Raw genomic sequence first — 72,089 nt, forward strand, 5'->3', positions numbered from 1 at the left:
TTCAAATGTACAACTATAAAATGTATACAAAACCATTGAAAATAGCAGATCTAAAGTCTCACAACGCGTCACTTTGTGACGCGTAGTGAGCTTGTAGATCAGATATTTTAAAATTATATAGGTCTGAAGCGGTTTTGTGATAAAGAAGTACTCCAGCAAGTAAAAAATACCTCAAAATTGTACTTGAGTAAATGTACTTTGTTACTTTCCAACACTGATGCTGAGTTGGTGTCTTCAAGACCACAACTTAATAAATAAATAAAACCGAGTCCATTGAGGCCACTGACAAGTGGCTACGACATGCAGGTCAAAAGTTATGGCAAAATATAGGAATTTATAAATATCGACCAATCAGAAGAGGGAGCTATGTAAAACAGATGATGAACAAGGACTGTGATCTGAGTGCAAAGACATCAGCCACAAGTCTGTATGGCAAACAAGGAAGTTTGACACTTCGCCACGGTCACGCCGTTTTATGAAAACTCACGTTTATGATAACTTTTCATCGTTAAGGTCTTTTGTGTACGCTGAACAAGTTTGAGGTGATTCTGACCATCCTCCTAGGAGGAGTTTGTTAAAGTACGATGCGTGAAAATGGCAAAAAGTGTAGGTGAAACCGTATTGTGGGGCTTCAACATTGAAATTCTGTAGGGGACGCTATTGAGCCATTAGGCCAATGGTTCTCGAACGTTTTCATGTCAAGGACCCCCACATTGACACTTATTTAGCCCACGGACCCCCATTTAAAAAGATATGCCAGGCACCCCCATAAAAGAGAAGATGTTTACGACTCTAGCAGTGATTTTCAACCATTTTAATTTCAAGGACCCCCGGTTTGACATGCATTAGGTTGAGGACCCTCATTTAATAACATTTCTATCTCTGGAACCCCAATTTATATTGTAAAATCGATGTTAATTTAACTCTGAGAGTGTACAATCATAGACGGATTAAAGTGAAAATGGGCCCTGTGCACAAAATCGCAACGGACCCCCCCCCCCCCGCGCGCGCAGCGCGCGCGATTTTTTTTGCGGTTATTGCGGTTATATTGGGCGTTTTGGGGCGTTTTTTGGTTACTTTATTTCGGTTTTAGGGTTAGGGTTAGGGTATATATATATATATATTATATATATTATATATATATTTTTAAAAGCCTATTAAATCCAAGGCCCCCCATTGGCTCAGGGCCCTGTGCACGTGCACACTTTGCCCAAGCCATAATCCGTCCCTGTGTACAATTGGAACCAAATGGACCCAAATGGACCCTATTTGTACACTCTCAGAGTTACAGACCCACAAGGGTCCATTTGGTTCCTAAATATCCATCATTTAGCTGGGCCACGCTCCTTTTTGAGACCATTAAAATACAAAACATTTTGCCACTTGTGATGTGTGTGCAAAGTTGCACAACCTTTTGAGTATGTTTAGGCTATGTTTATGTTTAATTAATTCTTTTGCAAAGAATAATCTTTGCAATTTCAATAGGGCTTTGCACTGGTGCAGTGCCCGGGCCCTAATAATAATAATAATAAAACTACAATGCTGTGCTAACTACAGTAGGCACGTACTTATGCACATACACACATACTCTCTCGCTGTAAATCTTAAAAAGTTTTACATTACACTAAATTATCTGTCATCATTCACTTTGGTTTTATCCCCCCTTAGTTGATTATTGCATGACATATTTGTCCCCTGTGAAGGTAAACTAAGGGGATAAACACTCATTTCAAAAGTATGATGATCGCTTCTTTCTTGTCACATCTTGTGTGAATGTTTGTGAATGTTTAGGCGATTCCATCTGTATGACTTTTGGGGCTGTTATTGACATGCATTACTAAGCCCTTTATATGTGACTAGAAATGCAAAGTTAATAACTGTGACATCATACAGAGGCTCTGGCTCTTTGGCTCTGGCTCTTTTCATGTCAAGGACCCCCACATTGACACTTATTTAGCCCACGGACCCCCATTTAAAAAGATATGCCAGGCACCCCCATAAAAGAGAAGATGTTTACGACTCTAGCAGTGATTTTCAACCATTTTAATTTCAAGGACCCCCGGTTTGACATGCATTAGGTTGAGGACCCTCATTTAATAACATTTCTATCTTTGGAACCCCAATTTATATTGTAAAATCGATGTTAATTTAACTCTGAGAGTGTACAATTGGAACCAAATGGACCCTAATGGACCCAAATGGACCCTATTTGTACACTCTCAGAGTTACAGACCCACAAGGGTCCATTTGGTTCCTAACTATCCATCATTTAGCTGGGCCACGCTCCTTTTTGAGACCATTAAAATACAAAACATTTTGCCACTTGTGATGTGTGTGCAAAGTTGCACAACCTTTTGAGTATGTTTAGGCTATGTTTATGTTTAATTAATTCTTTTGCAAAGAATAATCTTTGCAATTTCAATAGGGCTTTGCACTGGTGCAGTGCCCGGGCCCTAATAATAATAATAATAAAACTACAATGCTGTGCTAACTACAGTAGGCACGTACTTATGCACATACACACATACTCTCTCGCTGTAAATCTTAAAAAGTTTTACATTACACTAAATTATCTGTCATCATTCACTTTGGTTTTATCCCCCCTTAGTTGATTATTGCATGAAATATTTGTCCCCTGTGAAGGTAAACTAAGGGGATAAACACTCATTTCAAAAGTATGATGATCGCTTCTTTCTTGTCACATCTTGTGTGAATGTTTGTGAATGTTTAGGCGATTCCATCTGTATGACTTTTGGGGCTGTTATTGACATGCATTACTAAGCCCTTTATATGTGACTAGAAATGCAAATTTAATAACTGTGACATCATACAGAGGCTCTGGCTCTTGGCAGTGGTGGATCCCAAAAGGGCCTAGTGGGCTCAGACCCAGGGGCCCAAGGATCAGGGGGGGGGGGGCCTCTAAAAAAATGGTCGGACTGATATCCACTGTTCCAGAGCCCGACCCTTAATTAAATCAAAACTAAATAGGCCCCCACATAGAGAGCCCCCCAGTCCAAATAATTCAAAGCTAGAAAAACCTCAAGGATTTGTTCTACTGCTCTTACCTGCTTGTTAAACTTAAGGCAGAATCAAACATCTCACCAAAGCGTTTCACATTGGGTTTAACAAGTGTGGACAGGTTGCCAAGACTGTTGGTATTCCCTGTGATGGAGTGATTTTGAGGGAGCCAAACAGGACAAACTTCCAACTTGCCTTCATTCATCTTATCGTCTTGTTGGCATTGCGTGAGAACATATACTGTACAACCTTCAACAACATGAATTCATGCTCAGACACAGTACATCTAAACAAACAAGCACTCATACCTCCAGGCTAATTTCATAGCACCTTTCAGTCACCTTTGGTAAAAACACATACCAGTGTAACAAGTGTTACATTAGGCCTACTGGGCGACACGTTTTGAGCTTGTAGATCTGCTACTTTTGATGCTTTTGAATTTGAATCCTGATAATTAACAGTTTTGGACACCTTTCACCTGACAGAGACAGTATGGAACACGTGTCGATATTCACGATAAGCTTTTATGACCTTGAGAATGACACCAACAGTGTGTCCAGGTAATCAGCTTTTGCTTTAATTCAACTTTACAATTAGTTTTTTCATAACGTAACTTCATGTACTTTTAACTGCTGTTTATTGTTCACTGATAATATGACATATTTCCAAAAAAAATAAAATAAAAAATATTTGCTGAGGTGACATGGAAAAGCATGATTTTCATTTCAAGGTCAAATATTACATGGGGGGGGTTAACTTTCCGCTAGGGTTGATGAATCAAGCTGCCAGTAAATAGGCGATCTACAAGCTTATAGATCGGCTATTTACGCCGAAGATATTTAGTGTAGAGGGAAAACAGGAGGGGGCTCTACTGGGCGGACTCCGGTCAAATAATTGCGATTAACGATTTCATTCTGTTTCTTTCGTACATTATGAATACAAAAAATGCACATTTTTGTTAGACTTTTAGGCTTTGGAAACAAAAGGTGCACAGGGCAGATATGACAAATAACTTACATCATTTAATAAATATACTTTCAAAACATGAAGAGTCACGATGTGACGCGATTTGAGCTTGTAGATCTGCTATTTCCACTGTGTTTCAACATGTTTGAAAATATATGATTTTTTTTTCCAACATGGTAATGATTAAATTATTGCGATTATATCAAATAATTGCGATCAGGCGATTATGTAATAATAATTGTGACAGGCCTGGTTGCCCTAACAGGGCAACCACACTATAGTACTCTTCCCACTTTATTCCACTTCTAGATAAACTTTATTTTGCCGCGCTACTCCTCCCAGAGTTTTTTCCCCCAATTTTGTGCCATATGTCAAAATGACCGGTCTCACCGGGAATCGTGTGCGTGTATTTTGCTAAGAGATTGGTTATATAGTTTAATTGATATTGATTTATTAGTGCATTACATTTCTCCATCCACTTTAATGGAAAAGTGAAAAAACTCAAATTCAAGTATTCTTTTCTCAGAAACCGTAAGGGCTAGAGTTTCAAGACGTGGAGGGGTGGTTTGTGATTTAGTACGAAATTATTATAAAAAGAATTACACCAGTCGGCCTCATGGTGGCGCTATAACAACCCCCTGTACGTTTTGGCCTTTAACTCTTGAACCGTAGGTCGTAGAATAAAAATCATGTTTTCCCTAGATTCCTTGGGTCATGACGCAACTCCCCATATATGCCACGCCCATTTGCGTCAGGATAGATTTTCCGCCATTTTGAATTTTCTTCCAAAAACACTTTTAGCTCCTCCTCCCACATATTGTGTCCAAATCTCACAAAAATACGGTACACATGATCTCTGTACCCATGCGATGCACATCTCCAAGCGGAATTTTGATAGTCCATACCGTTCGTCCGTAATTGGCTTCCAAAGTTAGCAGGAGGGGCCTGTTTGACAAAAAAAATCCTTAAATCACGAACGAAGCGTCCAGTCAATCCCAAATTTGAATCACATGTCAAGGGTGGTTTACTCAACAAATCCCCAAAAGCATTTCCACTTTGATCCATAGGGGGCCCCACAAATGCGCACAATGTAACCGTTTGATGCAAAAACATGATTTTTAGGCACTCCTTTAGACTTTGGAAGTCATTCTTAGCCAATCAGGATGGAATATGAAAAATCTGATATACATGTATCGTTTAATGTCTATAGAGATACTTCGTACCAATTTGCGGGATGTTTGGATCAAATCTGTAGGAGTACTGTCATAAAAATGGATTTGCAAAAAGCGGCCTCCTGGTGGCGCTATAACAGGCCGATGTGAACATTTTCCTAATTCAGGTGCCCAGTTGTCCAGTCTAGATGCCCACATGTCCCAAGTACCCAGTTCCCAGTTGACCAGGTGCCCACGTTTCCCTAGTGCCCACGTGTCCCTAGTGCCAAGATGGTGACAACAACAAAGCATCATGCTAGTAAAGTAAAAAAAACACAAATCCTAATTCAGGTGCACACTCGTCCAGGTGCCCAGTTGTCCAGATGCCCACATGTCCCAAGTGCCCAGTTCCCAGTTGACCAGGTGCCCACATTTCTCTAGTGCCCACGTGTCCCTAATACCCTCATGTCCCTAGTGCCAAGATGGTTTTGGTGCCCAGTTATCCCTAGTCCCTAATGTGACATTCTGCCTAATTACTACTTTTACTTCTGGTACTTTACATTACATTACATTACATTACAGTCATTTAGCAGACGCTTTTATCCAAAGCGACTTACAATAAGTGTATTCAACATAGGTAGGGAACGAAAACTACTAATCACCAGAAGTTTTAAGTACATTTCCTGCAAAAACAAGCAACCAAGAGTATACCTAGCGCTAAGGTAAAAGTGCAATATATCAGCTACCTACTTTCTTAAACAGATGAGACAAAAATGGCAAAATCAAATGAGCACGAGCTAAAACAAATAAGTGAGTCGACTAAACAAGATCCAATAAAACAATACAAAAATAAAACAAGAGTTCGTACAACTAGTTAACAACAAGTAGGCCAGGCAAAGAGGAAGGATAGTGTTTCCTGAAGAGGTGGGTTTTCAGCCTGCGGCGAAAGATGGGCAGTGACTCTGCTGTCCTGACATCAGTGGGAAGTTCATTCCACCACTGTGGGGCCAGAACAGAAAAAAGTCGTGACCGTGTCGATCGACCAGAAGGACCGTTGAGTGGCGAGGGAGTCAGTCGCCCCGAGGTGGCAGACCGGAGTGGTCGGGCAGGGGTGTGGGCATTGACCAAAACCCGGAGGTAAGAAGGAGCTGTTCCTTTCACTGCTCTATAGGCTAGCACCAGGGTTTTAAACTGAATGCGAGCTGCTACGGGGAGCATATTTTGATGCCGATACTTTTGTACTTTTACTCAAGTCAATTTTCATTACCAGACTTGTAACAGAGTGTTTCTACAATTGCAGTATTGGTATCATTGATTAATTGATATTCATTGTTAAATAAATATTACAATGTATGTCTATTATTATTATTATTACTCTCCGCAGGAGAGTTTTGTTTTCACTTTCTAAATATGACACACCGATTGGTCAAGCCTCACGTGACACGTGACAATACGGTGAAATACTGTATAAATACATGGCGTCACTTTGACGGTGGCTTTGCCACCGTCAAAGTGAGGTAAGACAGGAACCATCACGAAATGGCTGCATGGCTGATACATAATTGGCAGATAGGACAGATAGGACACTTATATAGACAGGAGGGATATGACACTTACACAGACGGATAGGACACTTACAGTACACAGACAGGACGGATAGGACACTTATACAGACAGGACGGATAGGACACTTATACAGACAGGACGGATAGAACACTTACACAGACAGGACGGATAGGACACTTACATAGACAGGAGGGATATGACACTTACACAGACAGGACGGATAGGACACTTACAGTATACAGACAGGACGGATAGGACACTTATACAGACAGGAGGGATAGGACACTTACACAGACAGGAGGGATAGGACACTTACATAGACAGGACGGATAGGACACTTATACAGACAAGACGGATAGGACACTTATACAGACGGATATGACACTTACACAGACAGGACGGATAGGACACTTACAGTATACAGACAGGACGGATAGGACACTTATACAGACAGGAGGGATAGGACACTTACACAGACAGGAGGGATAGGACACTTACATAGACAGGACGGATAGGACACTTATACAGACAAGACGGATAGGACACTTATACAGACGGATAGGACACTTATACAGACAGGATGGATAGGACAGTTAGAACATAAGAATTAGAACATTCCCAACATTCCCAACACAAGTCTGGTAAGAGTGAGGTAAGACAGGAACAATCACGAAATGGTTGAGAAATGGCGGATACTGTAACAATTGGATAGGACACTTACACAGACAGGACGGATAGGACACTTACACAGACAGGACGGATAGGACACTTACACAGACAGGACGGATAGGACACTTACATAGACAGGATGGATAGGACACTTACATAGACAGGACGGATAGGACACTTATACAGACAGGAGGGATAGGACACTTATACAGACAGGACGGATAGGACACTTATACAGACAGGACGGATAGGACACTTATACAGATAGAACATTCCCAACATTCCCAACAGCGGAGAGTTGTGCTCCGAGGAGCACTTTTTCTAGTTATTATTATTATTATTATGTAATATTATTATTATTATTATTTAATATTATTATTATTATTATTATTATTGCTGTTATATATTTCGCTAACTTCTTCTCTTTAACTTTTAAATTAGTGAAATGACGTTTGCATTGAAAACAAATGTATCTATTTTTGGTTAATACTTCAATGTCTTTTTGTTTGTTCTATAAACAAATACCGAAATGGTTTACCTGCGTGCGTGTTTGTGTGTGCATGTCATAAAGTTGTTTGGGTGCGTGCGTGTAATAGTGTGTGTGTGTGTGTGTGTGTGTGTGTGTGTGTGTGTGTGTGTGTGTGTGTGTGTGTGTGGGGGGGGGCGGGGCGGGGCTTGTGTCGTGTTTGTGTGTGCACGTCATAGAGTTGTTTGGGTGCGTGCGCATGTGCGTGCGTGTAATAGCGTGTGTGTGTGTGTGTGTGTGTGTGTGTGTGTGTGTGTGTGTGTGTGTGTGTGTGTGCGTGCGTGCGTGCGTGCGTGCGTGCGTGCCTGCCTGCGTGCGTGCGTGTGGGCGGGGGTGGCTGTGCTTGCGTACATGCGAGAGCATATATGTGCGAGAAGGAATTCCCGTCGGGCATGCCCTCTCGCATGTACGCATGTCTGCTTGTCTGACCAATCACAGCCCTTCCGGATTTTGTCCCTCCCCTTAAATTCACCCCTTTTGGCTCGTCTCCTTCAGTTTTGAAGTTGGCGTGTGGATACTAGGTCGCTCCGAACGGCGCCTCCGAACGATGATAGATTACTATTGGAAACTGTTCTACTTGACTTCGCTTCATATTATATCACTGATCTACTTTCATTTCGTCGTCTTTTGTCTGCGGTGAGTAATATTACTTTTATATACCTTTTTCCCGCCTTTTTTGGACCCTACATCTACGTTCAGATTTCAAAGTTTTTACCCCATGGCCACGGATGTTATAATTATGTACGGGCCCTCAGAAGTAGCCGTATCTTCCGTATTGTTCAATAAAAACGCATCTTAATCCGATCGGTGGCCATTTGCTCATAGTTGGGGCACACTATCAGAGTGCAGTACACCTACCAACCGATGGGTAATGCAGTTGAAAGCATGGCGGACATAGTGAGAAAATGGCCACCGATCGGATTAAAATGCTTTTTATTGAACAATACTGAAGATACGGTTACTTTTGAGGGCTCGAACAGAATTTTCACATCCGTGGCCATGAGGTAAGAACTTTATATTTGAAATTTGAACGTTTATGTATATGTACGGGCCTTAAATGAATTAAGTGCAATCGCCAGGTTAGGTTTGTTTCAGGCTACTGTTACGTGTGTGTGTGTGTGTGTGTGTGTGTGTGTGTGTGTGTGTGTGTGTGTGTGTGTGTGTGTGTGTGTGTGTGTGTGTGTGTGTGTGTGTGTTGTGTTTGTGGCTGCTCTCAGCGCAGTCCAGAGTCCTGTGTTGCCAAATCTGTAATTATAAGCGACTTTGGGCTTCCTTTTTTTCTGTAAAGTAGCTTGTAAATATTGGGGGCCATAGCATGAAAATGTTTTAAAATCACTGCTCTCAACATTAGACAATAAAGTTTGACTGACCTGCCCCCTATTTGCTTATTTTGGGCTTCTTTGTATAGACTTGCTGCTTATTTCTTTCGCCAGATCTGGCAACACCGACTTACGCTAATGTTTAGCGGCTAGCTGGCTCCGTCGTGTTGATCATGGTTATAATATATAGTCTGTGATCCATGCCCTGTGGCTGCTAAAAACAGTCCTGGCTGGAACGGTGGATAGATCTGTCTGTTACAGTAAGATCCATCTAAAAATACCACACACTGGCTGTGACCGCAAGTTAGAAACTCACAAAGTGTGTATAAGAGCTGTTTACAATGCGATGCAAATCTGTGCTGTGGTTTACACGCAACACACTCTCGCATCGAAGCAGCATGCATTTGTGTTAAAAATATAGCCACTGCATGATTCTTTTAGATAGGCTCTTATCTAGCCATGGTTCACATGACGTTTCAGGGCTAGCTCTTATCTAAAATCATCTAAGAAAATAGCAGATCCACAAGCTCACAACGCCTCACAATATTTATCTGTGGAACTAGCTGTAGAATACAACTCTCGTAGACGTATTTATGATTCTGACGTTTTCAATCTACGAGAGTTGTAGGGTTCACGCCCCATGGAGACCTGGACTTTCTGCACTATGCCCCTCAGATACTCAAAACGTGTCCAAATTGAAAATTAAGGTGCTTACCCTCAAGCCCCAAATGTTAACTGTCTCTACGGGGTAGTAGTTTAATGTAATAATCCATATATTTCAATAAAGAAGTGCTTTAATGCCGTCTGTGGCCGATTCTGTCGGAAGTTCCCAATGGGCGGTAGTGACGGGTAGTGAGGGGGCGCATCCGTTGAAACCCGGAATTACACTCAATGTAAACGGGAAGTTAACGAGGGTGAAAAAATGGCGTTCCACAGACGGCAATAAAACACTTTTTTTATTGAAAGATATGGATTATTACATTAAACTACTACCCCGTAGAAGTAGTTAACATTTGGGGCTTTGAGGTAAGCACCTTTTATTTTCAATTTGTACACGTTTTGAGTATCTGCAGGGCATGGTGCAAAAAGTCCAGGTCTCCATGGGGCGTGAACCCTACAACTCTCGTAGATTGAAGACGTCAGAATCGTAAATACGTCTACGAGAGTTGTATTCTACAGCTACTGTGGAACCAAGTCAAACTAAACGTAATGCCACAACCCCTGAAGTGCGTGTCGGGGGGGGGGGGGGGGCAGTTCAAATATGATTATTTTGGGGGATCCCCGGTTCAAATATGATTATTTTGGTGGCCCCCCAGTAAAAATATGATTATTTTGGGGGGGTCGCATTCTGAAAAGGTTGAGAACCAGTGTATTAGGATATAATGTACTCACACACACTTTCTTTTACACATAGTTTAAAATTTGCCACATTTTGTTTAATGTTCAGATAATTTGAATGTAGCTATAAGTATAACCCTTGGAGATAAAAGAGAATGAGATAAAAAAAAAAAAACACAACATTTTATTACATTACATTATTACATTGAAAACCTAGCAACATCACTGATAGCATATCTACAAGCTCACTGTGAGTTTAATGTTTGGAAAATAGCAGATCTACAAGCTCACTGTAAACTTGTTGCCTTATTTTAAATAGCCGATCGACAAGCTCACTTGTCAGCTTGTGGATAACTTGTGAGCTTGTAGATCTGCTATTGTCACTATATTTATATAGTGACAAATATATATTTGTGTCTAAAATACAGTATGTTTGCTTGAAATGTTCAGCTGTGGCGTTGCTGTACACTGGACCTGATATCTTGGCCAACACAGCTGTGGATTGAGGGGACCGTCCCAGACTGCACTACTGCAAGGTTTGTTTAACATAACATGACACATGTGCAAATAAAAGCGTTTTAGATCTAACTATCTAATGTTAGCATATGGAAATGTTCTTGGGGTCAGTCCATTGTCCGTTTTTTAAGGAGGCATTGCCAATATATATACACTGTAGCTTAACTCTTTTTTTTAGCGCCGCTAAAAAACATAGGGTGCATTAACCACTTCAGCCCCATTTAAACTTTGGCTATTTGAAAATGGCAGATCTACAAGCACACAATGCAACTAGTGTGAGCTTGTAGGCTTACAAGCTCACTTGTGAGCTTGTAGATCTGCTATTGTCTATTGATATGCATGTACTTTCATAGCTTTGTGTCTAAAATATTGTATTTCTTTTTTTTACAGCTCCTGCTGCGGACCCAGGTGACAGACACACCATCCCAGACCTACTGCAAGGTGTGTAACTATCTAATGTTGGCTTATTGACATTGTCTTGGGGGCAAATACTAGGTTGTGGGGGTCTGTGGTTTAATGCATAGGCTAAAAAATGGAAGCTCTTTGACATTACAATAGTTTGAGAACCACTGGTATTCAGGTGACAAGTATATGTTGCTTACATTTTCTATAGTTGTCAGCTAATAATAATAATAATAATAATAATAATACATTTTATTCATACTTTACATTATTCGCACTTTACATTCTCACGGATCTCAGAGTGCTACAGATTAAAAGCAGAGCATAAAAACAGCATAGGCAACAAAACAATTACAATAGACCCAACCAGGCTAAACTAAAGGGCCAACATTTAGAAATTAAAACTCAATACGAAAAACAAACAAAGTCCATGAAAAATTAGAAAAATGCTTTTTTTAAAAGGTAGGTTTTTAGTCTATTTTTAAAAGCATCAGTGTACTGTGGCGCTCTCAGGTAGTCTGGGAGGGCATTCCACAGACATGGGGCTGTTTGACAGAAGGCCCGGTCACCCATGGTGCGGAGGTTGGTGTCAGGCACAACAAGAAGGTTGGTGTTGTTGGAGCGGAGGCTTCGGTGAGGAGTTCTTTGAGGTGGGGGGGGGGGGGGGGTTGCCGTAAATGCACTGATGGGTGAGAAGGGAAATCTTGTATTCGGTCCTGAAGGAGATGGGGAGCCAGTGAAGTGAGCGAAGGGTGGGTGTGATATGGTCATATTTTCGCCATAGCTCCACCTCTCGCTTAACGCAACAAGTGGACATGGAGTAAATGTACTTTTTAAAGTATATTCACGTGCATATAAATGAGCCATGCGGTCTTATAAGAATGAAAACAAACGCCTTGCTGTTGGCCAGCCATGGATCACATGACGGTCGTCTGTTACGACGGTCATGGATGAACTTCTCCCTGGTGTTTGCACTTTCTCCATTTATAACCCGTACATCTACATAAACGTTCATATTTCTAATATAAATGCTGACCCCATGGCCACAGATGTTGCAATTATGTATGGGTCCGCATAAGTACACCTATCTTCCGTATTGTTCAATAAAAATCATTTTAATCGGATTGGTGGCTATTGTCTTCGAATTTTCTCCATTGGCTTTCATTTACGCGACCCTATCGGTTGGGAGGTGTATTGCACTCTGATACATTATAACTCTATGAGAAAATGGCCGCCGATCGGATTAAAACGCTCTTTATTGAACAATACGGAAGATGCGGGTACTTATACCCACTCGAAGTGAATTGTAACATCCATGACCATGAGTTAAGCACTTTATATTTGAAATCTGAACGTTTATGTAGATTTATGGGTTGTAAATAGAGAAAGTACAAACACCCGGTTGAATTCAGCCAGGACGGTAGTGAGGACGCTCGCAACCTATCTCGACTATAGTTGACCATCAGTGGGTCAAATTAATTTGGGTGGAAGAAGTACTCGGATATTTTACTTAAGTGAAAGTAGCAATACCACAATATAAAAATACTCTGTTACAAGTAAAAGGCCTGTGCTCAAAATGTTACTTGAGTTCAATCAAAGTAAAAGTACAAAAGTATTGGCATCAAAATATACTTAAAGTACTGAAATGTTTGAAAATAGCTGATCTACAAGCTCACAATGTGTAACGATGCCCGTTGTGAGCTTGTAGATCGGCTATTTTCAAATAGACTATGTAAAATAGGGCAAATAATGTATTTTTTATAATGTAATGATTTATATCTGCAAAGTAACTAGTAACTAAAGCGTTCAAATAATTGTAGTGTAGTAAAAGTACAATATTTTCCTCTGAGATGTAGTGGAGTAGAAGTAAAAGTATTGAAAATTGGAAACACCTAAAAAATACCTCAAAATTGTACTTAAGTACAGTACTTGAGTAAATGTACTTAGTTGCTTTCCACCACAGCACCACCCACAGGCCGGACATATATACTACAGTGTTTTCAGTTTGTGGTGTTTTCAGTGGTTTCGCGTGGACACACACATTTCTTGAGACGATTTCGTGTGTACGGTAAACTTTTTGAAAACGACTCTGTGACATTTTTGAAAACGTCTCTGTGTGGATGTGGCTTAAGTGTCTTTGGGTCATTCCAGGGCCAGTGTTAAAGGAGGAGTTCACCCAAAAAATGACTTATTTTTATCAATTGCACATTGCGCATTCCTAAGCCAATAATTTGATTCCGTCTCCTACCAGCTAATGTATCCGGTAGGAGACACAAAGTAGATTATTTGTGTCTCCTACCGGAAATACACACGGTCATCAAATTATTGTCTTGAATTTTATTCAAACAGCCAATATACACTTATTAAAATAGGACTTAATTTCTTAATTAAACTAATAAATGTAATCCCAAAATAATTATGGAAAATGTTACACATTGATTCATTGATAAATACAAAATTATATATCTACTAAATACACTTTGAGATAATTAACTTAATCAATATAGTTGCAGCCCTACAATTTTTACCTATTTTTCAGAATGTTACATGTTGTTTAATAATATATTAATATATTTACCAGTAGCTTGCTTGATCCCCTTTTTTAACAAAGGGGTCGGTGCAAGATTTTTTTCCCCGTGCACTCCTAAATTGGCTGAAATAGGAGGCGTTTTTTTTGCTTCACCCTGGAAAATATTGAATTTACTTAAAAGTTAGAATATAATTTTGGATAATAACAGTAATAGTAGTAATAATAATCATTATAGCATCAACTATATATCTGTCAATAATAAACTGTTTACAGGCATTGTAATACATTACATTACATTACATTACAGTCATTTAGCAGACGCTTTTATCCAAAGCGACTTACAATAAGTGCAATCAACAAAGGTAGGGAACGAAAGCTACTAATCACCAGAGGTTATAAGTGCATTTTCTGCAATAACAAGCAACCAAGAGCATACCTTGTATAATTATCACTAAAAACTATAATTAACCTATATATAGAAAATATAACCATACTATTATTACATATATAATCATAATAACAACAACTATAATAACAATAATTGATAGGACAAATATATTGATGGTGTTGCTTACAGTAAAGGTACCAATAATACAATTGTGTTAATAAATACTTTAAACTATATCTGCTCTGCTTTGTCTCTACTTATTATTCTTTTTACCATGTGTTTGAAAAGTGAATCTATATGTTTGGTAATGTATTTAGTCACATGTATTTAACATTTACAATGAATACAGATGTGTGTGTGTTTTTTGTTTTTTTTGGAATTACTATTCACAATCAGAAGGGTTCTTCACTACTAAAGCTGAACAAAAAGTGAAACTGAAATGTAACATCTCATTAATACCTAAGCCCATACACATATGAACATAATACACAAAAGTTGTTTGTTTAACTGACAATAACTTTTGCCTTCTACAATCTGGTGTTTTAATTTATTTGACCAACTTATCCACTTAACGGTTTGATCCATGCAAGAGTCAAAGCTTGTAATTGAAAGTGTTGTCAGACTATCTCTGCCTGCTGGACAAAATGGACTTCAATCCCTCTACTGTGTGTAAAATTGTGAAGCAATCTACATGGACATTAGAGCTTATCCAAAACTCCTGCCTGGTGATGACAAGTCTGTCACAATGTAGGCTAAACAATAGTTTTTCATTGTGGTATTGACACCATTCAGTAACATTGATGTGCCTGATATGCTGGGGAGTATCTATTTTACAATATACAAAATGGTATGGCTTCAACCCAGCTACTAGCCAGGTCGACAAGTATCGTAATGGTTCCACATGTATTATATGGTGAGACGTTCCCAAGTACATTACAAGGTATTTAATATCTATTATCATACTGGGGAAAAATAGGTGCTGAATCTTATACTCACAAAACATGACATCATAATATAAGTGTGGGGAAAACGTGAAATGTCTTCTGAGTATTTACAACCTGTTTGCAAATAGCAGATATGCCATTTACTCTATATACACAGGGTATTGTCTCCTCACAATATCTCAGATCACAACAATAAGGTAAAAAAAAAAGGCAAGTTTGCTTTAACAATAATTTATTTTGAGATCTACAACACCATATGTTCCACTGGGGACTGGACTGTGAACTACTATGTGACGATGGATTCCTTGGACCCCCATGGCCGCAACCCAGAACTCTGCGTCGGCGCAACCACACTTTGCAATTGCCCTGAATTGTGAAAATTCTAGTTCAGTCTTATGCTAGATGGGCTCCTGTTTCTGCTCAACATTGTATCCGTTGCTGGGATAGAGATTTGTGGAATAAGGTTTGTGGATAGACATGTTTCAAAGTGCATCAAACGGTGCAACATGTAAACTTGTCAAACGGTGCAACACTTTTTTCAGTTGAAAATCCTCATCATCTTTTCAAGTTCCAAGTCTCATGTTTTTATGTGGTGAATGTGGATAGAAACAACTCAAATGATCAATTAATGAATAATAGCCTTTTGGACAGAGCCTGTCGTGTCCCTGAGTGGCCACCAGAGGATGAACTTTGTTATCTCCATCAGTTTTAGAGAGAAATGTTAAGAATAACTCTCAATAATCAGCTATTCAATTGCATCTTTCTCTTAGTCCCTGACCTTTACTGGTCCATCAGCCTCTGTGGTTCTGGATGTGATTGGAGAGATGAGAGTGTCGATACTGACTGATGAACAGTTGAGGGACAGTGATGTCATCGTGGTTCTCTGGACATTTGAGAGGGTTCCTGTCATCTGCATCAGGAATGTTTCTATACTGCCTCAGCAACAGGAACCTCAGCTGTCACACATACCAGCAAATGTAAGCACAGAGCTGGAGCTTTTAACATTATATTACCCTGTCACAAATGCGTCACATCTGCTGTAACTCTATCACATCTATATATTTTGTGTCTGTATTTTGGTCACTGTAACATAAAGTTACTCTCACAATCTTTATATTAAACATTTGTTTCTCTAGTCTAGACTGATACATCATCCATTGTGAAGTTGAATATAAAGCAATTATTTCTCATTCTGTGTGCTGTTGTTTGACCCATAGATTGCTGGAGTTTTGACAACATGACCTCACAGCAGCAGCATTTGGTCCTGAAGGAACTAATCCTCCCTTTCCTGTCCAAGCCACAGTCAGGTACTGACTAACTACACTATCTCAATAACAGTAACAGTTTGGTTCTCATTTCCAAATCTATTTTACATTCAATTAGAATGGAATCCTTTTTATTAGAACATCTATTGACTTTCCAAACATCTTTCTTTTTGAAAGCCTTAATGTTTCATTCTAATCTGTCCCCTCCAGACCAAGGCTGCGTGTCCAACAGCAGTGTTTACTGGTTGCAGAACAACTTTGGGCCATTCTCAGTCCTTGTGTCTGTCAAAGAGATCCTGAATCACAACCCGAGCTTCTCCCCTGTAAGACTTTAGAGCTGCTACTTTACAAAACATTGATTAATTATTAGAGCTATAAGAGATAATTACCTTGTTACTATCAAATAAAATCCAGTTGTGGTGATAATGCTTTCCTTTGTGTTATTTCTGTCCAGCTGGAGGCTGTAAAGCTCCTGTCTCCAAAGCAGAGTGCAGAACTTGTGGTGTTGCCTCTTCTAGCTGAGAAAGACGTTGTCATCAACACAGTGTTTGACTCCCTGACTGCATCTCCAACTGAGTTGGCTGAGTTTGTGTCCCACCTTGTTATGTTCTCTGTAAAGGTAAACACTATAAAGTAATAATAATAGAAACAGTAACTATGCACATTTGGTTTAAAATGACAACATCTTTTTGTCATTTCTCAGGGAAACATTTCCTGCTCGTCATTCCAAATAATGTGAGTTCATATTTATCTATGTCCTGGATTTTGAAGACGTGGTTAATATTTCATTAAAGTGATATTAACTTCAACTTGTTGGGTTTCAGTTTCACCAGACTGGACCAGGCCATGCCTACTGTTCCTTCAGGTGTAGCATCATTGATCTCATACAACAAGCTGGCTTTACTTCAGCAAGTTCCACCAGGTGAGATTTTCTATCTACATAACTTAAAGTGATGTTTCACTTTGCTGTTGTTCATATTTATATGTAATTAGCAGTGGATGTTTTCTAATCGTGTTTGTTATTAACAAAAACTATGTGCACTTGTATTCTCCTAGGCTGCATCACATACAGTGGAGCCGTAAGTACCTGGAATTGTATTCAGAGATTAAAGTCTAACCAGAATAATGCAAATTCACAACCATTTCACTCTTTTTCTTTCCCAAGTGCAACATTACTCAAGCAAATGGTAAGTGTATTGTGTTCTTCATTTTTTTTCTCAATCATCTTTTTTTTTTTTTTTTATAAATTATCATTATTTCATTTTCTCTCATGTTTTCACAGAAACCGACATTTGTGTTGGAGTTAACAGGTGAGTTTCCTGAATCAAAGAAACCATTATCATAATCTCACCTTTCCTTTTTTCCCTTTTCTTTATAAAGTATTATTTTGTTGCAATGTCAGAAATGTTTGATCTTCTTTTCCATTCCTCTACCCTAGCACTGCACTGCAGCTCCTCCTCAACAGTGGTCAAATGAATGGACGTTTTTGCGACTATGGCATTGAAGAATACGCTTGTGCTTCAGCAAGCCACTAAAGTCTCTCAGATTTAACTCAACAGCACCTTTTCTAATCTTGACTTCTTTAAACGTTTCCTGAATTTTGTCCTGTTCTGCTCTGTCCATTATCTCCACCCAGGTGTCCATGTTGACAGCACAGGATCTGGCATCAGTGATGAAGTGTAACCAGTCCCCCAGCTCCACTAGTTCCAGACCAGTCTGGAAGCTGTTCCTCTCTAAGACCTCTGGGGTGTTGGATGCAGCTCTGGATCTTCTTACCAACACGGTACAAAAAGTAGCTCTAACCAGACACTGAAAACAACTTTTATGGTGAAGACAGAATGAACAATCTCTAAAACGAATTAAAAGTAACACATCTGAATTCTGAAATGATTTAAATTTAAAGCTCATGTTTTCAATAGAGTTAAAAAATAGAGTTAAAAAATAAGGGACAGCGCCCTCTATGTCTCGTCCGTCAGACTGCAGATGGACCCTTCAGATATCTTCCCAAATCTCGCGAGAGTGTGTTGCTGGGATAGAGATTTGTGGAATAAGGTTTGTGGATAGACATGTTTCAAAGTGCATCAACCGGTGCAACATGTAAACTTGTCAAACGGTGCAACACTTTTTTCAGTTGAAAATCCTCATCATCTTTTCAAGTTCCAAGTCTCATATTTTTATGTGGTGAATGTGGATAGAAACAACTCAAATGATGGGTTTCAGTTTCCCATCTCACCAGACTGGACCAGGCCATGCCTACTGTTCCTTCAGGTGTAGCATCATTGATCTCATACAACAAGCTGGCTTTACTTCAGCAAGTTCCACCAGGTGAGATTTTCTATCTACATAACTTAAAGTGATGTTTCACTTTGCTGTTGTTCATATTTATATGTAATTAGCAGTGGATGTTTTCTAATCGTGTTTGTTATTAACAAAAACTATGTGCACTTGTATTCTCCTAGGCTGCATCACATACAGTGGAGCCGTAAGTACCTTGAATTGTATTCAGAGATTAAAGTCTAACCAGAATAATGCAAATTCACAACCATTTCACTCTTTTTCTTTCCCAAGTGCAACATTACTCAAGCAAATGGTAAGTGTATTGTGTTCTTCATTTTTTTTCTCAATCATCTTTTTTTTTTTTTTTTATAAATTATCATTATTTCATTTTCTCTCATGTTTTCACAGAAACCGACATTTGTGTTGGAGTTAACAGGTGAGTTTCCTGAATCAAAGAAACCATTATCATAATCTCACCTTTCCTTTTTTCCCTTTTCTTTATAAAGTATTATTTTGTTGCAATGTCAGAAATGTTTGATCTTCTTTTCCATTCCTCTACCCTAGCACTGCACTGCAGCTCCTCCTCAACAGTGGTCAAATGAATGGACGTTTTTGCGACTATGGCATTGAAGAATACGCTTGTGCTTCAGCAAGCCACTAAAGTCTCTCAGATTTAACTCAACAGCACCTTTTCTAATCTTGACTTCTTTAAACGTTTCCTGAATTTTGTCCTGTTCTGCTCTGTCCATTATCTCCACCCAGGTGTCCATGTTGACAGCACAGGATCTGGCATCAGTGATGAAGTGTAACCAGTCACCCAGCTCCACTAGTTCCAGACCAGTCTGGAAGCTGTTCCTCTCTAAGACCTCTGGGGTGTTGGATGCAGCTCTGGATCTTCTTACCAACACGGTACAAAAAGTAGCTCTAACCAGACACTGAAAACAACTTTTATGGTGAAGACAGAATGAACAATCTCTAAAACAAATTAAAAGTAACACATCTGAATTATGAAATTATTTAAATTTAAAGCTCATGTTTTTAATAATCTTAAAAAGATTTGCTAATGAAAAAAAATGCTAATAAAAACATTCACTGTCAGGCAAACAGTCTATCAAGATTTGAAAGAATATCTCTATTATAGAGCCATAATCTTTATCTACTATTCCATACACTAAATATCCTCAAGTAATATTAATACAAATTTAATCATATTAAATATTGACCCATGTAATCCTTCCCCTAGTCCATGACCATGACTGGTCCATCAGCATCTGTGGTTCTGGATGTGATTGGAGAGATGAGAGTGGCAATTCTGACTGATAAACAGTTGAGGGACAGTGATGTCATCAGGACGTGGTTCTCTGGACGTTTGAGAGGGTTCCTGTCATCTGCATGGTTTCTACGCTGCCTTAGCAGCAGGAATCTCAGCTGTAACTCATACCAGCAAGTGTAAGTATTGACCTGCATGTATTTTAGCCCCACTAGCAGCAGGGCTCTAAGGATGGCTACTGTATGTTGGTTGTTTGGTCTATACCTCCATCTGTCACTTTGGTCCCAAAGAAGATGTCTTGAAAACTAGTGGCTGGATTTCCATAGACTTTTCTGTGCACCTTCATTCTTCCTGGGGGATGATTTTGATTTTGATGACTCCGTTGCCTTTTCTCTAGCTTCACCAATAAGCTAAGAAATAAGTATTTCTCATTCTGTGTTTGATTCACCAGTTTGAAGGAGTTTAGCCATCAGTTTGACAACATGACCTCACAGCAGCAGCATTTGGGCCTGAAGGAACTAATCCTCCCTTTCCTCTCCCGACCACAGCCAGGTACTGACTAACTGCAATATCTCAATAACAGTTTGACTCTCATTTTCAAATGTATTTGCTAAATAAATATATTCCCATTCTATTCTCAATTAGAATGGGATATCTTCACTGGAAAATGTTTTGACTGGTATTTGCAGACATTTTTCTGTTTGAATGCCTTAATACTTTGTTCTGATCTGTCCCCTCCAGACCGAGGCTGTGTGTCCAACAGCAGTGCTTACTGGCTGCAGAACAACTTTAGGCCATTCTCAGCCCTTGTGTCTGTCAGAGAATTCCTGAATCTCAACCCAAGCTTCTCCCCTGTAAGACTTCATCGCTGCCACATAAAAAAAACAACTCTAAAGAATGATTAGACCAAATAGTTACCTTATTATTATCAAATAAAATCCAGTGGTGGTGATAATCTTTTCTTGACTGTCTTTCTGTCCAGCTGGAGGCTGTAAGGCTCCTGTCTCCAAAGCAGAGTGCAGAACTTGTGGTGTTGCCTCTTCCTGCTGAGAAAGACGTTGTCATCAACGCAGTGTTTGACTCCCTGACTGCATTTCCAACTGGATTGGCTGAGTTTGTGTCCCACCTTGTTATGTTCTCTGGAACGGTAAAAACATAAAGTAAAGATAATAGAAAATGTAACCATGCAAATTAAGGTTTGAAATGACAACATATTTTTGCCAGTAAAGTAAAAGTATAGACAATTGGAAATACTCCAGTAAAGTAAAAGTACCTTCTAATTGTACTTAAGTACAGTACTTTAGTAAATGTACTTAGTTACTTTACACCACTGGATATTTCATACCAGTGTATTGAAGGATATTTCTTTCTCTTCCACAGGGAAGTCATGTGGCTCTGCTGGGGAAATCTCCAACGGTCAGTTTGTGTAGACCGGATCAAAGTTTGGAGACTCTGCTACAGGTGTCTGTGATGAAGGGTAAGAACATTATAAATATATATAATAAGAACTAGGGCTGGGACTCGATTAAAAACATTTATCAAATTAATTAGAGGCTTTGTAATGAATTCATCACAATTAATCACATTTTAATCACATATCAATATTTTACTTGAGAACAGGGAAAGGCAATTTTTTCATACGTCTTTTAAGTACATGTAAAAAACATAAAAGGCTTAAAAATACTAAAAAGAAGGAAAAACGTTGCGACGCTGAGGAGGAATAGCCAAAGTATAAAAGGTCATAATTATTGTGATGCTATATTAACACATTTTGCTGGGGACCCCCTGGAACCCCCTCAAGTACCCCTGGGGGTCCCCGGACCCCACTTTGAGAACCAACGGCTTATGGGCTGTGATGGGATTGGTTCAATTTAGTTTTCGTGATATTTAATTGCAATGATGGTTATTTTACTCTCTGGTGCCACCGGCGAACTGCAGAGCCTATTTCCAAGAGCTGGCTGATGCAGATTTCTCCGTCTTTTCCAGTGCTCTCAGCTACAAACGTACTGCTCTGTTAAAAAATGCCAGGACTTGCCTGGTGAGTTGAGAGTAACCAGTAACCACCGGACCCACACAAATTAAACTATTACTGATAATGACAGTCAAATCCACTGACATTGGGTCTCAGGGAGAACATTGTACAGATGATCTTCAAACCTTCACATTATAACTAACATATAACAGTTATACAGGACAATATAGATAGCTTACAATCCAATTTCAATGCTGTGATATTAATAGTTCTGATGCCATTATTTTCATGAATGAACCGAAACCTTTAACCACTTCATTGACCAGAGTCCCCCAGGGGTCTATATTAGGCCGCCTATTTTTTTCCCTGTACACAAAATCGATCTATGAGCTTGTAGATCTGCTATTTTCACAGATTTCATGTGCTTAAGTTTATTAGTATTTTTTCCCCCTTTTTTTCTGTCTTAGGGTATAACAACCACAACCTTGACAGAGGATAACATATCAGTTTTGGGTAACATGTGCTGTAAGATTGGTGCGGCTTATATTACGAATTCTCACTCATCCATCCTGGAGAAACTAAAGAACTGCCCAAATATCAACACAAATCGAGCGGCTGCCATGGAAACCCTCCTGTTGTCAGGGACAACGACATACAGGTAAGCACAGTTCAGTTATTAGCAGTGGTGGAAAAATTATTCAAACGTTTTACTTACAATAAGTAAAAGTATCAATACAGCAATGTAGAAACACTCTGTTACAAGTAAAAGTCCGGTAATCATAATTGACTGGAGTAAAAGTACAAAAGTATTGGCATCAAAATATACTTAAAGTACCAAAAGTAGTTCAAGTTTATGCAGAATGTTTTTCAAGTCTATAAAATGCATAAAAATCTTTTGAAAATAGCAGATCTACAAGCTCACAATGCGTTGCATCGCGACACATTGTGAACTTGTTGATCAGCTATTTTCAAATAGGCGAAATGTATATAGGGCTGAAGTGGTTTTGTAATAATAATCAAAATCTATAAAGTAACTAGTGACTAAAGTTTTCAAATAATAATAATGATTTATTATTTATATTTGCCTCTGAGATGTAGTGGAGTAGAAGTAAAAGTACTGAAAATTGGAAATACTCCAGTAAAGTAAAAAATACCTCAGAATTGTACTTATTTACAGTACTTGAGTACATGCACTTAGTTAATTTACACCACTGATAATAAAATGCCCAAAATAGGGTCACCAGTCTGCCTGTGGGATTTAAAAATATTTAATAAGTGAAAAGTATCAACAAGGGCATACGACAAACAACTACATGAGATCCAATGGACAACAGGTTATTTTCCCCATTTGCTGAAAAGTAACCTCCGACAATTTGAACGTTGATGATGTTTTTTGTTTTTCAATGACAACTGAAATACCGTATTAAATGTTTTTGTGCACCCAGAGATCCTGCAACATGGAATAGAGACACTTTGAACAACCTGGGTATTCTGCCACTGCCACCTTCTACGATAAGTTTGATAAAGTGAGTAATAGATTGCCTTGGCTCTGTTAAAGGGATAGTTCACCCGAAAAAAATACTTTGTTTCTATCGATTAGTCACCCCATGGAGACTTGAATTCATAGATGTTTTGTTTTGTTTTTGTCGCATTCCTAAGCCAATAATTTGATGACCAGCGGTTCCGGTAGGAGACACAAAGGAGACTCTTTGTGTCTCCTACCGGAACCGCTGCCGGTCATCAAATGCCACTCCTATGAATTCAAGTCTCCATGGGGTGACTAATCGATAGGAAAAAAATGTCATTTTGGGGGTGAACTATCCCTTTAACATCATTTCCATTTTTCTGTTGCTTCGTGCATTTGGTCATGTCTGTCTGTTTGTCCATCACTTTTATTGAGATTGGCGTTTTCATTTTGCCCGAGCAGAAAACTTTGCGACAGTTCCTGAAGGCATTCCTTAAAGTCCTTAGGCGGGATGGAGTGAAGAGGTGGAAGAAGAGGAGAATGAAGAAAGCCATCAGGCATTCCATTAGGAACAGCAGGACAAAACGATCCACCAGTAAGTCTCAGCTCCTATTTCTGCCTGCTGTCATCTCTCAGTGGAGTCAGTGGTTCCCAAACGTTTTGGCTCGAGACCAAAAAGATAAATGTCATGTCTCCCTGGGAACATAGCTTATTTACAAACGCACAACGTTGTGCACTTGTAGATGTAGATACGCTATGTTCACTACTTCTTAAAAGTATTATACATTTATGGAATTTCTTAGATTGTTTTCTTTTATTTATGAAATTCCTTTGAAAGATGTTAGATTTTTCTTTTAATGTATGATTTTTCTTTCTTTTCACAATCTTTTGAAATATATATTTTTTTATTCATGTAGGAAATTAAAAATATATATATTTACTCGCGCCCCATGAAAATGCGTCCGCTCCTGACCCACTGTTGGGGAAACCCTTAGGGCGTTTCCGTGGGGTCCCTGGTCCCTGGACCCCACTTTTGTAAAAGAATTTCAAGAAACGTTAAATAGCAAAAATAGCAGATCTGCAAGGTCACACGACCTGTATGAGCTTTCGTAATTTTCTTTTTGTATAAAACCACGTATCCCATTAAACGCAGGAACGTGTCTGTGTAACCACTTAAACCATTCTTTTATACTTTGGATATTCAAAAATAGCAGATATACAAGCTATGAGCTATTTTTGAAAAATCGTGAACATTTTAGCAAATCTTTGAATATACATATTTTTAAAGCATATTTTTTTTACTCAAATCTTTGCATCTGGGGTCCCTGGAACGAAACATTTTCAGATGGGGGTCGGCAGCCAAATACATATAATTTTGGGGGTCCTTGACATGAAAAGGTTTGAGAACCACTGACATAGTAACATACGTTTTTCAGAAAACTGTTAGGATTTAGAAGACGATTTGTAGAATCGGAACCTCAGGCCTTAATGGGTTAAGCCAATTGCCTTGGGCAGGTGGTTAACAACACCCACAATGTGTGTAACAAGCTGTCCTTCCCTGCCTCTTCTGCTCTGTCACAGCGACTGAATGCACGTCGGTGGGACAAATCACACAGGTGACGATCGGCGACGAGACCTTCCCCTTCGACTACGACGACGAGACACAGTTCAACTCTTGCCTCAGCACGACGACTGTGAAACACAACCTGGCCGCCATCTTGGACAAAGTGGACCAAGAGGAGTACGCCAGCATTGTTCTCACCAAGCTGCAAGAGGTGGGTCACTGAATATGAAGCAACATCCCCCCAAATGGACCAGTAAAGGTCCATGTTTTAGATTGTCTGAGTTCAATTAACCACTTTCAACCTGGCGTGCCTATTTTGGGAATGTCATTACAGGCGAAACTTAAAGGTAGGGTAAGTGATTTACTTTTGTTAAAATAAGTGTGAAATAGCTCTATATTCTGATAGTAATCATTGCTATAGAGTGTTTGTTCAGTAAAATGAGTCTCTACAGTATGTCTCTCCAGCTCTTTATTAAACAGAAAATGCATTTTCAGTACTCTCTCCTGATTGGCTTAAATGTTGTCACCTACCTGAAAATTCACATAATTCTGTTTACTAAAGAGCTGGAGAGACCCCTGTGACCGAACAAACGCTCTGTAGCAATTATTACTATCAGAATATAGTACTTTAACGTTTTAACAAAAAAAAAACATCACTTACCCTACCTTTAAAGATCTGCTAGATATTTTTGAAAATAGCACTAGCATATAAAACAAAATATATAATAAGGCTTAAGTGGTCAACAATTGGTATGTTCTTGTGCGCCTGGCTTATTTCATCCAATTAAATGATAACTTCATGAAGACATTTGGAAAGTCTGTTTCCAATGTATTTTGCATTGTATTCTTGCATGTGAGGCTGTTGTCCTTTTACCCTAATTTTTTATATTGTCTGACCACATTACCACCAAGATAAAAGTCTTGTAAATGTATTGCATGAATGAACAGGTATCGCAAATAAAGTGATTCCAGTTGCATTTCTGATCTGGTGTCCCGTCTAATATGTCTCTATCCACAACGTCAGGTCTATGTCAGTGAGTCGTTCATTCCAGACGAGAAAGTCCAGGAGCTGGGGCCTGCGTCACGCAATGGCACTACTGATGACATCAGCATGTGGAACATCACACAGATTGACACACTGTGTTCTTTAATGGACTCTTCAGATGGGGAGTGGGATTCAGCTCTGGTAAGTATACAAATGATCTTTCATTGATTGATGGTGTTATTGACAAAAATACATGGGGGCGGCAGTGGCTCAGGAGGTAGAGCGTCTGTCTGTCTGTCTGTTTGTCTGTCTGGCTGGCTGGCTGGCTGGCTGGCAGGCAGTGTAATCAGTTTAAAAGTGAGAAAACATAATGCATTGTGATTATATTTACACATTTTTGCATGTGTGTTCGTAAATGTGTGCAGCGCAGTGGTGGAAAAAGTACTCAAATTCTTTACTTAAGTAAAAGTAACAGTACTGCAATATAAAAATACTCTGTTACAAGTAAAAGTCCAGAATTAAAAATGTACTTGAGTAAAAGTACAAAAGTATTGGCATCAAAATGTACTTAAAGAACCAAAAGTAAAAGTACAAAATATTTGAAAATAGCAGATCTACAAGCTCACAACGCGTCGCATCGCGAAGTTCATGTGTAAAGAGTTTTGTGCAAAGTACTCAAAAATCCCAGGAGGAGATAGATTTTAACTATTGCAGTTTTATGAAAATTATTCATCTGCCCCTAACACATACATGCAGACTCACAGAACTGTACTTAAGTACAATTTTGAGGTATGTTGGGGCCAACAAGGCCGTGGCCCGGTCTGTAAACCCTGCTTGCCCCTGTGTAGGGGCAAGATCCGCCAGGGGAAAAAAACAAAAAATCAACATAACAACATTATCAGCCCCTCACCCTATTCTGTTGTAGCCAACCACAGCAAGTCGCCTTTGTTTTCAAAGGAGGCTCATTTGCAATCGGGGAATAGAGGGTATGCGCATGCTTAAAGTGAATGGCACATGGAGTGGCAAAGCGAGTGGCAAAGCAACATGCAAAGTGAGTTTAACATTGTTTAATGTTGTTTAATGCAATCAGATATGACTTTTCTGTTTGGATGCATGGGCTGTCAAGGCCAGAAAGTATTTTTTTGACACTCAGTAGGCATTCCTGCATAACTTCCGGGTTTGATAAAACCTGTGATCAGTGTTGCCATGTCTGCTTATTATAAGTGACTTTGGGCTTGTTTGTTTGCAAAGTGGCTTATAAATAGTGGTGGCTGTCGTTTTCTGGGCTTGTTTCTAAACTGTAGTTGCTTATTTGGGCTTCCTTTCTAAATTTTATTTAAACCAGTGGTTCTCAAACATTTTCATATCAAAGACCCCCAAATTAATATTAATATGTATTTGACCACGGGCCCCCATCTGATAGCAGTATTTGATATCCCTTTGAGATTTATTTTAAAATGGCAGACTTTTTTTAATGTATAACTTGTCACTTTAGAATTAAAACAATGAGCAGATAGTCTGTCTACAGACTTAACACTATATTGTAAATAAGTCAAGAAGCAAGTCAAGACGCTGGTATGGAACTCCTGGTTTACTAGGATGGGGTTCAATTCCCTGCGGTGTCTGCTGATTGCAGGTTGCTGTAGTCTGTTACGTTCCTTATGAAACTACTGTATCAAACTGCCATAACAAACTACCGTATCAAATTACCATCAGGTACTACCAGGAACGGCGTACCTGACGTTCCTGGAACTACCAGTTCCAGGAATTAGTCATGTCCAGAGTTTCGGTAGTGACCCAATGGTGAAAAAATAAATTTGAATGTTAGGGACCAAAAAAAGCGTCACTACAAAGTACTACCAATCAACTCTAAATTGCCTGAAACGTACTCCTAACAGGTTTTCGGGGGGACGATTTTGGCCTCCACACTTAGTGATTTTTTCGGATTTAACTTTCTTTTCGGTAGTGACCAACTTTCGTTTCGGTAGTGACCCAATGGTGAAAAAATAAATGTACTAAGTCCAGAGCTCGATGAATGTTAGGGACCAAAAAAAGTGTCAGTACAAAGTACTACCGAAACGTTTCAGGCAATTTAAAGTTGATTGGTAGTGACTTTTTTTTTGGTCCCTAACATTCATCGAGCTCTGGACTTAGTAATTTTTTTTCCGTTTCGGTAGTGACACAATGGTGTCACTACCGAAACGAAAAAAAAACTTGTTCCCCCAAAAACCTGTTAGGAGTACGTTTCAGGCAATTTAAAGTTGATTGGTAGTGACTTTTTTTTTGGTCCCTAACATTCATCGAGCTCTGGACTTAGTAATTTTTTTTCCGTTTCGGTAGTGACACTACCGAAACGAAAAAAAAAATGTTCCCCCAAAAACCTGTTAGGAGTACGTTTCAGGCAATTTAAAGTTGATTGGTAGTGACTTTTTTTTTGGTCCCTAACATTCATCGAGCTCTGGACTTAGTAATTTTCTTTCCGTTTCGGTAGTGACACAATGGTGTCACTACCGAAACGGAAAAAAAATTGTTCCCCCAGAAACCTGTTAGGAGTACGTTTCAGGCAATTTAAAGTTGATTGGTAGTGACTTTTTTTTTGGTCCCTAACATTCATCGAGCTCTGGACTTAGTAATTTTTTTTCCGTTTCGGTAGTGACACTACCGAAACGAAAAAAAAAATGTTCCCCCAAAAACCTGTTAGGAGTACGTTTCAGGCAATTTAAAGATGATTGGTAGTGACTTTTTTTTTGGTCCCTAACATTCATCGAGCTCTGGACTTAGTAATTTTTTTTCCGTTTCGGTAGTGACACAATGGTGTCACTACCGAAACGGAAAAAAAATTGTTCCCCCAGAAACCTGTTAGGAGTACGTTTCAGGCAATTTAAAGTTGATTGGTAGTGACTTTTTTTTTGGTCCCTAACATTCATCGAGCTCTGGACTTAGTAATTTTTTTTCCGTTTCGGTAGTGACACTACCGAAACGAAAAAAAAAATGTTCCCCCAAAAACCTGTTAGGAGTACGTTTCAGGCAATTTAAAGTTGATTGGTAGTGACTTTTTTTTTGGTCCCTAACATTCATCGAGCTCTGGACTTAGTAATTTTTTTTCCGTTTCGGTAGTGACACAATGGTGTCACTACCGAAACGGAAAAAAAATTGTTCCCCCAGAAACCTGTTAGGAGTACGTTTCAGGCAATTTAAAGTTGATTGGTAGTGACTTTTTTTTTGGTCCCTAACATTCATCGAGCTCTGGACTTAGTAATTTTTTTTCCGTTTCGGTAGTGACACTACCGAAACGAAAAAAAAAATGTTCCCCCAAAAACCTGTTAGGAGTACGTTTCAGGCAATTTAAAGTTGATTGGTAGTGACTTTTTTTTTGGTCCCTAACATTCATCGAGCTCTGGACTTAGTCATTTTTTTCCCGTTTCGGTAGTGACACTACCGAAACGAAAAAAAAAATGTTCCCCCAAAAACCTGTTAGGAGTACGTTTCAGGCAATTTAAAGTTGATTGGTAGTGACTTTTTTTTTGGTCCCTAACATTCATCGAGCTCTGGACTTAGTAATTTTGTTTCCGTTTCGGTAGTGACACTACCGAAACGAAAAAAAAAATGTTACCCCAAAAACCTGTTAGGAGTACGTTTCAGGCAATTTAAAGTTGATTGGTAGTGACTTTTTTTTTGGTCCCTAACATTCATCGAGCTCTGGACTTAGTCATTTTTTTTCCGTTTCGGTAGTGACACAATGGTGTCACTACCGAAACGAAAAAAAAAATGTTCCCCCAAAAACCTGTTAGGAGTACGTTTCAGGCAATTTAAAGTTGATTGGTAGTGACTTTTTTTTTGGTCCCTAACATTCATCGAGCTCTGGACTTAGTCATTTTTTTCCGTTTCGGTAGTGACACAATGGTGTCAAGTCAAGACAAGTCATGTTATTGGACAGACGCTCTGCTATGCTGTTGGCTGAGAGTTACAGGTTTCCTGGTGGTTTTAACTTGTTTTTCTAGAAGTTAGTCTGCAAAGAGAAGCATCACTAAGGACTAAGGATATCAGTCAATTTGTCCGTTGCCCCAAGTTACCGGGGACACTTGACTCGAGTGGGAATCGAACCCACTCAAGTCAAGTCAAGTCATGTTATTGGACAGACGCTCTACCAGTTGAGCTAAGCTGTTGGCTGAGAGTTACAGGTTTCCTGGTGGTTTTAACTTGTTTTTCTAGAAGTTAGTCTGCAAAGGGAAGCATCACTAAGGATATCAGTCAATTTATCCGTTGCCCCAAGTTACCGGGGACACTTGACTCGAGTGGGAATCGAACCCACTCAAGTCAAGTCATGATATTGGACAGACGCTCTACCAGTTGAGCTAAGCTGTTGGCTGAGAGTTACAGGTTTCCTGGTGGTTTTAGCTTGTTTTTCTAGAAGTTAGTCTGTAAAGGGAAGCATCACTAAGGATATCAGTCAATTTATCCGTTGCCCGAAGTTACCGGGGACACTTGACTCGAGTGGGAATCGAACCCACTCAAGTCAAGTCAAGTCATGTTATTGGACAGACACTCTACCAGTTGAGCTAAGCTGTTGGCTGAGAGTTACAGGTTTTCTGGTGGTTTTAACTTGTTTTTCTAGAAGTTAGTCTGCAAAGGGAAGCAGCACTAAGGATATCGGTCAATTTATCCGTTGCCCCAAGTTACCGGGGACACTTGACTCGAGTGGGAATCGAACCCACTCAAGTCAAGTCATGTTACTGGACAGACGCTCTACCAGTTGAGCTAAGCTGTTTGCTGAGAGTTGCAGGTGTCCTGGTGGTTTTAACTTGTTTTTCTAGAAGTCAGTCTGCAAAGGGAAGCATCACAGTAAAGACACCAGTGGGATTTGAACTCAAGACCTCTGGATCATGAATACTGCGTCTCAACCCATTGAGCTAACTGTTGGCCAAGAAATACAGCCTTCCTGGTGCTTTGACTTGAACAACAAACAAGACAAATAAATGTATTTTTTCACCATTGTGTCACTACCGAAACGAAAGTTTGTCACTACCGTAACGAAAGTTAAATCCGAAAAAATCACTAACTGTGGAGGCCAAAATCGTCCCCCCAGAAACCTGTTAGGAGTATGTTTCAGACAATTTAGAGTTGATTGGTAATTTTCGTTTCGGTAAAATTTATTTTACCGAAAGGTAAAATTTATTTTACCGAAACGAAAGTTAAATCCGAAAAAAATCCTTAAGTGTGGAGGCCAAAATCGTCCCCCCAAAAACCTGTTAGGAGTACGTTTCAGGCAATTAGTAGTACTTTGTAGTGGAGTATTTTTTTTTTTCACCATTGTGTCACTAACGAAACGTTTTTGTGTCACTACCGAAACGAAAGTTAAATATGAAAAAATCACTACGTGGTAGTACTTTGTAGTGGAGTAATTGTTTTTTTTTCACCATTGTGTCACTACCGAAACATTTTTGTGTCACTACCGAAACGAAAATTAAATCCGAAAAAATCACCAAGTGTGGAGGCCAAAATCGTCCCCCCAAAAACCTGTTAGGAGTACGTTTCAGGCAATTTAGAGTTGATTGGTAGTACTTTGTATTGTAGTGGAGTAATTTTTTTTTTCACCATTGTGTCACTACCGAAACGTTTTTGTGTCACTATACCGAAACGAAAGTTAAATATGAAAAAATCACTACGTGGTAGTACTTTGTAGTGGAGTAATTTTTTTTCCACCATTTTGTCACTACCGAAACGTTTTTGTGTCACTACCGAAACGAAAATTAAATACGAAAAAATCACTAAGTGTGGAGGCCAAAATCGTCCCCCCAAAAACCTGTTAGGAGTACGTTTCAGGCAATTTAGAGTTGATTGGTAGTACTTTGTAGTGGAGTATTTTTTTTTTCACCATTGTGTCACTACCGAAACGTTTTTGTGTCACTACCGAAACGAAAGTTCAATATGAAAAAATCACTACGTGGTAGTACTTTGTAGTGGAGTATTTTTTTTTTCACCATTGTGTCACTACCGAAACGTTTTTGTGTCACTACCGAAACGAAAATTAAATCCGAAAAAATCACTAAGTGTGGAGGCCAAAATCGTCCCCCCAAAAACCTGTTAGGAGTACGTTTCAGGCAATTTAGAGTTGATTGGTAGTACTTTGTAGTGGAGTAATTTTTTTTCACCATTGTGTCACTACCGAAACGTTTTTGTGTCACTACCGAAACGAAAGTTAAATATGAAAAAATCACTACGTGGTAGTACTTTGTAGTGGAGTAATTTTTTTTTTCACCATTGTGTCACTACCGAAACGTTTTTGTGTCACTACCGAAACGAAAATTAAGTGTGGAGGCCAAAACCGTCCCCCCGAAAACCTGTTAGGAGTACGTTTCAGGCAATTTAGAGTTGATTGGTAGTACTTTGTAGTGACACTTTTTTGGTCCCTAACATTCATGGAGCTCTGGACTTAGTAAATTATTTTTTTCACCATTGGGTCACTACCGAAACGAAAGTTGGTCACTACCGAAACGAAAGTTAAATCCGAAAAAATCACTAAGTGTGGAGGCCAAAATCGTCCCCCCGAAAACCTGTTAGGAGTACGTTTCAGGCAATTTAGAGTTGATTGGTAGTACTTTGTAGTGACACTTTTTTTGGTCCCTAACATTCATCGAGCTCTGGACTTAGTACATTTATTTTTTCAAAATTGGGTCACTACCGAAACGAAAGTTGGTCACTACCGAAACGAAAGTTAAATCCGAAAAAATCACTAAGTGTGGAGGCCAAAATCGTCCCCCCGATAATCTGTTAGGATTACGTGTCAGGCAATTTAGAGTTGATTGGTAGTACTTTGTAGTGACACTTTTTTTGGTCCCTAACATTCAAATGTATTTATTCACCATTGGGTCACTACCGAAACTCTGGACATGACTAATTCCTGGAACTGGTAGTTCCAGGAACGTCAGGTACGCCGTTCCTGGTAGTACCTGATGGTAGTTTGTTATGGCAGTTTGATACAGTAGTTTCATAAGGAACGTAACAGACTACAGCAACCTGCAATCAGCAGACACCGCAGGGAATTGAACCCCATCCTAGTAAACCAGGAGTTCCATACCAGCGTCTTGACTTGCTTCTTGACTTATTTACAATATAGTGTTAAGTCTGTAGACCAGGGGTCCTCAACAGGCGGACCGCGGTCCATTTCCGGACCGCGGGGCACCTCTCTGTGGACCCTGGATTTTTTTTTTTTTTTTTTTTAAATAACTATAACCCTAACCTACCCCTAACCCTAAAACCGAAATAAAGTAAGAAAAAACGTGGGGAAAAGTACCCGAATCCGCCCAAATCCGCGAAAAAAATCGCGCGCGCGTGCATGTGCGGACCCTAGCCTTATTCAAAAACGGATTAGTGGACCTTCAAGATTTGTTGTTGAGGACCCCTGCTGTAGACAGACTATCTGCTCATTGTTTTACTTCTAAAGTGACAAGTTATACATAAAAAAAAGTCTGCCATTTTAAAATAAATCTCAAAGGGATGTCAAATACTGCTATCAGATGGGGGCCCGTGGTCAAATACATATTAATATTAATTTGGGGGTCTTTGATATGAAAATGTTTGAGAACCACTGGTTTATATAACATTTAGAAAGGAAGCCCAAATAATCAACTACAGTTTAGAAACAAGCCCAGAAAACGACAACCACCACTATTTATAAGCCACTTTGCAAACAAACAAGCCCAAAGTCACTTATAATAAGCAGACATGGCAACACTGATCACAGGTTTTATCAAACCCGGAAGTTATGCAGGAATGCCTACTGAGTGTCAAAAAAATACTTTCTGGCCTTGACAGCCCATGCATCCAAACAGAAAAGTCATATCTGATTGCATTAAACAACATTAAACAATGTTAAACTCACTTTGCATGTTGCTTTGCCACTCGCTTTGCCACTCCATGTGCCATTCACTTTAAGCATGCGCATACCCTCTATTCCCCGATTGCAAATGAGCCTCCTTTGAAAACAAAGGCGACTTGCTGTGGTTGGCTGCAACAGAATAGGGTGAGGGGCGGCTAATGTTGTTATGTTGATTTTTTGTTTTTTTCCCCTGGCGGATCTTGCCCCTACACAGGGGCAAGCAGGGTTTACAGACCGGGCCACGGCCTTGTTGGCCCCAACATACCTCAAAATTGTACTTAAGTACAGTTCTGTGAGTCTGCATGTATGTGTTAGGGGCAGATGAATAATTTTCATAAAACTGCAATAGTTAAAATCTATCTCCTCCTGGGATTTTTGAGTACTTTGCACAAAACTTCGCGATGTGACGCGTTGTGAGCTTGTAGATCTGCTATTTTCAAATATTTTGTACTTTTACTTTTGGTACTTTAAGTACATTTTGATGCCAATACTTTTGTACTTTTACTCAAGTACATTTTTAATTCTGGACTTTTACTTGTAACAGAGTATTTTTATATTGCAGTACTGTTACTTTTACTTAAGTAAAGAATTTGAGTACTTTTTCCACCACTGCGCTGCACACATTTACGAACACACATGCAAAAACGTGTAAATATAATCACAACGCATTATGTTTTCTCACTTTTACACTGATTACACTGCCTGCCAGCCAGCCAGCCAGCCAGACAGACAGACAAACAGAGCGACAGACAGACGCTCTACCTCCTGAGCCACTGCCGCCCCCATGTATTTTTGTCAATAACACCATCAATCAATGAAAGATCATTTGTATACTCACCAGAGCTGAATCCCACTCCCCATCTGAAGAGTCCATTAAAGAACACAGTGTGTCAATCTGTGTGAAGTTCCACATGCTTATGTCTTTTCTGTTTAATAAAGAGCTGGAGAGACATAGAGACTTATTTTACTGAACAAACACTCTATAGCAATGATTACTATCAGAATATAGAGCTATTTCACACTTATTTTAACAAAAGTAAATGTATAATACTTTTAAGAAGTAGTGAACATAGCGTATCTACATCTACAAGTGCACAACGTTGTGCGTTTGTAAATAAGCTATGTTCCCAGGGAGACATGACATTTATCTTTTTGGTCTCGAGCCAAAACGTTTGGGAACCACTGACTCCACTGAGAGATGACAGCAGGCAGAAATAGGAGCTGAGACTTACTGGTGGATCATTTTGTCCTGCTGTTCCTAATGGAATGCCTGATGGCTTTCTTCATTCTCCTCTTCTTCCACCTCTTCACTCCATCCCGCCTAAGGACTTTAAGGAATGCCTTCAGGAACTGTCGCTTAGTTTTCTGCTCGGGCAAAATGAAAACGCCAATCTCAATAAAAGTGATGGACAAACAGACAGACATGCCCAAATGCACAAAGCAACAGAAAAGTGGAAATGATGTTAAAGGGATAGTTCACCCCCAAAATGACATTTTTTTCCTATCGATTAGTCACCCCATGGAGACTTGAATTCATAGGAGTGGCATTTGATGACCGGCAGCGGTTCCGGTAGGAGACACAAAGAGTCTCCTTTGTGTCTCCTACCGGAACCGCTGGTCATCAAATTATTGGCTTAGGAATGCGAAAAAAAAAAATAAAAAAAATCCATGAATTCAAGTCTCCATGGGGTGACTAATCGATAGAAACAAAGTATTTTTTCGGGTGAACTATCCCTTTAACAGAGCCAAGGCAATCTATTACTCACTTTATCAAACTTATCGTAGAAGGTCGATGATAAGTACAGTGGCAGAATACCCAGGTTGTTCAAAGTGTCTCTATTCCATGTTGCAGGATCTCTGGGTGCACAAAAACATTTAATACGGTATTTCAGTTGTCATTGAAAAACAAAAAACATCATCAACGTTCAAATTGTCGGAGGTTACTTTTCAGCAAATGGGGAAAATAACCTGTTGTCCATTGGATCTCATGTAGTTCTGTTTGTCGTATGCCCTTGTTGATACTTTTCACTTATTAAATATTTTTAAATCCCACAGGCAGACTGGTGTTTTGGGCATTTTATTATCAGTGGTGTAAATTAACTAAGTGCATGTACTCAAGTACTGTAAATAAGTACAATTCTGAGGTATTTTTTACTTTACTGGAGTATTTCCAATTTTCAGTACTTTTACTTCTACTCCACTACATCTCAGAGGCAAATATAAATAATAAATCATTATTATTATTTGAAAACTTTAGTCACTAGTTACTTTGTAGATTTTGATTATTATTACAAAACCACTTCAGCCCTATGTACATTTCGCCTATTTGAAAATAGCTGATCAACAAGTTCACAATGCGTCGCGATGCAACGCATTGTGAGTTTGTAGATCTGCTATTTTCAAAAGATTTTTATGCATTTTATAGAATTGAAAAACATTCTGCATAAACTTGAACTACTTTTGGTACTTTAAGTATATTTTGATGCCAATACTTTTGTACTTTTACTCCAGTCAATTATGATTACCGGACTTTTACTTGTAACAGAGTGTTTCTACATTGCTGTATTGATACTTTTACTTATTGTAAGTAAAACGTTTGAATACTTTTTCCACCACTGCTAATAACTGAACTGTGCTTACCTGTATGTCGTTGTCCCTGACAACAGGAGGGTTTCCATGGCAGCCGCTCGATTTGTGTTGATATTTGGGCAGTTCTTTAGTTTCTCCAGGATGGATGAGTGAGAATTCGTAATATAAGCCGCACCAATCTTACAGCACATGTTACCCAAAACTGATATGTTATCCTCTGTCAAGGTTGTGGTTGTTATACCCTAAGACAGAAAAAAAGGGGGAAAAAATACTAATAAACTTAAGCACATGAAATCTGTGAAAATAGCAGATCTACAAGCTCATAGATCGATTTTGTGTACAGGGAAAAAAATAGGCGGCCTAATATAGACCCCTGGGGGACTCTGGTCAATGAAGTGGTTAAAGGTTTCGGTTCATTCATGAAAATAATGGCATCAGAACTATTAATATCACAGCATTGAAATTGGATTGTAAGCTATCTATATTGTCCTGTATAACTGTTATATGTTAGTTATAATGTGAAGGTTTGAAGATCATCTGTACAATGTTCTCCCTGAGACCCAATGTCAGTCGATTTGACTGTCATTATCAGTAATAGTTTAATTTGTGTGGGTCCGGTGGTTACTGGTTACTCTCAACTCACCAGGCAAGTCCTGGCATTTTTGAATAGAGCAGTACGTTTGTAGCTGAGAGCACTGGAGAAGACGGAGAAATCTGCATCAGCCAGCTCTTGGAAATAGGCTCTGCAGTTCGCCGGTGGCACCAGAGAGTAAAATAACCATCATTGCAATTAAATATCACGAAAACTAAATTGAACCAATCCCATCATAGCCCATAAGCCGTTGGTTCTCAAAGTGGGGTCCGGGGACCCCCAGGGGTACTTGAGGGGGTTCCAGGGGGTCCCCAGCAAAATGTGTTAATATAGCATCACAATAATTATGACCATTTATACTTTGGCTATTCCTCCTCAGCGTCGCAACGTTTTTCCTTCTTTTTAGTATTTTTAAGCCTTTTAAATTTTTTACATGTACTTAAAAGACGTATGAAAAAATTGCCTTTCCCTGTTCTTAAGTAAAATATTGATATGTGATTAAAATGTGATTAATTGTGATGAATTCATTACAAAGCCTCTAATTAATTTGATAAATGTTTTTAATCGAGTCCCAGCCCTAGTTCTTATTATATATATTTATAATGTTCTTACCCTTCATCACAGACACCTGTAGCAGAGTCTCCAAACTTTGATCCGGTCTACACAAACTGACCGTTGGAGATTTCCCCAGCAGAGCCACATGACTTCCCTGTGGAAGAGAAAGATATATCCTTCAATACACTGGTATGAAATATCCAGTGGTGTAAAGTAACTAAGTACATTTACTAAAGTACTGTACTTAAGTACAATTAGAAGGTACTTTTACTTTACTGGAGTATTTCCAATTGTCTATACTTTTACTTTACTGGCAAAAATATGTTGTCATTTCAAACCTTAATGTGCATGGTTACATTTTCTATTATCTTTACTTTATGTTTTTACCGTTCCAGAGAACATAACAAGGTGGGACACAAACTCAGCCAATCCAGTTGGAAATGCAGTCAGGGAGTCAAACACTGCGTTGATGACAACGTCTTTCTCAGCAGGAAGAGGCAACACCACAAGTTCTGCACTCTGCTTTGGAGACAGGAGCCTTACAGCCTCCAACTGGACAGAAAGACAGTCAAGAAAAGATTATCACAACCACTGGATTTTATTTGATAATAATAAGGTAACTATTTGGTCTAATCATTCTTTAGAGTTTTTTTTTTATGTGGCAGCGATGAAGTCTTACAGGGGAGAAGCTTGGGTTGAGATTCAGGAATTCTCTGACAGACACAAGGGCTGAGAATGGCCCAAAGTTGTTCTGCAGCCAGTAAGCACTGCTGTTGGACACACAGCCTCGCCCTGGAGGGGACAGATCAGAACAAAGTATTAAGGCATTCAAACAGAAAAATGTCTGCAAATACCAGTCAAAACATTTTCCAGTGAAGATATCCCATTCTAATTGAGAATAGAATGGGAATATATTTATTTAGCAAATACATTTGAAAATGAGAGCCAAACTGTTATTGAGATATTGCAGTTAGTCAGTACCTGGCTGTGGTCGGGAGAGGAAAGGGAGGATTAGTTCCTTCAGGCCCAAATGCTGCTGCTGTGAGGTCATGTTGTCAAACTGATGGCTAAACTCCTTCAAACTGGTGAATCAAACACAGAATGAGAAATACTTATTTCTTAGCTTATTGGTGAAGCTAGAGAAAAGGCAACGGAGTCATCAAAATCAAAATCATCCCCCAGGAAGAATGAAGGTGCACAGAAAAGTCTATGGAAATCCAGCCACTAGTTTTCAAGACATCTTCTTTGGGACCAAAGTGACAGATGGAGGTATAGACCAAACAACCAACATACAGTAGCCATCCTTAGAGCCCTGCTGCTAGTGGGGCTAAAATACATGCAGGTCAATACTTACACTTGCTGGTATGAGTTACAGCTGAGATTCCTGCTGCTAAGGCAGCGTAGAAACCATGCAGATGCAGGAACCCTCTCAAACGTCCAGAGAACCACGTCCTGATGACATCACTGTCCCTCAACTGTTTATCAGTCAGAATTGCCACTCTCATCTCTCCAATCACATCCAGAACCACAGACGCTGATGGACCAGTCATGGTCATGGACTAGGGGAAGGATTACATGGGTCAATATTTAATATTATTAAATTTGTATTAATATTACTTGAGGATATTTAGTGTATGGAATAGTAGATAAAGATTATGGCTCTATAATAGAGATATTCTTTCAAATCTTGATAGACTGTTTGCCTGACAGTGAATGTTTTTATTAGCATTTTTTTTCATTAGCAAATCTTTTTAAGATTATTAAAAACATGAGCTTTAAATTTAAATAATTTCATAATTCAGATGTGTTACTTTTAATTCGTTTTAGAGATTGTTCATTCTGTCTTCACCATAAAAGTTGTTTTCAGTGTCTGGTTAGAGCTACTTTTGTACCGTGTTGGTAAGAAGATCCAGAGCTGCATCCAACACCCCAGAGGTCTTAGAGAGGAACAGCTTCCAGACTGGTCTGGAACCAGTGGAGCTGGGGGACTGGTTACACTTCATCATTGATGCCAGATCCTGTGCTGTCAACATGGACACCTGGGTGGAGATAATGGACAGAGCAGAACAGGACAAAATTCAGGAAACGTTTAAAGAAGTCAAGATTAGAAAAGGTGCTGTTGAGTTAAATCTGAGAGACTTTAGTGGCTTGCTGAAGCACAAGCGTATTCTTCAATGCCATAGTCGCAAAAACGTCCATTCATTTGACCACTGTTGAGGAGGAGCTGCAGTGCAGTGCTAGGGTAGAGGAATGGAAAAGAAGATCAAACATTTCTGACATTGCAACAAAATAATACTTTATAAAGAAAAGGGAAAAAAGGAAAGGTGAGATTATGATAATGGTTTCTTTGATTCAGGAAACTCCCCTGTTAACTCCAACACAAATGTCGGTTTCTGTGAAAACATGAGAAAATGAAATAATGATAATTTATAAAAAAATAAAAAAAGATGATTGAGAAAAAAAATGAAGAACACAATACACTTACCATTTGCTTGAGTAATGTTGCACTTGGGAAAGAAAAAGAGTGAAATGGTTGTGAATTTGCATTATTCTGGTTAGACTTTAGACTCTTAATACAATTCCAGGTACTTACGGCTCCACTGTATGTGATGCAGCCTAGGAGAATACAAGTGCACATAGTTTTTGTTAATAACAAACACGATTAGAAAACATCCACTGCTAATTACATATAAATATGAACAACAGCAAAGTGAAACATCACTTTAAGTTATGTAGATAGAAAATCTCACCTGGTGGAACTTGCTGAAGTAAAGCCAGCTTGTTGTATGAGATCAATGATGCTACACCTGAAGGAACAGTAGGCATGGCCTGGTCCAGTCTGGTGAAACTGAAACCCAACAAGTTGAAGTTAATATCACTTTAATGAAATATTAACCACGTCTTCAAAATCCAGGACATAGATAAATATGAACTCACATTATTTGGAATGACGAGCAGGAAATGTTTCCCTGAGAAATGACAAAAAGATGTTGTCATTTTAAACCAAATGTGCATAGTTACTGTTTCTATTATTATTACTTTATAGTGTTTACCTTTACAGAGAACATAACAAGGTGGGACACAAACTCAGCCAACTCAGTTGGAGATGCAGTCAGGGAGTCAAACACTGTGTTGATGACGTCGTCTTTCTCAGCTAGAAGAGGCAACACCACAAGTTCTGCACTCTGCTTTGGAGACAGGAGCTTTACAGCCTCCAGCTGGACAGAAATAACACAAAGGAAAGCATTATCACCACAACTGGATTTTATTTGATAGTAACAAGGTAATTATCTCTTATAGCTCTAATAATTAATCAATGTTTTGTAAAGTAGCAGCTCTAAAGTCTTACAGGGGAGAAGCTCGGGTTGTGATTCAGGATCTCTTTGACAGACACAAGGACTGAGAATGGCCCAAAGTTGTTCTGCAACCAGTAAACACTGCTGTTGGACACGCAGCCTTGGTCTGGAGGGGACAGATTAGAATGAAACATTAAGGCTTTCAAAAAGAAAGATGTTTGGAAAGTCAATAGATTTTCTAATAAAAAGGATTCCATTCTAATTGAATGTAAAATAGATTTGGAAATGAGAACCAAACTGTTACTGACAAGGGAGGGGCAGTGGTTGTATGGGGCAAAGAGCAATACATAACAGAAGCTCTGCGCCAACTAGAGAATAACCAATACTACTCTGTTCCCCCAGCAAACCCACTGAACAATATGAAAAGAGAACTGGAAGAGCTACTGAACACTGCAACGGACCAGAAATGGATATCCAAGAAGGAACATGACTACCTACTATGCCAACATCCACGCTTCTCTTCTTTCTACATGCTCCCCAAGATCCACAAAAACTTGGAAAACCCACCAGGTAGACCAATAATCAGTGGGAATGAATCCATCACAGAACCCGCCTCTAAATTTGTTGACTTTTTTATAAAAACTTTTGTCACAAACTTGCCATCCTATATTCAGGACAGCACACAGGTTCTGAAAAAAGTTGCAGAAATACACAATATAAGTACCTGCATTATGGCAACTATGGATGTTGAGTCTTTGTACAGTAACATTGTCCATGATGAAGGCCTGGAGGCCTTGAGATATTTTTTGAGGTCTAGACCTGATGACCTTATGCCTCCTAGTGACTTTATTGTGCAACTCACTGAGTGGACACTCAAAAACAATGTTTTCCTTTTCCAGGATAAACTGTACAAGCAAGAAAAGGGTACAGCGATGGGTGCATGTTTTGCACCTAATTATGCTAACCTGTTTTTGGGACGATGGGAAGAACAACATATCTTTTCAAACCTCAATCCATATAAGGACAAAATTGTGTGGTGGGGGAGATATATTGATGACATTCTTTTGTTCTTCTCAGGCTCAGAACAAGAGCTCTCAGACTTCCATGCTTATGTGAATAGTGTCAATGAAAACCTAAAGTTGACCTTGGAATATGACCACCAAGTTATTAACTTCTTGGACTTGCGGATTTCAAAGGATGATCAAGGAGACCTACACACCTCCATTTTCAGAAAACCAACTGACCGAAACACTATCCTACATGCAGACAGTTTTCACCCCCCTTGGCTCATTAAAAACATCCCTTATGGTCAGATACAAAGACTGAGGCGCATATGTGATTCGGATCAGGATTTCCAGACTCAGTCTATGGGCATGCAGCAGCGGTTCAGACAGAGAGGGTATCAGCAGCAGACTCTCAATCAGGCTCATGACTGAGCCATGTCACTCGACAGAAGAAATCTGCTCACTCCTAAACCAAAACAGGAGCTCTCACAGAAACCTTACTTTGTCACTCGCTACAGTAAAGAAGCTCTCCAGATCAAACACATCATTAACAAAAACTGGGACATTGTTGAAAGTGACAGCTCTCTACGGGAGGTATTCAGAGAACCTCCAGGTATCAGTTTTAGGAGGGCCCCAACCATCAAGGACAAGTTGGTCAGGAGTCACCTTCCTGCTTCCAAACCTAACACATGGCTTCGCCGACAAAAGGGCAATTTTTGTTGTGGTCACTGCAACTATTGTACAAATATGGTTAAAACTGATATTTTCAAAGATGTGTTCAGCAACAAGACCTATACTATCACAAGCTTTTTAAACTGCAACACTACCCATGTTGTATATCGACTTGAATGTACTTGTGGTTGTTTCTATATAGGACTTACGAAAAGGAGACTGCGTGACAGGGTAGCTGAACATAGGTATGCTATTCGCTCTGCTAATATGAAGTACCCCATGGCCAAACATTTTATTGAAGCTCAACATGGGAGTGATGCAACCCTAAGAGTGTCTGGTATTGAAGCCCTAAGCTCTGATACAAGGGGTGGGGATAAAATCAAGCGCCTCAAACAAAGAGAGGCATATTGGATTTATACTCTCAAGGCCACTTATTACCCGGGTCTAAATGAGGACTTTGACCTCTCATCATTCTTATAATCACCCTTTTCTTTTCTGAACCATTACATTACACAAGTTTTTTCCTCTAAAGTAACTACTCAACTGGGTTCATATATGGTGTACAGTACCTGTGACCTATGACTTACTTAAGTTGTCCTTAGATCTGTTGTATTGCACATCAGTCGTAATGTTGTTTTCTAAACCTCTACAATTTTAAACTTTTTAATCTTCTTTCATTCATGTGTAGATAACATGTGCATGATGCCACCAGGGGGCCTGCAGGCTGCAGACTGCAGGTCCTCACTGTGGACACACCTGGTAGGCCTATAATTAAGCCTACTTCCTGTCTTTGTTCAGCAACACCCTGAAGAAGGCGTTTGCCGAAACGCGTTGGTGTTTTTTAATGTTCTGTTAAGCCCATTGCCCAAATAAAGGCTTTTTAATTTCAAATCCACCTGAGTGCCTGGACCTGGATTTTTGTGCCTTTTTGGCACATTCTTTCCTTTTTTGCTCTTTCATATTATTCCCTTCCATGAGCACCGGTGGTTTGAGGGATACCAGTAGCGCTCCTGCCATCTCTCTCTCTCTCAAACTGTTACTGTTATTGAGATAGTGTAGTTAGTCAGTACCTGACTGTGGCTTGGACAGGAAAGGGAGGATTAGTTCCTTCAGGACCAAATGCTGCTGCTGTGAGGTCATGTTGTCAAACTGATGGCTAAACTCCAGCAATCTATGGGTCAAACAACAGCACACAGAATGAGAAATACTTGCTTTATATTCAACTCCACAATGGATGATGTATCAGTCTAGACTAGAGAAACAAATGTTTAATATAAAGATTGTGAGAGTGACTTTATGTTACAGTGACCAAAATACAGACACAACATATATAGATGTGATAGAGTTACAGCAGATGTGACAAATTTGTGACAGGGTAATATAATGTTAAAAGCTCCAGCTCTGTGCTTACATTTGCTGGTATGTGTGACAGCTGAGGTTCCTGTTGCTGAGGCAGTATAGAAACATTCCTGATGCAGATGACAGGAACCCTCTCAAATGTCCAGGGAACCACGATGACATCACTGTCCCTCAACTGTTCATCAGTCAGTATCGACACTCTCATCTCTCCAATCACATCCAGAACCACAGAGGCTGATGGACCAGTAAAGGTCAGGGACTAAGAGAAAGATGCAATTGAATAGCTGATTATTGAGTTATTCTTAACATTTCTCTCTAAAACTGATGAAGAGATAACAAAGTTCATCCTCTGGTGGCCACTCAGGGACACGACAGGCTCTGTCCAAAAGGCTATTATTCATTAATTGATCATTTGAGTTGTTTCTATCCACATTCACCACATAAAAACATGAGACTTGGAACTTGAAAAGATGATGAGGATTTTCAACTGAAAAAAGTGTTGCACCGTTTGACGGGCGGCCGAGCTTCTAGCCACTTTAAGTTATGTAGATAGAAAATCTCACCTGGTGGAACTTGCTGAAGTAAAGCCAGCTTGTTGTATGAGATCAATGATGCTACACCTGAAGGAACAGTAGGCATGGCCTGGTCCAGTCTGGTGAAACTGAAACCCAACAAGTTGAAGTTAATATCACTTTAATGAAATATTAACCACGTCTTCAAAATCCAGGACATAGATAAATATGAACTCACATTATTTGGAATGACGAGCAGGAAATGTTTCCCTGAGAAATGACAAAAAGATGTTGTCATTTTAAACCAAATGTGCATAGTTACTGTTTCTATTATTATTACTTTATAGTGTTTACCTTTACAGAGAACATAACAAGGTGGGACACAAACTCAGCCAACTCAGTTGGAGATGCAGTCAGGGAGTCAAACACTGTGTTGATGACAACGTCTTTCTCAGCTAGAAGAGGCAACACCACAAGTTCTGCACTCTGCTTTGGAGACAGGAGCTTTACAGCCTCCAGCTGGATAGAAATAACACAAAGGAAAGCATTATCACCACAACTGGATTTTATTTGATAGTAACAAGGTAATTATCTCTTATAGCTCTAATAATTAATCAATGTTTTGTAAAGTAGCAGCTCTAAAGTCTTACAGGGGAGAAGCTCGGGTTGTGATTCAGGATTTCGTTGACAGACACAAGGACTGAGAATGGCCCAAAGTTGTTCTGCAACCAGTAAACACTGCTGTTGGACACACAGCCTTGGTCTGGAGGGGACAGATTAGAATGAAACATTAAGGCTTTCAAAAAGAAAGATGTTTGGAAAGTCAATAGATTTTCTTATAAAAAGGATTCCATTCTAATTGAATGTAAAATAGATTTGGAAATGAGAACCAAACTGTTACTGTTATTGAGATAGTGTAGTTAGTCAGTACCTGACTGTGGCTTGGACAGGAAAGGGAGGATTAGTTCCTTCAGGACCAAATGCTGCTGCTGTGAGGTCATGTTGTCAAACTGATGGCTAAACTCCAGCAATCTATGGGTCAAACAACAGCACACAGAATGAGAAATAATTGCTTTATATTCAACTTCACAATGGATGATGTATCAGTCTAGACTAGATAAACAAATGTTTAATATAAAGATTGTGAGAGTAACTTTATGTTACAGTGACCAAAATACAGACACAAAATATATAGATGTGATAGAGTTACAGCAGATGTGACGAATTTGTGACAGGGTAATATAATGTTAAAAGCTCCAGCTCTGTGCTTACATTTGCTGGTATGTGTGACAGCTGAGGTTCCTGTTGCTGAGGCAGGATAGAAACATTCCTGATGCAGATGACAGGAACCCTCTCAAATGTCCAGAGAACCACGATGACATCACTGTCCCTCAACTGTTCATCAGTCAGTATCGACACTCTCATCTCTCCAATCACATCCAGAACCACAGAGGCTGATGGACCAGTAAAGGTCAGGGACTAAGAGAAAGATGCAATTGAATAGCTGATTATTGAGAGTTATTCTTAACATTTCTCTCTAAAACTGATGAAGAGATAACAAAGTTCATCCTCTGGTGGCCACTCAGGGACACGACAGGCTCTGTCCAAAAGGCTATTATTCATTAATTGATCATTTGAGTTGTTTCTATCCACATTCACCACATAAAAACAAGAGACTTGGAACTTGAAAAGATGATGAGGATTTTCAACTGAAAAAGGTGTTGCACCGTTTGACAAGTTTACATGTTGCACCGTTTGATGCACTTTGAAACATGTCTATCCACAAACCTTATTCCACAAATCTCTATCCCAGCAACACACTCTCGCGAGATTTGGGAAGATATCTGAAGGGTCCATCTGCAGTCTGACGGACGAGACATAGAGGGCGCTGTCCCTTATTTTTTAACTCTATTTTTTAACTCTATTAAAAACATGAGCTTTACATTTAAATCATTTCAGAATTCAGATGTGTTACTTTTAATTAGTTTTAGAGATTGTTCATTCTGTCTTCACCATAAAAGTTGTTTTCAGTGTCTGGTTAGAGCTACTTTTTGTACCGTGTTGGTAAGAAGATCCAGAGCTGCATCCAACACCCCAGAGGTCTTAGAGAGGAACAGCTTCCAGACTGGTCTGGAACCAGTGGAGCTGGGGGACTGGTTACACTTCATCACTGATGCCAGATCCTGTGCTGTCAACATGGACACCTGGGTGGAGGAGATAATGGACAGAGCAGAACAGGACAAAATTCAGGAAACGTTTAAAGAAGTCAAGATTAGAAAAGGTGCTGTTGAGTTAAATCTGAGAGACTTGCTGAAGCACAAGCGTATTCTTCAATGCCATAGTCGCAAAAACGTCCATTCATTTGACCACTGTTGAGGAGGAGCTGCAGTGCAGTGCTAGGGTAGAGGAATGGAAAAGAAGATCAAACATTTCTGACATTGCAACAAAATAATACTTTATAAAGAAATGGGAAAAAAGGAAAGGTGAGATTATGATAATGGTTTCTTTGATTCAGGAAACTCACCTGTTAACTCCAACACAAATGTCGGTTTCTGTGAAAACATGAGAGAAAATGAAATAATGATAATTTATAAAAAAAATAAAAAAAGATGATTGAGAAAAAAAATTAAGAACACAATACACTTACCATTTGCTTGAGTAATGTTGCACTTGGGAAAGAAAAAGAGTGAAATGGTTGTGAATTTGCATCATTCTGGTTAGACTTTAATCTCTGAATACAATTCCAGGTACTTACGGCTCCACTGTATGTGATGCAGCCTAGGAGAATACAAGTGCACATAGTTTTTGTTAATAACAAACACGATTAGAAAACATCCACTGCTAATTAAATATAAATATGAACAACAGCAAAGTGAAACATCACTTTAAGTTATGTAGATAGAAAATCTCACCTGGTGGAACTTGCTGAAGTAAAGCCAGCTTGTTGTATGAGATCAATGATGCTACACCTGAAGGAACAGTAGGCATGGCCTGGTCCAGTCTGGTGAAACTGAAACCCAACAAGTTGAAGTTAATATCACTTTAATGAAATATTAACCACGTCTTCAAAATCCAGGACATAGATAAATATGAACTCACATTATTTGGAATGACGAGCAGGAAATGTTTCCCTGAGAAATGACAAAAAGATGTTGTCATTTTAAACCAAATGTGCATAGTTACTGTTTCTATTATTATTACTTTATAGTGTTTACCTTTACAGAGAACATAACAAGGTGGGACACAAACTCAGCCAACTCAGTTGGAGATGCAGTCAGGGAGTCAAACACTGTGTTGATGACAACGTCTTTCTCAGCTAGAAGAGGCAACACCACAAGTTCTGCACTCTGCTTTGGAGACAGGAGCTTTACAGCCTCCAGCTGGACAGAAATAACACAAAGGAAAGCATTATCACCACAACTGGATTTTATTTAATAGTAACAAGGTCATTATCTCTTATAGCTCTAATAATTAATCAATGTTTTGTAAAGTAGCAGCTCTAAAGTCTTACAGGGGAGAAGCTCGGGTTGTGATTCAGGATCTCTTTGACAGACACAAGGACTGAGAATGGCCCAAAGTTGTTCTGCAACCAGTAAACACTGCTGTTGGACACGCAGCCTTGGTCTGGAGGGGACAGATTAGAATGAAACATTAAGGCTTTCAAAAAGAAAGATGTTTGGAAAGTCAATAGATGTTCTAATAAAAAGGATTCCATTCTAATTGAATGTAAAATAGATTTGGAAATGAGAACCAAACTGTTACTGTTATTGAGATAGTGTAGTTAGTCAGTACCTGACTGTGGCTTGGACAGGAAAGGGAGGATTGGTTCCTTCAGGACCAAATGCTGCTGCTGTGAGGTCATGTTGTCAAACTGATGGCTAAACTCCAGCAATCTATGGGTCAAACAACAGCACACAGAATGAGAAATACTTGCTTTATATTCAACTTCACAATGGATGATGTATCAGTCTAGACTAGAGAAACAAATGTTTAATATAAAGATTGTGAGAGTAACTTTATGTTACAGTGACCAAAATACAGACACAAAATATATAGATGTGATAGAGTTACAGCAGATGTGACGAATTTGTGACAGGGTAATACAATGTTAAAAGCTCCAGCTCTGTGCTTACATTTGCTGGTATGTGTGACAGCTGAGGTTCCTGTTGCTGAGGCAGTATAGAAACATTCCTGATGCAGATGACAGGAACCCTCTCAAATGTCCAGAGAACCACGATGACATCACTGCCCCTCAACTGTTCATCAGTCAGTATCGACACTCTCATCTCTCCAATCACATCCAGAACCACAGAGGCTGATGGACCAGTAAAGGCCAGGGACTAAGAGAAAGATGCAATTGAATAGCTGATTATTGAGAGTTATTCTTAACATTTCTCTCTAAAACTGATGAAGAGATAACAAAGTTCATCCTCTGGTGGCCACTCAGGGACACGACAGGCTCTGTCCAAAAGGCTATTATTCATTAATTGATCATTTGAGTTGTTTCTATCCACATTCACCACATAAAAACATGAGACTTGGAACTTGAAAGATGATGAGGATTTTCAACTGAAAAAAGTGTTGTACCGTTTGACAAGTTTACGTGTTGCACCGTTTGATGCACTTTGAAACATGTCTATCCACAAACCTTATTCCACAAATCTCTATCCCAGCAACACACTCTTGCGAGATTTGGGAAGATATCTGAAGGGTCCATCTGCAGTCTGACGGACGAGACATAGAGGGCGCTGTCCCTTATTTTTTAACTCTATGCTCTGTCCCCATAAGATGTTCTAAAAACGAATTAACTTGAGATTCTATATGTGAATATAGTATGTGAAATCATTATGGACATATTAAACATTAAATTAAACGTGTGTTCCAATGCTCAATAATATAATTTTCCATTATTAACTGTCTTGGTTGATGGGGTATGATTTGGGAATCATGACATTTTGCTAAACATTCGTGGTAAAATATATACCATTTAAATAAAAGGCCCTGTTACAATGTTGAGCAGAAACAGGAGCCCATCTAGCATAAGACTGAACTAGAATTTTCACAATTCAGGGCAATTGCAAAGTGTGGTTGCGATCAGGCATCAAATGTTATTGAATGGTGTCAATACCACAATGAAAAACTATTGTTTAGCCTACATTGTGACAGACTTGTCATCACCAGGCAGGAGTTTTGGATAAGCTCTAATGTCCATGTAGATTGCTTCACAATTTTACACACAGTAGAGGAAGTCCATTTTGTCCAGCAGGCAGAGATAGTCTGACAACACTTTCAATTACAAGCTTTGACTCTTGCATGGATCAAACCGTTAAGTGGATAAGTTGGTCAAATAAATTAAAACACCAGATTGTAGAAGGCAAAAGTTATTGTCAGTTAAACAAACAACTTTTGTGTATTATGTTCATATGTGTATGGGCTTAGGTATTAATGAGATGTTACATTCCAGTTTCACTTTTTGTTCAGCTTTAGTAGTGAAGAACCCTTCTGATTGTGAATAGTAATCCCCCCCCCAAAAAAACACACACACATCTGTATTCATTGTAAATGTTAAATACATGTGACTAAATACATTACCAAACATATAGATTCACTTTTCAAACACATGGTAAAAAGAATAATAAGTAGAGACAAAGCAGAGCAGATATAGTTTAAAGTATTTATTAACACAATTGTATTATTGGTACCTTTACTGTAAGCAACACCATCAATATATTTGGTATAATGTCCTATCAATTATTGTTATATTATAGTTGTTGTTATTATGATTATATATGTAATAATAGTATGGTTATATTTTCTATATATAGGTTAATTATAGTTATTAGTGATAATTATACAATTATATATTATGGTAATTATTACAATGCCTGTAAACAGTTTATTATTGACAGATATATTGTTGATGCTATAATGATTATTATTACTACTATTACTGTTATTATCCAAAATTATATTCTAACTTTTAAGTAAATTCAATATTTTCCAGGGTGAAGCAAAAAAAAACGCCAATTTAGGAGTGCACGGGGAAAAATGTCTTGCACCGACCCCTTTGTTAAAAAAGGGGATCAAGCAAGCTACTGGTAAATATATTAATATATTATTAAACAACATGTAACATTCTGAAAATAGGTAAAAATTGTAGGGCTGCAACTATATTGATTAAGTTAATTATCTCAAAGTGTATTTAGTAGATAATCTAATTTTGTATTTATCAATGAATCAATGTGTAACATTTTCCATAATTATTTTGGGATTACATTTATTAGTTTAATTAAGAAATTAAGTCCTATTTTAATAAGTGTATATTGGCTGTTTGAATAAAATTCAATTTTTTGTCAAAATGAATGAAAAAATAATTTAGTCTTACAGCCCTAAAAATGGTGAGTTAAACATTTACAACATGCACATGTAAATATAAGGTAGTGGGTCATGAAAAGGCAGTATACAATCCAAAATAGTTTGTTATGCATTTGTTAGAATTGATTATTTTATGTGTGAGTTTGTTATTAAATTCAGGGATGGCCAATATTGTGTTTATAGAAATTGGGTGCTACCGGTTCACGAGCCACAACATAAATGGAATGCAATTATCTTAGAAATATGACAATTATTCACAAAGAACATTCCTGAAAAGTAGAAAAAGGTTAAAGGCAAAACAAATGTCAGTGCTGGACGGCTGAAAAACAGGGAAACAAGTGTTCTTTTCAAACAAATGCTTCACAATCAATAGTTATGAAAAAAGACAAAACAATGCTACAATATGAATAAGACAAAACAATGCTATAATATGAATAAAACTGTGATTTATGCCTTGATTTCATGGATTTATTTTTGTTTTTGTGGCATTCCTAAGACAATAATTTGATGACCGTGTGTATTTCCGGTAGGAGACACAAATAATCTACTTTGTGTCTCCTACCGGATACATTAGCTGGTAGGAGACGGAATCAAATTATTGGCTTAGGAATGCGCAATGTGCAATTGATAAAAATAAGTCATTTTTTGGGTGAACTCCTCCTTTAACACTGGCCCTGGAATGACCCAAAGACACTTAGGCCACATCCACACAGAGACGTTTTCAAAAATGTCACAGAGTCGTTTTCAAAAAGTTTACCGTACACACGGAATCGTCTCAAGAAATGTGTGTGTCCACACGAAACCACTGAAAACACCACAAACTGAAAACACGGTAGTATATATGTCCGGCCTGTGGGTGGTGCTGTGGTGGAAAGCAACTAAGTACATTTACTCAAGTACTGTACTTAAGTACAATTTTGAGGTATTTTTTAGGTATTTCCAATTTTCAATACTTTTACTTCTACTCCACTACATCTCAGAGGAAAATATTGTACTTTTACTACACTACAATTATTTGAACGCTTTAGTTACTAGTTACTTTGCGGATATAAATCATTACATTATAAAACATACATTATTTGCCCTATTTTACATAGTCTATTTGAAAATAGACGATCTACAAGCTCACAACGGGCATCGTTACGCATTGTGAGCTTGTAGATCAGCTATTTTCAAACATTTCAGTACTTTAAGTATATTTTGATGCCAATACTTTTGTACTTTTACTTTGATTGAACTCAAGTAACATTTTGAGCACAGGCCTTTTACTTGTAACAGAGTATTTTTATATTGTGGTATTGCTACTTTCACTTAAGTAAAATATCCGAGTACTTCTTCCACCCAAATTAATTTGACCCACTGCTGGTCAACTATAGTCGAGATAGGTTGCGAGCGTCCTCACTACCGTCCTGGCTGAATTCAACCGGGTGTTTGTACTTTCTCTATTTACAACCCGTACATCTACATAAACATTCAGATTTCAAATATAAAGTGCTTAACTCATGGTCATGGATGTTACAATTCACTTCGAGTGGGTATAAGTACCCGCATCTTCCGTATTGTTCAATAAAGAGCGTTTTAATCCGATCGGCGGCCATTTTCTCATAGAGTTATAATGTATCAGAGTGCAATACACCTCCCAACCGATAGGGTCACGTAAATGAAAGCCAATGGAGAAAATTCGAAGACAATGGCCACCAATCCGATTAAAATGATTTTTATTGAACAATACGGAAGATAGGTGTGCATACATAATTGCAACATCTGTGGCCATGGGGTCAGCACTTTATATTAGAAATATGAACGTTTATGTAGATGTACGGGTTATAAATGGAGAAAGTGCAAACACCAGGGAGAAGTTCATCCATGACCGTCGTAACAGACGACCGTCATGTGATCCACGGCTGGCCAACAGCAAGGCGTTTGTTTTCATTCTTATAAGACCGCATGGCTCATTTATATGCAGGTGAATATACTTTAAAAAGTAACTAAGTACATTTACTCCATGTCCACTTGTTGCGTTAAGCGAGAGGTGGAGCTATGGCCAAAATATGACCATATCACACCCACCCTTCGCTCACTTCGGGAGGCATGCGTTAATCCGACAGACCTTTTCTCCGACTATGTGGCATCCGCGTGCGGTTAGGGTTAGGGTGCGGGTTTGGTTCGGGTTTACTGTTTAATGTCGGAGCACTGCGCTGTCGGAGGAATGCGCTGTCAGACTAACGTATTGCACCCGCTCACTTCACTGGCTCCCCATCTCCTTCAGGACCGAATACAAGATTTCCCTTCTCACCCATCAGTGCATTTACGGCAACCCCCCCCCCCCCCCCCCCCACCTCAAAGAACTCCTCACCCCAAAACCCGCCACCCGAAGCCTCCGCTCCAACAACACCAACCTTCTTGTTGTGCCTGACACCAACCTCCGCACCATGGGTGACCGGGCCTTCTGTCACACAGCCCCATGTCTGTGGAATGCCCTCCCAGACTACCTGAGAGCGCCACAGTACACTGATGCTTTTAAAAATAGACTAAAAACCTACCTTTTAAAAAAAGCATTTTTCTAATTTTTCATGGACTTTGTTTGTTTTTCGTATTGAGTTTTAATTTCTAAATGTTGGCCCTTTAGTTTAGCCTGGTTGGGTCTATTGTAATTGTTTTGTTGCCTATGCTGTTTTTATGCTCTGCTTTTAATCTGTAGCACTCTGAGATCCGTGAGAATGTAAAGTGCGTTATAAATAAAATGTATTATTATTATTATTATTAGCTGACAACTATAGAAAATGTAAGCAACATATACTTGTCACCTGAATACCAGTGGTTCTCAAACTATTGTAATGTCAAAGAGCTTCCATTTTTTAGCCTATGCATTAAACCACAGACCCCCACAACCTAGTATTTGACCCCAAGACAATGTCAATAAGCCAACATTAGATAGTTACACACCTTGCAGTAGGTCTGGGATGGTGTGTCTGTCACCTGGGTCCGCAGCAGGAGATGTAAAAAAAAAAAAAAGAAACAATATTTTAGACACAAACTGAAAGTACATGCATATCAATAGACAATAGCAGATCTACAAGCTCACAAGTGAGCTTGTAAGCCTACAAGCTCACAACATGTTGCATTGTGTGCTTGTAGATCTGCCATTTTCAAATAGCCAAAGTTTAAATGGGGCTGAAGTGATTAATGCACCCTATGTTTTTTAGCGGCGCTAGCCGCTCTATACCTTTAGGTATAGAGCGGATCCTGCTCTATACCTGACTTTGTCCGTGTTCACCGTCAACGCTCTGATTGGTCAGAGACGTCAACCCTCTGATTGGTCAGACACGTCAACGCTCTGATTGGTTAGACACGTCAACGCTCTGATTGGTCAGACACGTCAACACTCTGATTGGTCAGACACGTCAACAAAGTGATTGGTCAAGCTTCACGTGACACGTGGCTATAAACACATTATAAACACATATCGATGACAAAATGTATCAAAGGCGCCGCTACCTTCACACAGGGTGTGATTTTTTAAACAATAACCAAAATCTACAAAGTAACTAAAGTTTTCTAACAATTGTAGTGGATCAAAAGTACAATATTTGCCTCTGAGCTGTAGTGGATAGAAGTACAAGTACATACATTTTCTATGCAAACTGATACAGTAAAAATCACTTTTTTTGCTGGCAGCAGTGGCACACTATTACACTGTTGATATGGCAGTCAAAGAGTTAAGCTACAGAGTATATATATTGGCAATGCCTCCTTAAAAAACGGACAATGGACTGACCCCAAGAAAATGTCCATATGCTAACATTAGATAGTTAGATCTAAAACGCTTTGATTTGCACATGTGTCATGTTATGTTAAACAAACCTTGCAGTAGTGCAGTCTGGGACGGTCCCCTCAATCCACAGCTGTGTTGGCCAAGATATCAGGTCCGGTGTACAGCAACGCCACAGCTGAAAAGCAAAAATACTGTATTTTAGACACAAATATATGTCACTATATAAATATGGTGACAATAGCAGATCTACAAGCTCAAAAGTTATCTACAAGCTGACAAGTGAGCTTGTCGATCGGCTATTTAAAATAAGGCAACAAGTTTACAGTGAGCTTGTAGATCTGCTATTTTCCAAACATTAAACTCAGTGAGCTTGTAGATATGCTATCAGTGATGTTGCTAGGTTTTCAATGTAATAATGTAATGTAATAAAATGTTGTGTTTTTTTTTTTATCTCATTCTCTTTTATCTCCAAGGGTTATACTTATAGCTACATTCAAATTATCTGAACATTAAACAAAATGTGGCAAATTTTAAACTATGTGTAAAAGAAAGTGTGTGTGAGTACATTATATCCTAATACACTGGTTCTCAACCTTTTCAGAATGCGACCCCCCCAAAATAATCATATTTTTACTGGGGGGCCACCAAAATAATCATATTTGAACCGGGGATCCCCCAAAATAATCATATTTGAACTGCCCCCCCCCCCCCCCCCCGACACGCACTTCAGGGGTTGTGGCATTACGTTTAGTTTGACTTGGTTCCACAGTAGCTGTAGAATACAACCCTCGTAGACGTATTTACGATTCTGACGTCTTCAATCTACGAGAGTTGTAGGGTTCACGCCCCATGGAGACCTGGACTTTTTGCACCATGCCCTGCAGATACTCAAAACGTGTACAAATTGAAAATAAAAGGTGCTTACCTCAAAGCCCCAAATGTTAACTACTTCAACGGGGTAGTAGTTTAATGTAATAATCCATATCTTTCAATAAAAAAGTGTTTTATTGCCGTCTGTGGCCGAACGCCATTTTTTCACCCTCGTTAACTTCCCGTTTACATTGAGTGTAATTCCGTGTTTCACCGGATGCGCCCCCTCACTACCCGTCACTACTGCCCATTGGGAACTTCCGACAGAATCGGCCACAGACGGCATTAAAGCACTTCTTTATTGAAATATATGGATTATTACATTAAACTACTACCCCGTAGAGACAGTTAACATTTGGGGCTTGGGGGTAAGCACCTTTATTTTCAATTTGGACACGTTTTGAGTATCTGAGGGGCATAGTGCAGAAAGTCCAGGTCTCCATGGGGCGTGAACCCTACAACTCTCGTAGATTGAAAACGTCACAATCATAAATACGTCTACGAGAGTTGTATTCTACAGCTAGTTCCACAGATAAATATTGTGAGGCGTTGTGAGCTTGTGGATCTGCTATTTTCTTAGATGATTTTAGATAAGAGCCTATCTAAAAGAATCATGCAGTGGCTATATTTTTAACACAAATGCATGCTGCTTCGATGCGAGAGTGTGTTGCGTGTAAACCACAGCACAGATTTGCATCGCATTGTAAACAGCTCTTATACACACTTTGTGAGTTTCTAACTTGCGGTCACAGCCAGTGTGTGGTATTTTTAGATGGATCTTACTGTAATTAGATGGATCTTACTGATAGTAGCCACAGGGCATGGATCACAGACTATATATTATAACCATGATCAACACGACGGAGCCAGCTAGCCGCTAAACATTAGCTTAAGTCGGCGTTGCCAGATCTATCGAAAGAAATAAGCACTAAGTCTATACAAAGAAGCCCAAAATAAGCAAATAGGGGGCAGGTCAGTCCAACTTTATTGTCTAATGTTGAGAGCAGTGATTTTAAAACATTTTCATGCCATGGCCCCCAATATTTACAAGCTACTTTACAGAAAAAAAGTTAGCCCAAAGTCGCTTATAATTACAGATTTGGCAACACAGGACTCTGGACTGCGCTGAGAGCAGCCACAAACACAACACACACACACACACGTAACAGTAGCCTGAAACAAACCTAACCTGGCGATTGCACTTAATTAATTTAAGGCCCGTACATATACATAAACGTTCAAATTTCAAATATAAAGTTCTTACCTCATGGCCACGGATGTGACAATTCTGTTCGAGCCCTCAGAAGTAACCGTATCTTCAGTATTGTTCAATAAAAAGCATTTTAATCCGATCGGTGGCCATTTTCTCACTATGTCCGCCATGCTTTCAACTGCATTACCCATCGGTTGGTAGGTGTACTGCACTCTGATAGTGTGCCCCAACTATGAGCAAATGGCCACCGATCGGATTAAGATGCGTTTTTATTGAACAATACGGAAGATACGGCTACTTCTGAGGGCCCGTACATAATTATAACATCCGTGGCCATGGGGTAAAAACTTTGAAATCTGAACGTAGATGTAGGGTCCAAAAAAGGCGGGAAAAAGGTATATAAAAGTAATATTACTCCAAAAAAGGCGGGGGAAAAAGTATATTATATTATTATAAGTAATATTACTCACCTCAGATAAAAGACGACGAAATGAAAGTAGATCAGTGATATAATATGAAGCGAAATCAAGTAGAACAGTTTCCAATAGTAATCTATCATCGTTCGGCGGCGCCGTTCGGAGCGACCTAGTATCCACACGCCAACATCAAAACTGAAGGAGACGAGCCAAGAGGGGTGAATTTAAAGGGCGGGACAAAATCCGCAAGGGCTGTGATTGGTCAGACAAGCAGACATGCGTACATGCGAGAGGGCATGCCCGGGAAGCACAGCCACCCCCGCCCACACACACACACACACACACACACACACACACACACACACACACACACACACACACACACACACACACACACACACACACACACACACACACACACACACACACACATGCGCTATTACACGCACGCACATGTGCACGCACCCAAACAACTCTATGACGTGCACACACAAACACGACACAAGCCCTGCCCCCCCCCCCCCCCCCCCCCCCCACACACACACACACACACACACACACACACACACACACACACTATTACACGCACGCACATGCGCACGCACCCAAACAACTCTATGACATGCACACACAAACACGCACGCAGGTAAACCATTTCGGTATTTGTTTTCATAGAACAAACAAAAAGACATTGAAGTATTAACCAAAAATAGATACATTTGTTTTCAATGCAAACGTCATTTCACTAATTTAAAAGTTAAAGAGAAGAAGTTAGCGAAATATATAACAGCAATAATAATAATAATAATAATAATAATAATAATAATAATAATAATAATTAATAATAATATTACATAATAATATTACATAATAATAATAATAATAATAATAATATTATCTAGAAAATGTGCTCCTCGGAGCACAAGTCTCCGCCAGCAAATATTGATTAATCCCGTCTAAGCTATTTATGTTACATATTGTGATGACACCAGTGTGTCTACATAATGTATTGCTCCGCCATTTCTCAGCCATTTTGTGATTATTCCTGTCTTACCTCACTTTGAAAGAGACACAGACTCTTTCAAAGTGTACTAAGAAAACAGAGACAGTGTAGTGTCTCAGTAAACTAGGATCACAGGTAAACCAAGAACCTAGCATCAGTCTAAACGGTATAATACATTAATAATCTGTACATAGGGATGCCCGGTCAACAAATGAACCCAGCATCTGAGGTATTTTTTACTTTACTGGAGTATTTCCAATGTTCAGTACTTCTACTTATACTCCACCACACCTCAGAGGCAAATATTGTACTTTTACTCCACTACAATTTTTTGAAACCTTTAGTTACTTTGTAGATTTTGATTATTACTACAAAACATACAAACATTAACCCCAGTTAAACTTTGGCCATTTGAAAATAGCAGATCTACAAGCTCAAAATGCATCTAAGTGCTACAGGATGAGGTGGAGTCTGAAGATGAGTCTCTTCACATTACAACAATGATGAGCTACGCTGTTGGTCACAGAATTCCTGAAGCAGCACAGCTGTACAGTTACAGATAATGAGCCTAGTGAGATCAGATACGGTAATGTTTAGTGATATAGCGCCTTTATATAAAAAAAAAAAGAAAGCAATAAATAAACAAATAAATACAATAAAAAAAAACACCACATTCAAATACAGTAAATGGAAGTTAAAACAAAACATACATTACAACTGAAATATTTTTTGTGCAAATATTACATAATTTCCAATGATATTATCCATCAAAGACTAATGAAACTATGTAATTTTGACAAGCCTATGAAGTCATGACGACCAAGAAGAAAACAGGAAAACAATAACCCAAAATACATGTCAATAATTAACATTACAACAATAAAAAAGGAGGAAAACTAAAACAAAATACAGATAAGATACAATAAACTAACAGATATTCAAATTAATATTTGCACAAAAAAAACTCTTGCTGACCTCCCTCATCTATCCCGTCACAGTTCATCCATTTACCAATTTAGTTTATCCACTTAACAAGGCTGCCATGTTAAAGTGTAATGTTTCTATCTATCAATGATGAAACATAGATTAATTCAAGTTCATTTATTTAAGACTGGCAGTTGGCAGCACACAGCATTCATCATGTCTCTTGTATATACTAGTTCTGCAAATGTTTGTAGGCTTGGCCTATATATAGCATGGTATGCTGGCAGGGTAAAAGGCATAGATGGTAGTAATGATGCCATCTAGTGGTTATTATAAATCATATCACCACATCCCCCTTTCTTGACATGCAAAAACCACAACAATAAATCTACACATCTCTGCTTGACTCTGTGAAATAATATCGTACTTACACAAAATATCACATATCAAATCTGTGGATTTAACTTGTTACTTTTTTTTTAAACTGTTACAATACCATCTTTTCCTTTTTCTTCTTTTTTTTTAAATAAACATGCATAACACATCAATGTCCATCATATTTTTCTTTTTCTTTTACATTTTCTTTTTTCTTTTTAAATGCGTGCTCAAATGTGATAAGTGTTTTTTTTTGTTTGTTTTGTTTTTATTTATTTTTTTGTGCAAAAGGATACAGCTATGTGCTGTTCTTTTAGAGGACCAGTCTATCCGGTGGTTTAGACTGGTGTGTAGACCTTCTTAGTATCGGTGATGAAGGTGGAGGTGCAGCTGGAAGTGGCAAGCTTGTATCCTCAGCTGGCGATGGTGCTGCTGTTGTACAAACTTCATCATCATCATTTGACTGTTCTCTAAGTGTCTCTGTTGTTTTTAACAAGCTCCGCCTATTCCTTCTCAGGACTTGACCATCTTCTGTTCTGACGGTGTAGGATCTCGGACCCACTTCCTCAAGAACTGTGGCTTTCTTGTTCCAGTAGTTTGAATCTTCAAGTCTCACTGTGTCATTTTGTGACAGTGGCACTAAACTTTTTGACACTTTGTCATAGTTTGCTTTCTGTCTGTTTTGCAGACACTTCTGTTTCTGTCTCACAATGTTGTACTTCTTTTGTTTTGCAGTGTAAGGAAGCGTGGTTCGTAGCCTGCGTCCCATCAGAAGCTCAGCAGGAGACATTCTATGTTCTAGTGGTGATGCTCTGTAACTCAGTAGAGCTAGATATGGATCAGAACCACTCTCTCGTGCTTTCTTGAGCAGTTGTTTTTACTATGTGCACACCTTTTTCTGCTTTACCATTGGACTGGGCATACAGGGGACTTGAGGTTACATGCTGGAAATCATATTCTTCTGCAAAGTTCTGGAACTCCTTACAGTTGTAACAAAGCTCACACTACAACATGTATGTTATAGTTCTCAGATAAAAGGAATGCATGTGTTTTCAAAGCCCGTTCTCTTCAGTTTAAGAGTTAGCATGAAAAGCTGTCAGAGGGACAAGGAGACTTGATTTAGCCCGACATACAGCGCGTTACAGTAGTCCAGGCGTGTGGAAATAAAGGCGTGAATGACGCGCTCAAAATCATTGAAAGACAGAACTGACTTAATACGGGCAAGCAGTCTCAGATGATAGACGCTGGAGCTGACCACAGCATTTACCTGTTTGTCTAATTTGAGCATGTTGTCAAATTTGACTCCAAGATTGGAGACAACAGGTTTTGCATAAGACTGCAGGGAGCCCAGATTGGTGGGTATAATGCCAGGACTACTAGGCCCAAACACTATGACCTCTGTCTTTTTTTAATTGACACTTAGAAAGTTAAAAGCCATCCAAGTCATCCAAAGTAACTATAGTAACTAAAGTTTTCAAATAATTATAGTGGAGTAAAAGTACAATATTTGTCTCTGACATTCAGTGGAGTAGAAGTAAAAAACAAAACAATAAATATAAAACAAAACAACCTCCATGAATTCAAAGCTTCATGGGATGTGTAACTCATATAACATAAGACATTTTTTGGGTGAACTTCTCCTGTAGTGGTTGATGGGGATGTATTCTCCACCAGAAACAGCGCGCCTAGAAAATAAACCTACAAAAAAAAGAAAACAAGTTGGACTTCAGTTGTGCATGTATTATATTTACAGTAGTTATAGATGATAAATAGATACTTTATTGATCTTGAGTATTGCATTCAACTGCTCCAGAGAAAAATATTGCATTCAACTGCTCCAATGCAAATATTGCATTCAACTGCTCAGCAAAAGAGCAAAAAAATAAAAATAAAAGTAAAGTAAAGTAATAAGTAAGTTCCACGGCTTTCTATTCTGTTAACGCACATAGAGTTAACTTTTTAAAAGGTTGTTGGGTACTCTTTCTCCAAGGGCCCTATGTTCAACTGCATGCTATGTTCCTGGAACATTCCCAAACATACAAAGGTTAATACTGCTTATTTGGAGTTATACTGAAGTTATAATCCGAAGGTACAAATATATACAAATTCTAAAAGCCACAGCACAGCAGTGGACTTTACACATGTCACCTAAGTGTCACATGAGGGCATGTTGATTGATTAGGTCAGATGAGGAGCTGGGCGACAGTGGTCGCATGATTAATCAAGTCACAGTCACATGATTAATCAGTCACATGATTAATCAACAGAAGGTTACACCCACATGGGTAGACCAAACCGATATAAATGGAGTGGATGCTCACTATCAGGACGAAGTGTTCTACGCATGCAGCAGTGTTACTAGTTACCAGGGTGTTATTGCTGCGTTCGTAATTTTCCATTGCGAGCTCCGAGAGACTGACGGTAAGAATTTACAGCGTGTTTACACTACGATAATATATTTCTGATATGGTTCATAGTTTTGTGCATATTTCATGTCAGTAATTTGTTATGTTGTTGTTTGTGATTACTTTTTTATAGGTTTATAACCTGACTCTTTACTTGACTACTGGCCTACTGGCTTACTGGCCATACTGGCCTAAAAGTGTTAGAGTGTGTTTGTATTGTGTGTCAGTATAATAAAACCATCAAAGACACGGGTCTGAGTTGTGTCCGCTAACTCGGTTGCTCAAATACCCTTTACAAGGGGAGATCTATTTAGTTGCATCGCTTGTGTGACTGGCTAGATAATTGTACAATCACAATGTATTCATTTCTGTGTTATTCCATTGTACTTTTGGTGTTGATAAATGACACAGACTTTATTGGAAGGATTCACATGTAAACCTTTTTCAGTTAATGTAGCCACTGCCACCTTCCCGTGACTCCATTTGGGGTCCTAATCCACAGTTTGAGAACCTCTGTTTTAAATGGTATCACTGTAATCCTTAACCATCAAAACATAGATGTAGACATCACCTATTCTGTATTATCATGTTTTGTTTAGGAGATATGATGCAAAATACATAATTTGATTATTGCAGAAAGTAAAATGGCTGCCATTTTTTCATATTTCCATCTTTATTGGCTAAGATTGACATCTAAAGTTTGCAGGAGTGGCTCATTTTGAACAAAGTGCTCCAAGGAGCACTTTTTCTAGTTCTCATATTTTTCTTTTCTTTAATCCACAGCTGATAAAATGGATACATATGACAGTAGGATACAACATGTGGATGGAAAGTGCAAACAATCCCTGCAACGGTATGTGCTTTTATTCTGTTATGTGCTAGTGCCTAATGTTTGGTTCCACTAGGGGAAAGATGATGTTTTCACCCAAAACAGTAGAGGAACTTATTGAACACCATAGGGTTAATGAAGGTGCACTTAAAATGACATGCCAATCCAGCTAGTAGTGCAGAGATGTGTTGTTTGGGTCCAGACTCCAGAGTGGAGGACGGACAGATTTTCAGACTTCCTCCTCTCCTTTCAAATGATCTCATGAAGAAATGCCATTTGTCATTTACAGAAAAAGACTGCAGGAGACTTTGTGCCAGTATACCTCTGACACCCTCCGTCTCATTGCTATAGTGAGTGAATTCTGTCTCAGTGACAGAATAATGAATAAAATCAAGGGCTTTGATGAAAGACGTGAGGAGCTCGAGCAGGAGCTGGTTGAAGTATTTAAGGGCATTATAGAAGGCTTGGAGAAGCTGAACAAGTTTATAGATGCCGTGGAAAGACTGGCGGTCACCTCTCGGCATGTGTTTGAGGAGAACAACCAGGTTTTGCAGCTGCCAGAGGGGACGAGCTTGAAGAATGTTCGGGATGTCATCACTGCTGCAATCCAGGCCTGTCCACTCCTCCTGCAATTTAAGAGAGAAGCAAGTACTTTCTTTTCTCCCAGCCTTCATAACGTAGAAGTGCATTCAGCGTATCTGGACAAATACATAAGCAACACCAAGACGATCTGTGACATGATGGAGGAAAGGTAAATTAAGCACTCATCATGATCAAAATGTATTTGCTGTCAATATTTTTTTTCTTTGTTATTCATTGCAAAGAATTATTCATTGTGCCCGTACAAAATATTCAGGAATTGACTAAGGCTTCTCATTCATACTGTAGCTCTGTCAGCGAATTTGAGAAGATGAAGAATACCAAAACTGTGGTACAACTGCCTGCTGATTTGTCTGAAGGTGACATACAGGATATGCTACATCGTATGGAATGTCTCACTGCTATCAGGTAATTCAGCGGGGAGTGTTGGGCGGGAGGAGTAGGACAAAGGTTTTACGTCCTCCCGTTGGGGGCTCCTCACTGGCAGGTGAGTCAGTAGAATACGACAGCAGTGACAACACAAACATGCTAGGAATTAATTGGCATAACTACCACATTGGTAAGAAAAAGGGGTAAGAAATAATTGGCTACTCTAAATTGAAAAAAAAAGAAAAAAAGAGAAGCAGCACATCCGCGGTGCCACTTAGATGCCCACCAGCGGGCTTTAGCCCAGCAGTTGAGAATGGCATTGATTGATTAATTTAATTACTTTATTAGACAGAAATGTAAACAGCATGAGGTACAGTCAGACATTTGCGCTAAAAGGATAACACACAAACGTCCTGGGGATTTACAATAATACAATATCATCAACAAATATAAAACACTATTATGTAAGAGTAGAAAAATAAATAAACTGTAGCCAGTGAATGCCATCACCTTTCTATGGGAGAAGTGAGTTTACCTCCCCTTTGGTCTCCTGAAAGAAGGACGGTAAACAATTACCAGTAGACATAAAAAAAAGATGGACATGTTTTTTTTTTGTATATAAATGTTTCGGCTTTTTCTGCCTTTATTGATAGAGATAGTAGACTGACAGGAAATGGGGAGAGAGAGAGATGGGGAGTGACATGAAGCAAAGGTCGTCGGGAACGGGACTCGAACCTGTGACACACTGTCAGGCTGGCATTGCAGCCTAGGGTGCTTGGACCGCCATGCACGCTGCGGCCCAGTTGTCCATCTTTTTTCATGTCTACTGGTCCTTGTTCATGTATTCTAACAGGATAAAATATGCACATAACATTGGCATATCAAGTTCAGTCTAATCGATTTTATTTAAAATCTTTGTTCTCCATTATCTGTCAGGGAGGACCAGAACTTTAGAGTTGGATTCTTGTTCCAGGGTGATTCCTCTTCTGTCTTCATCGAGGAGTTCAGTGAGCGTAAAACAAGAATGCTGCAGTGTCTAGCTGAACTGGAGGAAACCGCTGTCCAGCTACATAGGATGAAGAAGCGTGCTCAGATCTCTGGTGTAGCAGGGAGCTCAGTGGGGGTCGTTTCAGGTGTGTTTGGCATCGTTGGTCTGGCCTTGACCCCTTCCACAGCTGGAGCTTCCCTAGCTCTCATGGCTGGAACGGGGTTGGGAGTCACCAGCGCAGCCAGCAGTGCAGTCACAACGTTCAAAGAGCTTAGGGTAAATGCAACACAAAAAAAGAAAGCTGAAAACTTATTTCACACATTCAAGGAAGATGTGGAGGCCCTCCAGGTGTGTCTAGAAGAGGTGTCCAATAAAGCACTGGAACTGGACATAGTGAAGGGTGTCCTGGGAGCAGGGAGGACTATTAACAAAATATGTTCTGTTGCTAAAGGCATTACATCTATTGTAGATGATATTGGAGTTATCAAGGTCTCCAGGGTGGCGTCTCCAGAATTCAGCCAGGCAACAGCCAAAGCATTAGCTCTTTCCAAAACAGCTCGGGCTGGATTCATTGGTTTAAATGCCCTTTTCATTGGTTGGGATGTGTATTCCATCGTCACAGGCAGCAGGGATCTGGCTAACGGCAGCCAGAGTGAAGTCTCACAGTTCATCAGAGACAGAGCTTCACTGTGGCGTTCAGAGCTGGATTCATGGAAGAAGATCCATGACTCTCTGAGTGAAGGCATGACCACATCAGAGGAGAAGAAAGATGTACTCGAGCTGCCATTTTATTCATTGTAGAAATTCTATAGTGAACAAGCACGCAATCCATGATTAGCTGCAACCAGCTACGGTTTGTGTTTGAAAATTTGAGACTGAAGCCTGACTAGACAGAGGGCTTATATACTACTGTAGCTGCATGGTCCCAGCTCATATTCAAAAGTAGCAAGCAGTCAGTTATCCCATTAACAAAAAACGTATGTTCCTATATCAGTGGTGCTCAAAAAATGTTCATGTCAAGGACCCCCAAAATGATATGAATTTAGCCGCGGACCCCCATCTCAAATTATTTTGTTCCAGGGACCCCCGGAAGCAAAGATTTGAGTTACAAATGTTTGCTTGATTTTTTTTTTCATGACTTTCAAGACTTTTCAAAACATTTCAAGATTTTCCAAAAATAGAAGATCTGCAAGCTTTTATATCTGCTATGTATACAATTACATTGTGACTTTTTATGATTCTAAAATCACAGTTATACTCTTTAACATTTTTTCATGGGTTGTTAATGTAACCAAACAATTTAATCATCCTGGATATATTAAGGGTAAAGCATATGTCCAATACATAGGGCCAACGGTTTAGCATCATCTCTGTGTATAATTGGACACAATATTATTGTTGTTAATGTTGACATTTTATGATGCATCAAGTAACAGAAAAAAGCATGGGAATGATGGGGATATATGATTACCAGTTGACTAATATTGACACATTTACAGTAATGTTGATTCATGCACTGTGTCCCTGTAAAAAAAAATGTGTAAATAAATAAATGAATTGTTTTCCCCACACCCATCCTGAAACGTTATTGCTCAGATGCATCTGCATATTAATGTTTTACATAGAATTACAATGAGTTGGCATGGCGAAAGTATGTTTTGCACCCTGTCCGTCCGTTTTTCTGTCTGTGTACAGCTAATCTCCGGCACCGTCGGCTTGATCGCAGCGAAACTCTGCACACACACTCCCTGGATGCCAATTCAGAACCTCTGCCCCACATATTTTTTCAGATGGGCCTGTTATAGCGCGACCAGGTGGCTGCTTTTTGCAAAACACATTTTTTGACAGTACTCCTACAGATTTTATCCACACATCATGTAAATCGGTACACAGTATCTTTATAGTCATTAAACAAAACTATTCTTTCAGATTTTTCATATTCCATCCTGATAGGCAAAAAATGGCTTCCAAAGTTTGCAGGATAGGTCCGTTTTGAACAAATTGCCTGAAATCATGAACACAGCGTTCAATTTCCGTGAAATTTTGCACGCACATTCCCTATAGGCCGAGGTAGAAATGGCACTTCAACATTTTCAAATCAGCCTCATGGTGGCGCTATAACAGGCCGATTCGTGTTTTTACCTATAACTGCACCGAAAAATGTGTATGTGCACTCCCTAGAGGCCAAGGAACAATCCTTAATTATAATTAGTGAGGATTAATTATAATATAGTACCATTTTTGTGTACTTGGTCTGTGTCTCAGAGGAGGGCTGTACGTGTTCAGACACCCGCCTACCAGTGACATCATCGATGGGGAATCCAAGCTAATAGAAACAGCAGGCTTTCTATTCCTGGAATAAGCATGCTATAAGAAAAAACATTGTTCTCGCGTTAATACTAATCTAAAAACATTTTTTAACGGTGATGTCACTGGTAGGCGGGTTTCTGAAGTGTCCACAGGCCTCCTATAAGAGACAGACCTTTATCATGAGCATTAGTGAGGACCAATTATATGAAGATAGGTTGAAAATGGGTGAAGTCGTCCTTTAAGATAAGGACTGGTATAGGTTCACGCCATAATGCTTAAAGGACAACTTTGTTTTTTTACAACCAAGGTTTATGTTTTAGCTTGTAATTAAAGTAAATAAAAGATAAGTGTTAAAATAAGTGTTAAAATTACAAGCTAAAACATAAACCGTGGTTGTAAAAAAACAATGTTGTCCTTTAAAGGGAGGAAAAAACACCCATTTTCAACATTAAACTATGGCATTTATATACGTTAGGGCTGATGTATGGACATTAGAAAATGTCCTCCATATATATCTCCATGTTTGAACTTTTAATGTTCTTTTCCCCCCTGTAAATTAATGCCCTGCATGTAAAAGGAGAAAAACGGTGGATCTACAAGCTCACAAGTTGGGAGCTTTGGCTATTTATGGCATTTTTGAAACAATTGGAAAGTGAAAGTGGTTAAGTGTGTCTATGTGGGTTTTATAAATATTTGAACAACAAAAACTATTAACAATTCGTGTTTTTTCGTATATGAACGCCGTACTTGATCATAACTACAGCGCTACACAAAAGTGAGCTTGTAGACCTGCTACTTTGATGGTTTTGAATTTGAATCCTGAAAATAACAGTATTGGACAAATGAGACGGAGACGATTTCCTGAAAAGTAATGGTAGGAAAAAATAGTGAAAGTGTTTGTGTGTGGTGAAGCATTAACAAGAGCTTGTGACTAATTTATTAGTACTTTTGGATCCATTGGATGTTGAAATGCAAGGTTTCTGCCCGACTGCAACAATTCAGGGTTTCAGTGGTTAAACAAAGAATTGAAGAGATAAATAAGTCATGCAAGTATGTTCTATACTTGATGTAGATGTTCTAAAAACTGATAAACTGAGATTCTATATGTGAATATAGTTTGTGAAATCATTATGGATCTATTAAACATTTAGTAAAATGTGTGTTCCAATGCTCAATAACATAATTTTCCATTATCATCTGTCTTGGTTGATGGGGTAGGATTTGGGAATCATGACATTTTGACATCTGTTTTTTTCTCCATAGCAGTGTGCAATAACCAGTGATGGGCAAATGAAGCTAATATGTACCACTTGAACCAATTGCTTCACACATGGGTACATTGCTGGAAGCTTCAGTAATAGTGACCTCTCCTGGTAAAGTGCAAGACTGCATTTGATTTAGGCAGAGGCTTTTTCTTCTGCGATTTACTAGTTCCTTGAGTTTTTGATATGCAAATCACAATTTGGCCGTGGACCTCCATACAAAATTTGTGTTGTTAAAATGTTTCAAAACGATTACAATTTGTCACTTTTTTAGCAGATCTACAAGCTCACAACAACACATTACAATGCATTGTGAGCTTGTACATTGATAGATTAGACTTTGGTGGGGACCCCCGCTGGAACCCCCACAAGGACTTTACCAACTGAAAGCATATCATACTAAAAGAACACTTTAACTGTAGGCTACCTGCCAACTCTCCTGTTTTCACCAGGAGACTCCTGTTATTTGATATGCAAATCACAATGGCAGTATTTGATTGTTCTTTTTGTTGTTCTCTCTCTCTCTCTCTCTCTCTCTCTCTCTCTCTCTCTCTCTCTCTCTCTCTCTCTCTCTCTCTCTCTCTCTCTCTCTCACAATTTTAAAGAGATCTTTTATTGCTACGTTTAACTTTTTAATGGATCCTATGTAACTAAAGCCCGATAAAAGTGTCAAACTCCCCAAATCCACCAGAATACTGGAAATTACATCTACGTTAAAAAAAATCCTGGGGAAAAAAATCTCCTGTTATCTGAGGTTGGCAGGTAATCAAATAGGCTAGCTGATGTACATTTTGAAGAATCTTGACATTTCTTTGACAATTTCTTATACTTTTGAAAGTTTTAAACACATATATTATGTAGCCTGTAGGATTATACCCCCATAATAGAATTCTGGTGGTAACCGGTCCGGAACACTCGCCCCAAAACACACTCGCCCCCATTTCTTTCACGACCGAGGCCGCCCGTTTAGACCCGGGGCTAGCGTGTTTTGGGACGAGGCTTCTTGTATTCCATTCCCCTCACAATACTCTACCTGGAATCAAAATGTGAAACCTAACCTAAGTGAAACAGAAAGTGCTTAAACACGCGACTTCAGTTCAAACTAGGACCACGTCACCACGGGAGTTAAAATCAAATCCAAAGATTAATTGTGAATAATTAAATAAACAAACAAACAACCTCCTGTTGCTCCCAAGTTGCGTCGTCGGATCTAGCTGTGGCAGCAGTCATTCTGATAGACAGGACCAGGTTTCTCAGCTGCATTAAAACAAAAAGAGAGAAAAAACGTTATTATATTAAGCCTTTATGTCTTAATGGCCATATATATAGATCAAAATTATAATGTGAACAGTTGTAGCTGTTGTCTTAGTGTTTCCTTCATTTTAGACCATATAGGCTATCTTAGTCAGTCGGTTACTGAGAGAGAGAGAGAGAGAGAGAGAGAGAGAGAGAGATTGAGAGAGAGAGAGAGAGAGAGAGCGCGAGCGCGAGCGAGCGAGCGAGAGAGAGAGACTTCATGCATTTATAGATAAATAGATAGATGGCAGGCCGTTTAGGTGAGAACCTTTTATCGGTTTCGTTTCTCACCTGCACTTATTAATTAATTAATTATTAATTACAGATATGTGAAATCATTTTTGTCTTTCATATACAATTAACCACTTTCAACCTGACATCCATATTTTGGGCATGTCATTATAGGCAACCGTTTTCAAAAATGTTCTAAAGTAGCAAAAAAGCAGCATTCTTACAAACATAGCATCACAATGCATTGTGAGCTATTTTCACTATTCATCACACAGCAAAATATATAGGATGAAATTGGCAATTGTGAGAGGGACAATGACGTGAGCTTGTGTTTACTCTATGATCTGTCATAATTTATATATATGTGCAGTAAGTCATATGACTTACTATTCCAGTCTCTCTCTCCTTCTCTGATATAGGTGAATCCGTGTCATTCAACAAATGTTGTTTCTTTCTCCAACACATCCCCAAAACAACAGTGACTTTTGAGAACAGTGGAACCCTACAATAAGTCTGTTTAGTATTTTTAAAAACAAAGAATTACATTATTAGTTTATTTGTCACGGACAATGTTTAAAACCTATAACAGATTTTGCACTAGGAAGTCGCTCTGGATAAGAGCATCTTCTAAATGCCAAAATTTTAAATTGCAACAGGTTACACTAACTTAAACAGATGTGTTGCATATGAAGATAAGTTGAAAATGGGCAAAGTGGTCCTTTAAGCCGTATATGTATAATTGCTACTTTAATATACTTAAACTTTATATAATGCTCTTTATAAGATGGCACCATTTATGTCTCAGAAGAGGGATAAAGAGCATTATATAAAGTTTAAGTATAGCTGTGGACGCGAGCCCTGCTTTCCCTCCGAGTTCGCCCCTATCATGCTCCACATTCCAGTAGGACAGCACTGCTTGGCGCTGGCATTGTCTGGGGGGGGGGGGTTGCGATAATTTACAATTCTGTCCCTATCGGTACATAACTCCAACGGCGCCAGGAGTCAGTTCTGGCGCACTTCACAACGTTCGGCACGGGAAAACCTGCCTACCAGTGACATCATCGGTAGGCAGGTTTGGTCATTTCAAACAAGATTTACATTTTTTTTTAGCGGCGCTGGATCCTGCTCTATACCTGGCTTTTGCGTCAACGTTCTGATTGGTCAGACACGTCAACAAAGTGATTGGTCAAGCTTCACGTGACACGTGGCTATGAACACATTATAAACACTTATTGATGACAAAATGTACCAAAGGCGCCGCTACCTTCACACAGGTGTGATTTTTTTATTAATGAACATAATGCCTCAAATCATGAACGCAGTGCCATTGCCCTGACACTTTGCACGCACATTCCCACTAGGCCAAGGCAGGGGCGCCGGAACGGAATATGACGTGGGGGGACACATCCGGTCCACACACGGGCGCGTGGGGGCGCGAAAATTTTGCGGTTATTTCGGGTGGATTTGTTGATTTTTGGGGGGGATAATGCGGTTATTTCGGTTCGCCTCGCGCGCGCGGTGGTCGCGAGGTGCGGGGGACTGGACTGATTTTATTATTTATAAAAAATAATTAAAAAAAAAGTGGACTGAAAAGTGGGGGACAAAGTGTCCTTTAATTAAACAGGCTCCGGCGCCACTGGGCCAAGGAAGAAATGGCATTCTACATTTTTCAAATCAGCCTCATGGTGGTGCTTACCGGCCGATTCAAGTTTTTACTATAACTGGACGATCGGTGTGAAACTTTGCACGCACTCTCCCTAGAGGCCAAGGAAAAACCTCTGCCCTGCATTCTTCACATCAGCCTTTTATAGCGCCACCAGGAGGCTGAATTTTGCAAAACAGATTGTTTTATATTACTCCTACAGATTTTGTCCAAACATCACGCAAATCGGTACAATCAACACGGATCTGTCCGATTTTTCATTGGCATCTAAGCCATCTATAGTTTGCAAGAGTGGCTTGTTTTGAACAAAATGCCTCAATTCATGAGCGCAGCGTACCATTGCCGTGAACTGCACGCACATTCCACAAATGTGTTGTGTCACAAACATTAATCCCTGAACTTCCAAAGATTCCACTCACCTCTATAATGACTTCCGAACATTGCTGGCCTACAATAACCTACCTGACCTGGCGGAGCCCTGTGCTCCGAGGAGCACTTTTTCTAGTTCTCATATTTTTATTTTCTTTTATCCACAGCTGATAGAATGGATACATATGACAGTGGGATACAACGTGTGGATGGAAAGTGCAAACAAT

At 39.1% G+C, this 72,089-nt stretch overlaps 3 protein-coding genes and 3 long non-coding RNA genes across 6 annotated transcripts; 2 read left to right on the forward strand and 4 right to left on the reverse strand.

Moving 5' to 3' along the window:
• Positions 1-8,781: 8,781 nt before the first annotated feature.
• On the forward strand, positions 8,782-18,133 carry LOC311054801 (uncharacterized protein; the record flags this gene model as incomplete). The annotated part of the gene is made up of 12 exons (XM_084070804.1): positions 8,782-8,793; positions 11,460-11,510; positions 11,985-12,104; positions 16,104-16,197; positions 16,809-16,921; positions 17,053-17,217; positions 17,302-17,333; positions 17,423-17,520; positions 17,655-17,677; positions 17,764-17,785; positions 17,881-17,908; positions 18,037-18,133. 12 exons carry the CDS (start codon positions 8,782-8,784, stop codon positions 18,131-18,133), a joined length of 855 nt encoding a protein of 284 aa, XP_083926930.1.
• A 3,921-nt stretch (positions 18,134-22,054) lies between these two features.
• On the forward strand, positions 22,055-23,604 carry LOC311055471. The gene is made up of 3 exons (XR_014601795.1): positions 22,055-22,183; positions 22,585-22,775; positions 23,563-23,604. It is a non-coding gene; the product is annotated as an uncharacterized lncRNA (long non-coding RNA).
• An 11,645-nt stretch (positions 23,605-35,249) lies between these two features.
• Positions 35,250-37,365, reverse strand: LOC311054803 (mesothelin-like protein; the record flags this gene model as incomplete). Its single annotated transcript, XM_084070806.1, has 4 exons — positions 37,243-37,365; positions 36,651-36,841; positions 35,777-35,867; positions 35,250-35,375 (listed from the first exon to the last, which is right to left on the reverse strand). The coding sequence occupies exons 2-4, from the start codon at positions 36,788-36,790 to the stop codon at positions 35,250-35,252; spliced, it is 357 nt and encodes a 118-aa protein (XP_083926932.1). The 5' UTR covers positions 36,791-36,841; positions 37,243-37,365.
• A 2,746-nt stretch (positions 37,366-40,111) lies between these two features.
• LOC311055851 lies at positions 40,112-40,886 on the reverse strand. Its single transcript, XR_014601822.1, has 6 exons — positions 40,800-40,886; positions 40,684-40,715; positions 40,497-40,594; positions 40,340-40,362; positions 40,232-40,253; positions 40,112-40,139 (listed from the first exon to the last, which is right to left on the reverse strand). It is a non-coding gene; the product is annotated as an uncharacterized lncRNA (long non-coding RNA).
• Positions 40,887-44,639: 3,753 nt separating this feature from the next.
• LOC311055256 lies at positions 44,640-45,064 on the reverse strand. Its single transcript, XR_014601777.1, has 3 exons — positions 44,944-45,064; positions 44,828-44,859; positions 44,640-44,738 (listed from the first exon to the last, which is right to left on the reverse strand). It is a non-coding gene; the product is annotated as an uncharacterized lncRNA (long non-coding RNA).
• Positions 45,065-45,606: 542 nt separating this feature from the next.
• Positions 45,607-48,451, reverse strand: LOC311054804 (uncharacterized protein; the record flags this gene model as incomplete). The annotated part of the gene is made up of 12 exons (XM_084070807.1): positions 45,607-45,621; positions 45,862-46,068; positions 46,647-46,793; positions 46,901-46,985; positions 47,114-47,141; positions 47,237-47,258; positions 47,345-47,367; positions 47,502-47,599; positions 47,689-47,720; positions 47,805-47,969; positions 48,101-48,213; positions 48,382-48,451. The coding sequence occupies 12 exons, from the start codon at positions 48,449-48,451 to the stop codon at positions 45,607-45,609; spliced, it is 1,005 nt and encodes a 334-aa protein (XP_083926933.1).
• Positions 48,452-72,089: the final 23,638 nt, after the last annotated feature.

The sequence above is a fragment of the Gymnoscopelus microlampas genome, assembly GCF_963454915.1.
Source record: "Gymnoscopelus microlampas genome assembly, chromosome: 11".
In the NCBI taxonomy this organism is placed as follows: Eukaryota; Metazoa; Chordata; class Actinopteri; order Myctophiformes; family Myctophidae; genus Gymnoscopelus; species Gymnoscopelus microlampas.